The following is a 68985-nucleotide window of genomic DNA, read 5'->3' on the forward strand; positions in this document are numbered from 1 at the left end:
TCCCACAATCAACTTGGCAAGCTCTGGAAGAAACACCTCAATCACCAAGATCGCCTAGGTACTGCCAATCACCAAAAGTAACAAGCTAGGGCCTTCACTTGAGTAAGAACTGATCACCAAGAACGGATGCACATAAGCTTCTCTCTACTCAAGTCCTTAATCTTGCTTCTTGGATGATTGAATGATCAAATGTGAGGAAGATGAAGCTCAAGGTGGCTCTCAACAATAGTATGAGTGTATGAATGTTGCCTAGTGTCAAGAGAGTTCAAAATGACCCATTGGAGGGGTATATATAGGCAGCTCACGCAGATAGAGCTGTTAGAGAAAAGCTGCCAGAAAAGTACGCAACGCAGGTTAATCCGATGGTCCTCCAATTGTCATCGTCGGTTTAACCGATGAATGTAAACTACCCATTTGGAAAACTAGCCGTTACAACTCGGGCAGATTAACCGACGTATCATCGGTTTAACCGGTGAGTGTAGTTGTCCACTGATCAACTAAAAAACCAACTCTCTGGACAACTGCACCGACGCTAACTCAAATCCATCGTCGGTTTAACCGGTGAGTATAACCTTAGAAATCCCTGGAAAAACCAACTCTCTTGATAATTGCACCGACGTTGATTTCAAATATCGTCGATTTAACCGGTGAATATAACCTTGAAACACCCTGGAAAACCAACGTTCTGGACAACTGCACCGACGTTAATTTCAAATATCGTCGGTTTAACCGGTGTATGTACTTGTCCAGACTCTGATAACTGTGTTTAACCGACGTATAGAAAAATTGAGCCGTCAGTTAAACCGGTGTATAGACTTTTCTAATTTTGCCTTTTCTGATTTGAGTCTTGAATGAAATCCAAATATTCTTGAAATATAAGTTGAAAACCACTTATTTGAACTTTTAGGAACCTGAGCGACCATAGTGTGCATCCATTTTTGATTGGCCATGTCCATGCTCAAGTTCCTTGGCCTTAACCCCTCTTAATAGTGCGACCTCTACAAAACTATAAAACCTATACTAACCTAAGTGTCCTTCTCAACATTGCGACACTTAGGACTAGAAAGATCCTTAGTCTTGTTATATATTTGAGTTGAATACTGAGATTGCCTTTTTGAATAATGAAATTGAGGAGCCTCTTTAACATATGATTCAACGAGCGATAATATTTCATTAAGATGTACAAACTCATTAGTCATAATAATGGTTGTCATTAATCACCGAAACAAACCTTAAGGGCCTAGATGCTTACAGGCGCACGCATGGCGTGGCCACGACGAGTGGCACAGCGGATTCATGTGCGCGGCGTGTGCTCAGCTCAGGGGCTCGGTCCTTGGCCGGTGCGCGTGCTTGCACATGTCGGAGCGGCGGCTCGGCGTGCCGCCAGCGTGGTGTGGTTTCGGCTGTGGGACAGTGGTGCCGCGTGTGGCGATGTCCACGAACGCGGCCTTGGGCCAGTGCGCACGGGTGTGCACGCCGGGTGTGTACTTGGCAAGGTCGTGCCAAGGCCGCGGTGGTGCCTAGGCTAGCTGAGGGTCGGGGTAGCGCGCACACGCGCGGGTTTCTGGCTTCCAGAACCGCGACGTGGCCATGGCGAGCGTGCTCGGCACGGCGGCGCAGGGGTAGAGCGGCGGCAGGTTGCGGGCTACGACAGCAGCGACGGGTCCCTGCAACGCGCACACAAAAGGGGAGGGGTCCTACGACTGCCGCTAGAAGAGGGCTCATCGGCGGCTTCAAGGCACGCCGGCAGCACGGGATTCGGGAACGGTAGGGGTACGGCGTCGCTCCCCCGTCGGGCTTGGAGAAGATGGGCTTGGTGCCGTGGCGAGGTGTGGCCGTGGCGAGGTGACGCAGAGTAGGCAGAACAGCAGCGTCGCGGGAGTCGATCGGGGCGCCGGCTCGATGTCGATGTCCAGACGGTGCTCCTCCTCCTCGCTCCAGCTCCCTTCTTCTCCTCTGCTCCTTCTCCTCCTCTACTCTGCTCCACTTCTTCTTGGCGGCGGCGGCTGGGAAGGGGAAAAATTCCCCAAGGGCTCTAGGGTTTCACTGCGGCCAAGGCGGGCTTTATAGGGAGCGCCGGCTTGGGTTAGAGCTCGCGGCGGGCCCGGACGCCGAGGGCATCGATGGGACGCGTGGCGGCATCCGGGGCTCGCGCGGCAGGGACTTGGCGGGCAAGGAAGGGGACAGGGCAGGCAGCCTTTTCAGCGGGCATCGCGCGCGCGGCGACCGGGTGGTTGCGGAGCCTTGTCGCGAAGCGAGGACAGGCGCACGCGTGGGTGCGGGAGCAGGTGAGGCTGCAGCGGCATCCGCGCGGCGTGAGGCAAGGCGGAGGAGAGAGGGGAACAGGGAGAGCCGCTGACCGGTGGGGCCAGGGCAGCAGTGGCACAAGGTGGAGAGAAAGGGATGTCGAGCGAGCTGGGCTATGCTCTCGGCCGTGCGCGCGTCACGGGCTGGGCGCACGCGGTGGTGAACGGGTTGGACTGGCCGGGGTTAACAGGCCGGATGCGGGGTTTGGGCTAGCAGGCTGAGCGGTCGGGTTGTGCGGGTGGTGTAGCTGGGCTGGGGGCAGGCCGGGTAGGCGTTGGGCTGGTCGGGGTTAAGCGGGTTGGGTTAGACTGGTTAGAGGGTTTAGGCCTGTTAGTGGTTAGGGGTTTAGAGTTAGATATTAGCATTTGATTTCAAAGTTCGAATGGCTCAATTCAAACTTGAAATCCACACAATTTCAAACAAGCTCAAAAACAATTTGGATAAAATCCAACAAATAATTTTAAACAAGGTAGATTCGATAACTCCAATAAAATCCAAATAAACCACTCTAACAATATGATCCTTATATTTAAAAAGCTTTTATTTTCTAAGAATTTTGGGATAGAAAAGAAGACATTCTTAGGTTATTCTAGCTATTAACACTCCCACACAAAAAGTTTTTGAAAACTCGCATTTTTGGAGAATTTAATATTCCGTAAAAATTACGGGATGTTACATTAGCGAAGGCACACAAACAATTAGAAGGTTGTATAAACTAGAATTTCACCTTTTCAACAACATAACTAACTAAATAAGGGGGAAATTGGACCCATACCATTGAAAAGATTCAGATTTAAGAAAAAATACCATCAAAAGATCCAACTTTACAAAAATAGCATTGAAAGGTTGCTCCGTTGTTGATTTCTACCATTTCCATGAATTCAACGTTAATGTTGGTACATACGAGAGCTTCAGTCATTACTTGTCACCTCTCTCTCTCTCCCTATGACAGCTTGACCCCCACTCGTCAGCCCTAACCTCCAGTAAGCACGGCAGGAGGGGTGCAGCTGCTTGCACTGATGGAGGCATGAAGAACTTGACGCCTCCCGACACAGGAGCAAGCGGGAAGGAGTAGAGATTCTTGGCTGGGTAGTTTAGGTGCTTCGTATGAAGAGGAGATGGAAGCTGGAGTTGGCTTATTTATATATTTTTTTTGAGCGTTGGAGTTGGCTTATATATTAGCTGCTACTTCCAGCTAATTTGTGCTCACGGAGCAAAAAAGCACAACAGCTATGGACTTGGATTTGATGAGGTAGGTGCTGATTTTCTCTAGTAGCTTTCGATTGAAGACGGGTTATGATGGACATAACAAGGAGGAAGGGGAAAAAAAGGCTTGCAGCTTTTGCCTCTCAGTGGGAAAAAATAGAAAGGGGGGAGAGAGGAAAAGAGATTAGTGCTTGCATGATGGGGAATAAGCTGAGAGGAGTTTTGGTGCCGCTTGCTGCCTGCTCACTCGCCGATAGGAGAGAGCCACCTCGCCCATGGCGGACATGTGCTTAGGAGGGGCGACGATGTGTGGAGTTAGCCATGGTGACCGTGTTGAAGGGAGAGAGAATTGGGCCGTGCTATGCGGCGGTGCTCTCAGTGGTTTTTTCTTATCAGTAGTTAACTATAAGTTTATAGAGATGGTACAGATCAATGACCAAGCAAGTTTGTTTCAATGCTATTTTTTTAAAAAATTGGATCTTTTAATGGTATTTTTCTAAAGACTAAATCTTTCAGTGGTATGAATCTAAATTTTCCTAAAATAGGAATGCACATGGTGGAATAAAACTTGGTGCTTGTACAATCTCGTTACATAACTTCATAATGAGCAAGTCAGTTATTAATCTTATATTCGGGTACAACTAGATCACAAACGTCAAACCTGAAAAATAAAATAGGCCGACATAGATGTAATTGAACATCAACACGGTATAACATTCATATATAGCTGTCGTTCCGCCAAGTAGGCTGTGGTTGTTTCACAAAAGAACAATATGCTTGTAAAATCTCCACATCAAAAGCGGCATCATGTGTTTTGGTACATAAATGTGAATCAGAATAATGTAACAAATTAGTCGCAACATATTTTCAAAAATACAATTAAGATGGAACCAATAACACGATGAAAATGGATACCTCTATTTTAATAATTCACCCTAAACAAGTTGTGATATATATATATATATATATATATATATATATATATATATATATATATATATATATATATGGTCATCATTGTTTTCCTCAATCGAGCGCCGCATCTTCAACGAAGCTTTTTTTTTTTTTGACTTCTGATGATAGTTGGAGTCTAGAGAGGAAGGGTGGCGATAGATATTGTTGTTTCGAAATGGCGAATTAAGTTTGCTACCTCATGAATCGAATTATTGGTCATAAGATAAATTGAGATTGCTGACAAAATGAAACCTTAAAGCCGTTTGAACCTCACTTTGAAAGTTGAAGTGTGCTAAGCTGGGCCTCGAATTGGACGTTGTCTCCTTCTCCGGGGAAGAAGGGACCTATATGTAAATTGTACAAGTGATGGAGGACCTGCGTGCATTTGGCTCCGAACCATCGCGTACTTTGGCAGCAACTCTCTCCCCGCGTCCCAACTCTCTTAAACCCCCAAAAACCAAACCAAAATAAAAATCCCCCTTTCTTCCTCTTCTCGCCCGCCCCGCCCCGATAAGAATCCCTTCCCCTCGCCGCCGCCGCCGCCGCCGCCACCGCCTCCGCCACTTCTAGGGCTCCTCCCTCTCGCGCCTTCCGGAACCTCCCCTGGTCCCCTCGATCCCCGCTGCGTTCACAAGCTCCCGCCCCTGCTCACTCCACCCGCCGCCGCCATGGCGGAGAAGCTCAGGGATCTGAGCCAGCCCATAGACGTGACGCTGCTCGACGCCACCGTCGCCGCCTTCTATGGCACCGGATCTAAAGAGGAGGTAATCTCTTTCGCCCGCCCACTCGCGGATTGCTAGCGCTCGCTTGGTCCGCGGCGGCCCGGACTTAGGGTTTACTTGCTTTGCTCAAGCTTCTAGTCCCCAGAGTCTATCCGAGGCCCGCGTGCTAAATGCTAATGCTACTTATTATGCTAAACTGGACTAGGATACTTCGGCTGGTTAGGGTTTCTGTCGGTGAACAACAGTCACAAGGCTTAGCGTCAACTACTGATTATCTGCTTGCATGCATTGACGCTAATACAGAACGCCTAAGCGTTAGTGCAAATGCAAACAGCTGTTACCCCCCCCCCCCCCCCCCCCCCCCTAGAGAATCTAACATTGTTATTGTGTCCGTTTCTAGCTTTGCCACTTTTTTGACATTGTCTGCTAATAACTGTATCTGCTGCTTTTCATTTCAGAGGAGCGCTGCTGATCAGATACTTCGTGATCTACAAAACAACCCAGACATGTGGCTTCAAGTAGTGCATATTCTGCAGAATTCTCAGAATTTGAACACCAAGTTCTTTGCCCTGCAAGTAAGTTTATCCACCCACTGGTTATGTTTATAAAATGTGACAGTCGTCTGTGACCAAAGGAAGATTGATGCCTGTATCCATAATGCAAAAAACATCTCAATTTAGCCCTCAAGTTAAAGTACTTGCTTGTATAGTCGTCTTTGGCGAAGTTCACCAAACATGTTCTTTCAGAATGCATTTGCGACCTAAATGACAAGACATTTGAAAAGTACCGATTTTTTGACATATTGGAGCATATAGTTAGGTTGACACTTGATGGAAACTTACAAGGTACTATTGTGTTGCTGATACATATGAAACTATCTTTTTACTCACAAGGATCACCCCCGCTTTCCATTTACTTCCAAATATGACTGCAACTATGTCCAGCTGCAAATGAAAAATACCTAATCAAGGTTTTCTATCAGGATTCACACATTTTTTGGTAACCTTATTCCAATAAAGGACAAATGAGTCCTTTCAGTTCTTGCTTGATTTGGTGCGTCGTTTTGTCCACGTAATTAAGTAATGTTTGGCATAATTGGGCACATGACGCATGCAACAAAGCAAAGCGATTGTCACACACATAGCTTTGCAAGATTCTTCTTCTAATGTAGGAGAATGAGCCAAAATTAGACAGCATCAAGGATGTAAATAGAAGCTAGCAGTTAGCAATTGGGTTAACGGCCTCAGCACGCACATTGTAAAAGTGGGTGGTCCCTCTAGAGCCTTAGGGGGGCTTATGTTGTGTGCAGCTATTTTGAACACTAAGCAACATTTTCAGTCTACTCAGTATGCATGTGCACTTGTAAACTACGCATGCCTGTATAGTTGGGGTCTCTCATGCTAGCATATGCTGATTTTGTACCGACATTCATGTAGGTACTTGAAAGTGTTATCAAGTACAGGTGGAATGCATTGCCTGTTGAACAACGTGATGGCATAAAGAATTACATATCCGATGTCATTGTGCAGGCAAGGATGATATTCTGTCTTTTTATGAAAATTATGATGATGCCCATTATTCAATGTGCCTGAACCTTGAACTTATTTCTTTCGGGTTTCATCTCTAGCCTACCCCAACTTGCTTGGGAAAAAAGGCTATGTTGTTGTTGTTGTTGTATGATGATGCCCATTAGTCAATAAATCTGATCCATTTGAGTTTTTCCTTTTTGCACTGCCCTTTTTGTGCTATCAACAGCTTTCCAGCAATGAAGTTACCTTTCGACAGGAGAGGCTTTATGTCAATAAACTCAACATTATATTGGTGCAGGTAAGCTGTAAATTGAGCCTTTTTTTTTTATCATCTTGGCATGTAGCTTATCAGGTCATCTAAATAAGTTCTGAATTTGATGTTCTTCTTTACCAACTGTGATGCTTTGTGTTTCGATTTTGTTCTTTCTCACAGCGCATCCTTGCAATGTAATAGGTCCTGAAACATGAGTGGCCTGCCAGGTGGTCATCCTTCATCCCTGATCTTGTTGCAGCTGCAAAGAGTAGTGAAACAATATGTGAAAATTGCATGGCTATATTGAAGGCAAGTCAAGTTATTTTCCCTGTTTTATTTTCATTTTCACATTTTTTCGGATGCTTAATTTACATATTTGGAATGGTTACTGACTATTCAATTCAACAACTTGCAGCTTCTAAGTGAAGAAATTTTTGACTTCTCAAGAGGTGAAATGACACAACAAAAGATCAAAGAACTGAAGTCTTCACTTAATAGGTTGGATTTATTCTCAGCTTCTGTTTTCTTGGCTACCTTAGATTCTAGTTTATAGATAGTTCTTCATGAAGATTTTTTTACGTGGCATTTTGTATTCTTTCAGCAGAAGTACTTTTGTTTTAACTTATTAACCAAATTTTCTTTGTTGTTCAGTGAGTTCCGGCTCATTCATGAGCTATGTTTGTATGTCCTATCTGCAACACAAAGACCAGAGCTCATTCGTGCTACAATGGCGACACTCCATGCGTTCTTGTCATGGATTCCTGTTGGGTTCATCTTTGAGTCACCATTGGTATGTAAATGATTGTTGAACTTGGTTTATTGAATTTCAACTGTATCTATGAAAAACTGGGCCTTAACCTTTTCTTACCTTTTTATTTAACCTTTTCTTACCTTTTTATTTAGCTGGAAACCCTACTGAAGTTCTTCCCTGTGGCTGCTTATCGGAATCTTACACTTCAATGCCTCTCAGAGGTAAAGGAAATCTAATGTTTCCGTGTCTAATTTAGCCCACTATTTGGGAGCTGAATATTGTGGATGTTACAGTAGCCTGTCGCTTATGCATTGATGTATCAATAGCTGTTTTAATTCCTTCTCTGATATATCGAGCTACCTTGCAGGTTGCTGCTCTTCAGTTTGGTGACTTCTATAACATGCAGTATGTGAAGATGTATACAATTTTCATGATGCAATTGCAGGTAAAAACTTAAAAGACATTTACTATTTGTCTCCTGTTGAAGAAATCTATGTGCCTCAAGATTTCATGTATTGAAGTTTTAACCTCTTATGCATATAGGCTATTCTTCCTCCTGAAACAATACCGGATGCCTATGCTAATGGCTCCAGCGAGGAGCAGGTACACTCAAAAGTATTTAGCCGTTGTAGTATATTCTAAGAGTCCATATGCCCCCTCTATTTTTATCAAACATATTAATATGCCCCCGTTATGTTCATTGCTGCAGGCGTTTATACAAAATCTCGCGCTCTTCTTCACATCTTTTTTTAAGGTACTTACACATCCTGAATACTAGTGACTATCAAGTATAAGATCATATTTGGGCTAATGGATTCATAGATTGTTTTCTAAGATGCTGTAACTAAAATGCCATATGTCAGGTTGCAATTTATCAGCTTTTGTTGCATGCCAATTTAAACACTAGGAAGAAACAAGTAGAGAAATGGTAATCCAAATGTGAAGATACTCCATAAAAAACGAGTCTCCAATTCGTCTAACCGTTTGTTTTCATGGCAAATGCAGAATCACATGCGTATACTGGAAATAACTCCAGAAAATAGAGCTGCTTTACTTCTGGGTCTGGAGTACCTAATTGGAATTTCGTATGTTGATGATACAGAGGTTTTCAAGGTAGGAATGCTGAAAAATGTTTGTCATACAAATACGGTGTTGGCAAGACCACCACGGCACTGGAAACTTTACAGGTCTGCATTTTCTTATGAAACTTTACAGGTCTGCTTGGATTACTGGAATGTGTTTGTCTTAGAGTTGTTTGAAGCACACAATCAAATGGAGCCTGCAGCAGCTGTAAGCATGATGGGACTTCAGGTGCTTATATTTTTGGGTTATCTTTTGGAACATTACCTGAATATATAAATAAATAGCTACTTCTACTTTTTGCCATCCATTGTTGTGATATTTCTTCAGTGTCTTTAACCCTTTGTTGATCCAATATATAGACTGCCTTTCTTGGTGCTCTGTTTTGTTGTTGTTTCATCCTTTGGTGCTTTCTTCTACTTAGCGTATTGTTGTTTCTAAATTCTGAATTAATTACAACATTCATTGTAGGCACAGATGGTTCCTGGGATAGTAGATGGGACGGGCACAGCAGTTCAACAGAGGAGACAGCTTTACTCTGGTCCACTCTCAAAACTACGGATGCTGATGATTTGCCGGATGGCAAAGCCTGAGGAAGTATTGATCGTTGAAGACGAAAATGGCAATATCGTACGTGAGACAATGAAAGACAATGATGTTCTTGTTCAGTATAAGGTTAGTAACAGGATTGCCTAATAATCTCCCACCCTGCAATTCATATGCTCTGTGCTTTGTAACCTTCCAACTGATGTGGGAAATGTTTTGTTTCTTTGGTGGATAATATCAGATCATGAGGGAAACACTGATCTATTTGTCTCATCTTGATCATGAGGATACAGAGCAGCAGGTATGCCTTGCTCATGGATGGATACTTTTTATATGTAAGAACAAATAGAACTACACTATACTTAGCGCTCAGTAAATATCCATGTAAACATGACATAAGCTGTAGCTGAAACATGAATGAAGCTCATAACAAATAGTTAAAAGTGGCATATGGTGGTTACATTGTAGTAAGTATTTTCATAATTAGAAGGCCTGATTTGGTGTAGCAGTGAAGGTCATGAGTTCATGGTAAATTGTAGTTCTTGCTCTATTTTCCGTTTGTGAATTTGAACCCAGAACTCAGGGCAATTTATTCTTGAATTTCAGATGTTAAAGAAACTGAGCAAGCAATTAAATGGAGAAGATTGGAGTTGGAATAATCTCAATACTCTATGTTGGGCAATTGGATCGATATCAGGCTCTATGGTAGAGGAGCAGGTTTGTACGTTGTTCTGCCCCTTTTTCCTTGCGTCTAGGAAGTGCTTCTGGAAGTATTGATCCTTCAGACCTTCACTGATGTTAATATAACTGCAATGTGATGCACTTAAACTCTATTTTTTTCTCGTGGATCTCTTGCAGGAGAATAGATTTCTGGTTATGGTTATTCGTGATTTGCTCAACCTCTGTGAAATCACCAAGGGGAAAGACAATAAAGCTGTGATTGCAAGTAACATCATGTAATAGAGCATTTCTCTGCTTTTTATCTCATGTGTATAAATTATGAACTATGGATTAACTGATTTCTGATTTCATTGCTAGGTATGTTGTTGGGCAGTATCCAAGATTTCTCAGGGCTCATTGGAAGTTTTTGAAAACTGTGGTCAACAAATTGTTTGAGTTCATGCATGAAATGCATCCTGGAGTTCAGGTTGGTGCAATAGGACATTTTTTATTGTCTATTTAGTTTTTGGTCCCCCTTAATTCTTTTCAGCATGTGGTTAAGCTTCTGTTTGTATCTTCTCTCTCGTTCAATATTTGGGTCTCCACTTGCATGTGCACATAATTCGTAGTCCTTCAGTGGTATGTCTTCAATGAATACCATATGTGACACATGCTGTGTGGCTTGTTGCAGGATATGGCATGTGATACCTTCCTGAAAATTGTCCAAAAATGCAAGCGCAAATTTGTCACACAACAGGTAAATCCAAGAATCTCCCCAATGGTCTGTATGATGGTAGTTTTCTTCTTTTTTTTATTGTCTTAACAGTTAACATTTATGGGGTTGGTTCAATTTACTCATCAAGACCTATAAATGCTAGTCATTATTACTTCAAGTTGATTTGCTGAGTTCATGCTCCAAAAGATGCCGTAGCTCTTTGCGATCTGCCTGTCTGCTGACTTTCATGTTTGCGCATTTTCTCCAGGTTGGTGAGAATGAACCATTTGTTTCTGAACTTCTGTCCAACCTTGCTACGACAATTGCTGATCTTGAGCCACATCAGATTCATACATTTTATGAATCAGTACGTCGAACCGAAATGAATACAGTTTTGCACAATAATTTTTTATCTATTAACTATTATTAATATTTCCTAACACATTTTCTGCACTAACTACTCAGGTTGGCCATATGATACAAGCTGAATCTGATAATGCTAAGAGGGATGAATACCTCAAGAGATTGATGAGCCTTCCTAATCAGGTTTCTTGTTTTGTATTCTCTCATGGACATTGGCTTTATCTATGGATTGTCTTGAATATGATTTTGACTTGGTTACCCTTTGGTCTTCTGATTTATAGAAATGGGCAGAAATAATTGGACAGGCAAGCCAAAGCATTGATATCCTGAAGAATCAAGATGTTATCAGATCGGTTCTCAACATCTTACAGGTAACATAATGGAGGCTGAGGGAATCACATTTTACTTTTGTTTCCTTATTCTATAAGCGTCAACAATGCTGGGCAAATATTGCTTTAAGTTGCACATGATGCTCTGCAACTGTCAGCATCTGAACAGCCTATGAAGTGTTTAATGGAGGCCAAGAAAATGCATTTGATTGTGCTAGTTTCTGTCTTGTTAAGCCCCAACTTTTTAATGTAAATGGCTGTTATCAGGGCTTTGGATTCCATGAATTTTTTTGGCTGCCCCACCATGTTTGGAACAAGATTTTAGATGCATTGGTGTAACAGCTGATTGCTGGTATGAAGTTGAGTTGTGGCTATTCTGCATAGGTTCAATGAATGTTTATCTGCTCTGCTTGTTTACTTTGCTAATATCGCGATTTTTCTCTTCAAGTTATTTGGTTTGCCTGTACATCGCCAAGTATGGATTGTTTTCATGTGGTAGCTTGACATGCATGTTTCAGAAGTGTTATTCAAGTCTACCGTAGCTGTTTAATGCCAGCATTTTCACCAGAACAATATTTCACTGTATCGGCAACTATCTGTTATTCATCACTGCATGTTCTCCTTAATTTGCGCTAAGTTGAAAAAGTGTCCTTTGAATTTTTTTTTGGTTTCCTTTCGCCTTGCATGCATGTCTACTGGGGTACTCACATTACACTGTTATCTATGCTTGCAGACAAACACAAGTGTTGCCAGCTCCCTTGGGCCACACTTTTTCCCACAGATTTCACTAATTTTCTTGGACATGTTAACAGTCTACAGGTATTTAATATTTACCACATTGTACATTATTACTGATTTAGGTTATCTGCTAAAGTTAGATGCCAGGTATGGAAATAGCACTTGTATGGACTGACATTGCCTTGTAGTTGTCCCACCATACCCTGTAACATTTAGGCTGACTAGGCATTATGTAGTGACCTGACAGATCTGCTCAGGGCAAGCCTAGTTATGGTGCTGGCACTGTGGCACCGCCCACTACATTCTGGCCCAGAATGTTTTTCTTGTCAAGTCCAGGCTTAAATTTGCTTTAAGATAATAGTTTGCCTTTGCCATATATCTCACCATGCCGCCTCTTTTTTTGTTGTGATAGCACTGGTGCCATAATCTCCTTATTTTTTCGAAGCTAACGGTTCACTAGCTAATGGACCTTTTCCTTTTTACCATGTATTTCATATCAGAATGTACAGCGAGCTTGTATCAAGCACAATTGCTGAAGGAGGACCCTTTGCCTCAAGAACATCATTTGTAAAACTCTTGAGGTATGAGCTATTGATGTCGGTACTTCTTTAGATTTTATTTGATCTCTACAGGTAATCTCCCAACTTCTTGCTAAGCAAGATATGAGCACTGCCATAGGGTATGCTGCTTTTCTTGTTTACCGCAGCACACGAGCAATACTCATGATACTGTAGCAAAGCCTGCTGGTATTACATTGGTTAGCTAGCGTAATGGCTAGATAAGATGAGTAAAGCAGTTGGATATGTAAATAAGTCATCCATTTTTATAAAGCATCACTAGGATAAGAACTGCTGCCCCCATTTTGTTTTTGACATAAATGTCCCTGAAATGTAAACATGAATTTGAATTTTGTTTTTAACTAAATTTTTGTGACAGATCTGTCAAGAGGGAAACCCTGAAATTGATCGAGACTTTTGTAGACAAGGCAGAAGATTTGCCACACATAGGGAAACAGTTTGTGCCTCCGATGATGGATCCTGTTCTCGGTGATTATGCTAGAAATGTACCTGATGCAAGGGAGTCTGAAGTTCTGTCATTGTTTGCAACAATCATTAACAAGTATGTCTGCTCTTTGTTGTCCATTCTGTGTCATGTAGTTGCACGGATATTTTTTTTAAAACTTTTGATCTAAGTTACTCCTAACAAATTGAAATGGTTTCATTACTGTGATTGCCATGAATTTTATTTTGTGTTAAAAATTTGATTAGTTCCTATGGATATCCTTCTTTTAACAAGTTACTGTGGATTTCTATTGCCACAATCTTTGCTATTTCTCATTAATATAATAATATTATATGATTGTATCTTTGCGGCAATTCTAACGGTTAAATATTTTCCTGCAGGTACAAAGGGGAAATGCTTGAGGATGTGCCTCGTATATTTGAGGCTGTTTTTCAGTGCACTCTTGAGGTAGTAATGCTATTCCTAAGTTTGCTTTTGTTACTGATTTTGTTCAAGTACGTCATGATGTAGCATTTGCTTATTTATTCTGTCTCTCACCAGATGATTACCAAGAACTTTGAAGATTATCCTGAGCACCGCCTCAAATTTTTTTCATTGCTTCGTGCAATTGGCACCCATTGCTTCCAAGCATTAATCCAGCTTTCCAGTCAGGTTAGTAGTAACCTCTTTTGTTTTCTGGTATTGAGGTGAATTATTGATTTGAAATATGTCAACTTTAGATTCTATGTTTTATCTGATTATTGGACAATCTATTTCAGCAATTGAAGCTTGTGATTGACTCAATTAATTGGGCGTTCAGACATACAGAGAGAAATATTGCAGAGACAGGACTTAGTCTATTGTTGGAAATTTTGAAGAATTTTCAGGTGGGAGAATATGTTCCATCCAGCGTTGTCAGCATACAGCCTTATGGAAGCTAACTATTCCGATATTATGTCATTGCAGGCTTCAGGATTCCAAAATCAATTCTACAAAACCTACTTTTTGACAATTGAGCAAGAGATTTTTGCTGTCCTCACAGACACATTCCACAAACCTGGTTTCAAGCTTCATGTTTTGGTGCTACAACACTTGTTTTGTGTGGTGTGTTTATATTCACCCCCATCCCCTGTAGGCTATTATTTTATACCAGATCTTTTCATCTAATTATCAAATCGCTAATATGTAGGTGGACGGTCTCACCGAGCCTCTTTGGGATGCCACCTCAGTACCATATCAATATACAGATAATGCTATGTTCGTTAGAGATTACACCATAAAACTCTTGGGGACATCATTTCCTAACATGACGGCAACCGAGGTATATGATCGATCACCGCTACATTGTGCTTGGGTTGTGCCATGAGTCATCGCAAACCTAACAAGCTTCCTTGGACAGGTGACCAAGTTTGTCGATGGCCTTCTTAGTTCAAAACATGATCTTCCAAGCTTTAAAAATCATATTAGAGACTTCCTGGTGCAGTCAAAGGAGTTCTCGGCTCAGGTAACTTCCTCTGTTTCCCTTTCCATCACCATTGTCCTGATTATGATCTGTTTGAGGCAAACTGAAAGAGATAAACGGGTGCTCAGTGGGATGCCATACCACCACAGATAGGGTCTAGTAATAGGCATGCATTGCTTGTTTAATGACACCAGGAGATTGGCAATGGATTTTGATCCTGTTGCTTTGTTTACAAGTGACTTTGTGCAAATTTGTCTTCTGATGAATGTCTGCTGCTTCTCGTTTTGTGCTTCTAGGATAACAAGGATCTATATGCCGAAGAGGCCGCGGCACAAAGAGAAAGGGAGCGCCAACGGATGCTTACCATTCCGGGGCTCATTGCCCCAAGTGAATTGCAAGATGAGATGGTAGATTCATAGTTGTTCCTTGTTGTCGATTCAGGTTTCTCTAATCTAGCTTCCTGTTTGTTGGTCCGGCCTTGGAATACCTCTGGAGCCCTCGACTGCCAAGTGCCCGAGTTTTCTTCCAGGGTGGTGAAAGAAGGTGCCTGCTGTAATTTTATTTTTGGTTACCTCTGCTTGATGCTGATTCCAAGATTTGTGGTAGTAGCAAGAGCCGGGAAAGGACAAATCAGTTTTGCCACTAGGGCTGTCTGGGACTGCTACTGGTTCTGTAGTTGCGATGGCTGGTTGATGTATTAGCAGCAGCTCTTGTGCCCGGTGTACTTTGCTAACATTGGTGCGTGTGTTCTGTCCATGATATAGTATGATCGTGGCACAAAATTGTATGCGTATCCTTAGTTAAAGTTTATAGATATCAGGACATTATTCAGGTTCATAGGAACCATGTTATGTTTGTAGTGTACTATCCTGTGAGATTCTCATACCCATTGTCTAGGCCCCCTTTTTTGTTTGTGCATTTCCATGTGTATGATTCGCTGCCCTTGTGTACCAACCAAGGGTTGGTTAGGCCGTTGTATCCAGAAAGTATTCTTTCAAATGTTAGCCTCCTGGGCAGTTTGCTGAAGCGATTGTAGGGCATAAGTATTTGGAGACATCTCTCAAGGAATGTTTTGGGGGGTGTATGGATGATTGCTTACTTTTTAACCGTCACCCTGTTTGTCTTGGCGATTGAATTTATTCCAGATTCCTGGGTTCCTGTTTGAGGCGATGTCGTGTACTAATGTCTATGTATATAAGCAATGATGTCTTCTTTTGTGGCGGAAAAATGGATGCTTGATTGCATACCTGTGTGGTCGATGGGTCCCTCCCTGTCTGGATGTGCAGCTGACCAATGCACTCGGTGGTGTTATGCTTTTGAATGAGAGAAGAGTCGAGATGTTGACTTGCAAAGAAAGAAGAGTGAGTAGCTGACCAACATACATACTCCACCTACTTGCCTCCCAAGGTAGGTAGTGACGTATGAATGCAAGACGGGAGTCTTCTGCTGTTGGTCAAAGTAACAAAATGATGGGACTGATGGATCATGCGAGGACGGACGGGGACGGCACTAGAAGAGCACTAGGGCTGGGCTGGCTGCTTAAGAAAGAGGCCATGTTACTCTAACTAGCATACACGCAAGCAATTTGTACCAGAACTAGGACAAATACCATAACATCATAGTACAGCACAGCATAATGCTGAGGGAGAACCCCATATATTAATAATAGTAAGTGTATTATGTATTTACAAAGAGAAGGATAATAAATAAATTAAGAAGCAAGAAAATGAAGTGAGGGATGGCTATATATGCTGCAAGTATTGTCCTGCGCTGTTGGAGCTAGCTCATGATAGATTGATTAGTAGTAATAATAATTAGCAAACAACAATCCAATATAACTAATGTTGTTGTTGTTGTCGTTGTTGTTGTTGTGAATGAATATAGTGTATAGATATGTGCAGCAGCGCGCATGATGCATGCGATTGCTAGCGTGAGAAGTATGAGATGTTGTTGGTGTCGGATGCCTTGATCTGCTCCATCGTCTCCCATGTGAGTTTGGGCGAGGCTGCGTCGTGCACAGGCACGTAGTCCTCGAGCATGGCGAGCAGGTCGTGGGGCGTGCGAGCGGCGACGACGATGTGGCGCGCGGCGGGGGTGACGAAGCCTTCCTCGACGGCCTTGTCGACGAAGGAGAGCAGCGAGTCGTAGTAGCCGTCGACGTTGAGCAGGCCCACCGGCTTGCTGTGGATGCCCAGCTGAGCCCAGGTGATCACCTCAAGGAGCTCCTCCAGAGTGCCGTGCCCACCAAACCATGCAATGCATTATATTCATGTGTAAGATTAACTGGCTGTCAATAGTCTTTCGAAAAAAAAAGATTGTCTGTCAATAATTCCTCAGAAACTAGTCATCGATCATCTATATATCTACTGCAATAATAATGCATCATATGGTTACTACCACTCCTGGATACTATCTACCACTTTATTTGATCCAAATTGTAGGTCGTTTTAGTATCCAAATGAGCTACAATTTGGAATGGAACGGAGGTAGCATAGTAGCAAGGAGAGAGAGAGAGAGAGAGAGAGAGAGAGAGAGAGAGAGAGAGAGAGAGAGAGAGAGAGAGAGAGAGAGAGAGAGAGAGAGTAATATATAGGGGACCGATAGGATGGGATATGGGAGTCCCTGTCATGGATGACTGGTCACCAGCATTGCACCTGCTGCAGCAGGCAGGACCAATGGACCATTCGTTATTTCATTACTACATCCACCAGCAGGAGGAGGAGGAGGAATGGAGGATGCCAGGAGGATCCAATAATCCCAATCCAATCCAAGCAAGCAAGCACGCAAGCATGCAGCAGCGTACCCACCCGGGAGCGCGATGAAGGCGTCGGAATTGCGCGCCATCTCGGCCTTCCGCTGGTGCATCCCGGACACGTCCTTGAGCTCCCCCGGCGTGTCGCCGATGAGCTCCCGCGGCAGCACGGCCTTGGGCACGATCCCCAGCACGTGGCCGCGGCCGCTGTGGACGGCGCGGGAGACGAGACCCATCACCCATCAGCCCGACGCTGCCGCCGCCGTACACAAGGTCGATGCCGCGCTCCACCTGCACGCACAGCAACACGCCCTTCAATCCCCCCCCCCCCTCCTCTGGGCATGGAGCAGCAGCAGCAGGAGGCAGCACTGCAGCAGCTAGATAGCAAGCAGCGTAATGAACAAACCAAACCACACCAGGTGCTGGACGGCGGCGTGCTGGTAGGCCGCCTTCTTCCCGGGGCTGCTGCCGCAGAAGACGCACACCCGCCGGAACCGAGAAGACGACGACGACTTGGACTTGTTCTTGTTCGCCGCCGGCACCGCCTGCTGCTCCATCTAGAGTAGCTCCGACTTTCCTTTAATTTCTTCCCGGATATATAGGACGGATCGGAGTCGGAGGAGATGATGAATTGGCCGGAGTCCGGAGAGGATATATAGATATAGCAGGATGGGAGCAGGCAAGGAAAGCAAGGCCGCCCCTTTTCATACTCATACAGACACGTGCGGTTCTACTCTATGTATGCAAGTACTGTACTACTGGATTACTGGTGTGTGCTGGTTGAGCTGCTGCTGATTTCTTATCGTCCTCTACTTCTGGATTACTCGCTCCTTCAGACTAATCAAACGTACGTAGACGACGTTGAAAGAAAGAAAGAAGCGATGCATTTTATTTAGGCATGTGCAGCTAGCATATATAAATCCCTCCCTCCATCCCAATGTTGACACGCGGCGTCAGGCAGGCCATCCCTACCATCATTCAGACGGATGGATGCATGATGTGGATTGATTGCGAAAAAGAGTCGGAGTCGGGCCAAAACTGGTAACGCGTTTTCCATTCATCTTTATTTTCTTCTATAATTACTCTGACCAGATCAATCACTAAATTGAACCACATATGTAGGACGTCACGGATGACACATGTAGGCGTGTGTTTAGTTTTATTTTGCTTCGATCTGCAGCAGCAGCATCACCTCCTCTTAGTCTCCAACTTGAGAGTGGTTATAAGTTTAATTTTGACGAAAGCACTGCATGCATTCTGTTTGGGTGTTTAATTGTTGCTGGGTCCAAGGACAGGTTCAGATTGTAAAATTATTCAATCCAAGAGCGGGTCCAGATTTGCAAAAATGTGATTGCCCAATCCAATCCAAGAGCGGATCCAGATTGTAAAATTACACAATCCTCCATGCCCCTTGGATATTGATCCGACAATTCATATTGAAGTTTCCATAGTTTGCACGGAGAGATTGATTTGCACCTAATACGTTCCGGCTATATATATACAAGCAGACTAATGTAGTTAGGGAGCATGCATAATACGTGACCCAGCTATACTATAGTTGTGTGATCGGTCTGCTAGTCGCATTTGCTACGAATATTGTATAGAATACTCGGACACACACAAGAGAACACACTCACCGCTATAAATACACACACCACGCTCAGTTTACGTTATTGATTGCCAGCATCTAGTATGTTTTCTTTTTGCAGAATGATTGTAGCTACACACTACACCGAACCACCGTAGCGTCGACTTTGGTCAATAAAATTCTACCCATGGAATACGTATAGGTATATATAATAAGAGAAAAGAAAATAGAAGCAGGAATGAAGAAGAGTCGCTTGGCTTGGCTGTTGGAGTCGAGATGATCGAGGAAGCCATCCGTCCTGCTCCTGCTCCTGCAGTTGTTGGTCCTTAACTTGCGGGGCGCGTGATCTATTTTTAATAATTATATATAAATATTTATAATGGTGACTAGTAGAATAGAATAGTACTAGATTGTTAATGGAGTAGATTTGTAGATACTAAGGCCTTATTTAGATGCGTAAGCTTTTGGGTGTAAAATATTGTAGCACTTTCGTTTATATTTGATAATTATTATTTCGTCATGACTTAATTAGGCTCAAAAGATTCGTCTCGCAAATTATAGACAAATTGTGTAATTAGTTATTTTATTTAGCTACATTTAATATTTTATGCATGCGTTGAAACATTCGATGTGATGGGAAATTTTGTAAAATTTTGAAATTTTGAAGACAACTAAACAGGGCGTAAATTCTTCAATTTGTCTTGGATACGCTGGCTCTGGATCAAGTCATACAATTAGTATATAGTATACAAAAAAAAAGAAAATACAATTGGTTGCTTGATGAATGCTATAGCTAGAAACCAATGGCCCTGTTTTTGTTTTTGTGTAGCCTACAGGGCCGCCAAGTTGCGCGGCCTGCTCTGCTGGCCCACCAAGCAGCACCCTTGTTTTTTTTCTCCTCAGTTTCACGGTCACGGGCAGCCTGCTGGCCCACCAAGCCACAAGGAAATCTCAATCTCTCTCAGGTCTCTCTCAGGTCTACGGCAATGGATTCCGGCGCGGCGGCACCTGCGAGGGCGGCCGAGAAATTGTGCCGGAGGTGCAAGGGGAGGTACGATCCATCGGGCAACACGCGCCTCTCCTGCAGGTTCCACCCCTCCTTGTTCGTCTGCCGCCGCCACGACGACCAGAAGAGGTATGGTGATCCCTCCCTTCCATTTCCAGTCGGGAAACCAATCAAATCGAAATCTGCCAGGTACTACGAGCTCCGCGACGGCGACCCCCCCTACGCCGCCAAGTTCTACGACTGCTGCGGCGCCGAGGACCCGGACGCTCCCGGATGCACCACCGACTTCCACCGCTCCTACGACGACGACTAGCTTTGTTTGTTTCTGGTGCAAAGCAATCTCCCCTCCCGAGACTAGCTCTAGCTAGCTACCAGAGGAACTGCTACTGCAAATTAAATAAATAAAAGCTGGTGCTTGACTCGAATCAATACCCTTAATAATAATCATCATCATCATCCATCAATGATCGCTTTGCATTGCAGCGCGCACAAATTAAGCGTGTAGTTGGACGAACCACTTAATTGGTTTTCTGCTTTTAATATGATGATCTCTGAACGAGCTTTAGCAGCGACCACTACTAGGTACGGGTTTTTGAGTATTGGCTAAACTTTATCCCATCTATTAGCACTGCTGTTTGGATACACTAATTTTACAGTTACCCATTAGCATTTGGATCCAAACGGGACCTAAATAGAATTACTAAGTAGCATCTGCATCTGTCCTTTTTTTTTTCCAAAGGTCTCGTCTCATGGGAATTAGGTAGCTAGGTATATAGTATCTTAAGTTGTTGAGATGTTTTGCTAGCCAAAACAACCGTACCGGAAATCTAAATCTGATGATGGAACTAGATATTCCGGCAAAGTTGAATGGTGTGGGATGGTCAGTGCTGAGAGCGGTAGCCAACAATGCAAGACAAGGAAATTAATTATTAGAGCACAGCAGACATGGGAGAGAAGAGAATTACTCAGTGCATCTTGATTCCAACAATATAATCAGCACATGAATGCCTGAAAAGTCGGTGCCCAGCTTCTTTTGAGGAAACTGTGTGTAGTAGAGTAGCACTCGTATATAGGCAGCATTTGTTAAGTTTGATGCAGATATTCTGAGTTACGGTACGGAGTACGTTACAATGGAATTAACAATCCCAGATGGAATCAATTCAGAGCGTTGGCTACCATCAAAAAGAAGAAGAAAAATTCAGAGCGTGGCTAGGTAGGAGTTGGCTAGCATGGTGCCGAGCTTCACCTGAGCCGCGGTGGTGAGGTGCGTGTAGTCGTTGGCCACGGGCAGGCCCCTGGCGTCCACGTACCTGACGTTGCTGAGCACCACTCGCTTCTGAGCTGCCCTGACGAGGTCCAGGAACTTGCCCTGGCCTGTGGCAAGCCCGACCTGGATGACGAGCAGGTCCGGCATGCCCAGGTCCCGGCGGACGTCGCGGACGAAGGCCTCCATGCGCCCCGCGTAGAGCTCGGCGTCGCGGCGGCTGATGGTGTCGGCCTCCCCCTGGTACCAGAGCAGCGCGGCGAGCTTGCCATTGCCGGCGGTGGCGGCCCTGGCGCGGTGGAGCATCCGCTGGTAGAGGTGGGTGCCCCGTTCCCAGTCGGCGATGGGCGTGGCGCCCTGCGCGCAGGGGACGAGGCCGACGAGGGCGTGCGGCGGGAGGCGGCGCGAGCGCAGGAGGGCGTGCGCGAAGGGCATCCCGGGGCCGACGCCGAGCACGTTGTGGAGGTCGATGCCTCGGTGCAGCGGCTCGCGGGCCTCGTCCCAGCGGAGCTCCGGGGAGAGGCGGAGGATGCGCGGCGAGGGGGCGCACTCGGGCGGGACCACGCCGTCCCACCTGCCGCCGCTGGTGGCGCCACCGCGGCCGCCCATGTTGGACTGCCCCGCAAGGAGGAACGACACCAGCGGCGTCGTCCGGTTGGCGGCGGCGGCGCCGAGATGGAGGAGGAGGAGCAGGAGCATCAGCCGCAGCGCTGCCATTGGCCTTCCTTGCAACCTGTCCGTCCTCGAGAGTGAGGCGCCGCCACCGGCACCGCTGGATGGCGAGGGCTCTCGCCGACTGCAATAAATACCGTCGGATCGGATCTACTACTGGTACGCTATATAGAGTACCAACCAGTAGAAAAACTGTTAAAATGGGTATGCAATGCTACCTCTTGTCGGCCATAGTTGTAGTCTGTGGTCGGCATGTCCCTGGTTGCAGTGCATTTGCAATGGCATCCAGCCTTTGTCCTAGCACAAGCACTAGCAGGCGTCTCTGCCCCCATTCACATTATTACTCATTGCGTCGTATCTCTAGACCTGACCCACCCCGTTTCGTTGCTTTGGCCGTGTTTGGTTCTTCCTTTGGAAGAAGATGGCACGCAAGCCGAGAAACTTTTACCGTTAATTACGATGTCAAACAAAATCAGTTTACAAAACTAACTCCAGAACCCGAACCTGAAGAATCTAATGATGTCTTTGACCGTGTGATTAAACTTCATTTAGTACTATATGCATGTAAGATTCTTTTCTCAGCTTGTGTGCGCTGGGAAGTATAGAGTGAACCAAACATGGCCTTTGCTTTGCTCTGCCCTGTTCTCCTCTGCTCCCTTAAGACCCATTTATTTAGGGGGAGTAATACTTCCTCCATTTACTTTTGATAGCTATAGTTAAAAAACTCAAATGTTCAAAAATGATAGTTATATTTGCTATTGTCATAAACTGTTGCAATAAATAGCACTAGTAACGAGGAGTTCCCAATTAAAATATTAGAGGACCAACAAAAAAGTCTATGTTGCATTTACTAGATTGATAAGTACACTTGGTGCCCTTGGTGATTGTCTCGTATGGAAATATATCAATCAATCAAAACATAGTATATAGGAAAGGAAAAGAGAAATAATAAGGATTGGCCGCGGGCCGATGTAGAGCACATACCAACCAAAGCCCGTGCAAGCATGTAAACGGGCCGGCGGCCTGGACAAACCAACAACAACAACAACTGAGGTTTGGTTTGACCCTGGTCGGTCGGCCATCGAAAACCGAGCCGACCGGACCCGATCCGACCAACCAGACACGTCTCCTTTTATTTTATTTATTTATTTATTATTATTTCTCTTGCTGAAGGAGAAGAAGAAGAAGACCCGCCCGACCAAGCGGCCGGAGGAATCCATTCAAAATTCTCGCTCGCCCCCGTGCAGCTCCAGCCCGGAGAAAGCAAGCAAGCAAGCAAGCAATGCTCCTCCTCTTCCTCCTCCTCCTCCTCGCCGCCGCCTCCCCGACCCCCTCCGTCCTCGCCGACGTGCCGCCTTCCAACAAGGTGGTCTTCATCCTGGCGGGCCAGTCCAACATGGCCGGCCGCGGCGGCGTCGTCGCCAACCGCTGGGACGGCCGCGTCCCCGCCGACTGTGCCCCCTCCCCCGCCGTCCTCCGCCTCACCCCGGACCTCCGCTGGGAGCAGGCGCGCGAGCCGCTGCACCAGGGCATCGACGCCGCCAACCACGCCGTCGGGGTCGGCCCCGGGATGCCCTTCGCCAACGCGCTGCTCCGCTCCGGCCGCGCGGGGGCGCCCGTCCTCGGCCTCGTCCCCTGCGCCGTCGGGGGCACAAGGATGGCCGACTGGGCCAGGGGCACCGACCTCTACGCCCAGATGCTGCGACGGGCGAGGGTCGCCGTCGAGACGGGGGGACGGATCGGGGCCCTGCTCTGGTACCAGGGGGAGAGCGACACCCTCAGGTGGTCCGACGCCAACGAGTACGGCCGCAGGATGGGAATGCTCGTCCGAGACATCAGAGCCGATCTAGGCATCCCGCACCTCCTCGTCATCCAGGTTACTTTACTTGCTTGCTTGCTTGCTTGCTACGGAGAGACTGCTGCTACTACTACTACTACTTTGCTTCCGCAATCGGCTTGCTTCCTACTACTCCCTCTGTGTGTACTGTGTACTTGCTTCCTACCCAACAAATGCAGCACCACAACATATATCTTGCACTAATCTGCTCTGCTCCTTGAAATTTTATTCGCCTTCACCATACCCACGGCGCCACCGGTTGGTAGCCAACCACTAGTAAGTACCTGCAATTCTTATACACAACACATACATGGAGGCTGGGACACCTCCAACATTTCTTCCCCATCACCATGTCTAGCTACCATACCAACCATGGTTTTCGCCAAAATGAAATGGAAAAAAAAAACAGAGAGATTGAGCGACTAATTTCTTTGTCGTTCCACATTTCAGGTTGGATTAGCATCAGGCCTAGGACAGTACACTCAAGTCGTAAGGGAAGCTCAGAAGGGGATCAAACTCCGGAACGTCAGATTTGTCGATGCAATGGGGCTGCCATTGCAAGATGGCCACCTGCATCTTAGCACCCAAGCTCAAGTCCAGCTTGGACATATGCTGGCTCAATCCTATTTGAATTACTATGGTACATCCCGACCCTAGTTCTCCCTCCTTTTCTCTGTGTACTTCTTTCTTTCTTTCTTTCTTGGTAAAATAAGATAGCAAACCCCGAATTTTCTTAGTCAAATTTTCCTATTCGATCGGACTCTTCATTAAGAATCCATCTATTTTTATAACTATTGTATTAAGGTTCTATATTAGACATTCTCATCCCTCGTCATCACAACTCTGAACATATCATCACCTATTGGTGCTTGATAATGATGCCATGGTAGTAATTACTGTGCACTGGAAAGCCACGAGGTAGCTCATCATGGGATGGAAATGTGTGGTTCAAGTTAAGTAGGCATGAGTGCCATCATTGCTATTGGCTCCAGAAATAGGAAAATGCTGGTAAAATGATGTAAAACAGGACTAGGAATTCAATTCTTTCATTGAATTACTTATATGGATATGCATGGGTACTTAGGTTCTTTATGTGAGCTTGCTTTCCTAGTTATTTGTTTAGTTTTAACAAAATTGATGTACTAATGATCAGTTGAATTAATTAGCAGAGGTAATGTTATGCTCCTTTGTATCAGGTGCCATAAAGCGACAGTACTAAAATGCAATGTCCTCAATAGGTGCCCAGTGTTGAGAATCCTTGTCGCGGGCAACATTTACATCATAGCAATTTCCTTGCCTCGCTCACTTCGTTTCAACGACGGGTCCATGTCTATGCACACAAACACTACTTGATTGGAGTTGATCTATCTGTCTCGGAGAAAAGAAAACAATAGCAAGTCTGTTACAATCTCTTGCATTGTATGATGAACGGGATTGAAATGACATTTATTTCTCTTTTTTTTTCCCTGGGGTGATAGGACATGCGCATCCTCAAGCCCCAAAACCATGGTGGCTGCAAATCATGCTACTCTGTTGCTTCGTTTTCCTTTGAAGGGGGGCATGTACATCAGCACATGTGCCTGTTCCTCCTTTATCAAACAGGTGAGGTGAGGTAGGTGAGGTGAGGTGAGGTGAAAAAGAAACCCGAATGACTTTCTGCGCATAGTTTATACAAACAGAGGCATCCCATGCCGCTACAAAGACTCATTCTTATCAGGTTCAGAGCTATTCATTCAAATTGCTCCCCAAATAAAGAGCGCGATATATTCAAGAGATACGAGATACACAAACCAAACCATATACTATACTACACTACCTTGTAAAAGATGAGAGGGAAGAACGTCGTTGTCAAACTGTTTAACTGCTGGAATTGTTTAAGGGCTGAAAATATGTGCGTGTGGTGTGCGAGCTTCTTCGATCAGCTAGCTGACGACTCGTCCTTGATGCTGCATTGCTGCTGCTGCGCCGCTTCCGATGCCGACGCGCGGAGCTGATGAGAACCCTTCCGGTAGGGCTTCGGCTTCTCCAGCTTGCGGGAGCCGTTGAAGCAAAAAAAAAAAGAAAAGAAAAGAAAAAGGCGGCTTCACTGACTTCTTTGGAGGAGTCGGAGTCGATTGTGCTACAGTAATAAATATACTCTAAATACTATACGCCATGGACGGGTGCCCTCCGAGGGATTGAGCTTCCCCTGGTCGACACGTGCCCTGACTGAAGTGGGCCGACGCGAGCCGTGGATTCGGTGCTTCCTGCCTTCGCACGCTGCAGCCAGCGCGTCGCTTCCGTGTGGGGTCCGCTGGGCTCCACTGGGAAAGCCTCCACCGCCTCGCGGGGAGGATTCGAGGGCGTGCGCGGCGGCAGGCGGCGTGGCGTGGCGGCCAGCGTTGGTGCGCGCCAGTGGGGGGCTGTCCCTGGGCATTCCGGCAGCCGGTGCGAGATCCGCGCGCCGCGGGGCTCTGCGCCGCTGGATGGTCTGCACCGCCGGCCGGATCCGGTGCAGCGCGGCGGAGTTGCCCCCGTGCGGCGCCCCCGGCTCCCTCCTCCTCCTCCTCTACGGCGAGCTCGAGCTCGGCTTCTTCGGCGGGAGGCGGCCATGGCGCGGCGGAGGACCCCGGCGCGCGCCCCTACTCTCTCCGGCGGGGGGCGGCCAGGGCGGGGGCCGAGCACGCGGCGGCACGGCCGCGAGCTCCGCGAGCACCGCGGCGGCGGCACGGCCGCCCTCTCCCTTCCCTCGGCGTTCGTGCAGGCTGGCCCTCTCCGGCGGCGGATCGGGAGCTCTAGCTCTGCGGCGGCTCGACAGCGACAGCGAGCTTCCCCTGCCTCCCTCCTCCCTCTTCCGTCCTCCTCACGGCACCTGGGTCCCGCCGGGCTCCCCTCGCCCAGTCTCCACGGGAGGCCGCCCATTCCCACCCCGCCCGGCCACCTGCGCAGGAGGCCTCCACCGGAGCGGCGGCCTGGCCATGGCGGGCCGGAGCGGTGACGGTGCGAGCTCCTCCCTCCTCCGGTTCGGCTCCTCCAGCGCGGCAGGCGGAGCTCGGCCGCGCCTAGCTTCGCCCCCACGCGCCACTCCTCCTTGCGGCTCAAGGCGTCATTCCCATGGGCGAGAAGGCTGTCGACCACGGCGCCGCCCAAAAGCGGCGGTAGCGGCGGCGGGCCCGATCCGGCGGCGCCACCTCCCGCCAAGGCGGCGCGGAGCTTGCCGCGGCGAACTCGCGGCGGGCCGGCGGGGTGGAGGCGCAGCGGACGCGGGGCAAGCCTGGGGGGCGCCTCCCCCCTGCTCTCCCCGGCCTCGCGGGGCGGAGCTCTTCGTCCTCAATCCCGGCCGGCGCGGCGTAGGGCACAGTCCGCCTAGTTCCCCATAAGCCGGAGCCTCTTTGGAAGGAGATGCCCTCAGAAACAGGGCAACGAAGTGGAAAGGGAATCAACGTCAACGATAATGTTCGGATCTCCACCCCACCGAAAATCAATGCCCATGATTATTTGGCTTGTGTCACGACCCCAAATTTTAAGGCCTGGACGGTCCGGTGTGAGGCCTGGACAGTCCGGTAGCTCTTCTGTTCTAGCGTGCCGTGCGAGGCCACGCGCCAGCCATCCCCGGTATGCGTGTGTCGGGCATCGCCGCCAGCCATCCTCGGTTAATGCGTCCTTATCCGCAGTTGTCGTCGCCGGCCTTATCCCCTCTGAGCTGCCGTATTCCCCTTCTACTTCTCCCCCTTCCTCGAGCTCGAGCCGAGCAATGGCACAGCCGGCGCCACGACCATCTCCGTCGCACCTCGCTCCGATTCCGCACGCCAGAGCCTGCTCCGCCTTGTCCTCCACCTCTGCCATGCTTCCCCAAGTCCGGCCGAGCCCCACCCTAACCGGAATCGATCCCGCACCGGCCGGCCGCCATTGGAAGCCGTCGCGAGGAGCTCCGTTGCCGCCGCCGATTCGCCGCCCATGGTGAGCCCCGTTTCGATTCCTCATGGCTGCACCTCCCCACTGCCGCCCTCCTCCGATTTGGGTGCTCATCCATCCTTTTCCCCTCTTCTACAGGCTTCCCGGCGAGCACCTCCACCCGTCATCGTCTCTGCTCGCTGTGGCGCCTCCCTGTTGCGCCGTTCCTTCGTCTGAGCTTTGGGTGAGCTCCCCCTCACCCTGGACCGCGCTCTGCTCATCCTGTTCCGCCCCTGCTTGCCGCTGGCGGGAGTAGTGAGCCTCGCCGCTGTGCTGCGTGTGTGATTCTGTGTGGGTAGAAGATGAACAGTAGAAGCTAATAACAATCTTTGTTGTACTTGTGTGTGTTTGAGTTTGCAAAAATCATAGAAAAATATATATAGATCTAAAAATAGTGAAAAAATAGTGAAACTTGTTTTGTTAGTTTCCTTTTGATTAGATCTACTCCTGAAAAATATAGTTTTGCATGTTACTGTCCTGTAGATTTACTTGTGGTTTAATATTGCAAAAGTGAGTTAAATGCTTAGTTATTTGTGTGATGCTCTAAAAATGCTAAACCAAATTTTGTTAGGCTCCTTGTGAAATGTTCTTTCCAGTGGTACAACTTGCTTGCATGAATCTCGCATGTTGGTTAGCGTTTTGTTTCGATTTTGTGCTTGGTCTGAAATGTTGTTTATTGCATAAATATTTTCTGAAAATGATAAAATGGCAAAACCACTTTTGTTAGCCTTGTTTACATGTTTAGTTCCTGTGCAAATTTTATGGAAATTGTTTGGACTCGTTTGCATGTTCTTTTTTTATTTATCTTATTTAGAGTAACTAAAAATTGATATATTTATGATTAATTCTAGGAAAATGCTTTTGATGTAAATCCAAATTTTCATGAGTTCCTGTTCTTTGCTTTCTCAATTTAATTTGTGATTTATGTTTGTTTTATAAGTTTATTTCCTAATTCTTGCTCTAGTTTCCTCGTTCGTGTTTGCATAGTGATTGGTTGTTGTCGCGTGTGTTACGTTTGTGCATCATCGCATATGTGCCATTCATTATTCACGTCTTGTCACCCTTGCATAATCTAGGATATCACACTAATGCATGCATCTCATTTCATGCATAGCATTTGTTGCACAATCAGGGCATCATGCTAATTCTGGCATCTCATTCATGCATTATAGTGACTGAACCGTCGGAGAACGAACCCGTTGAGCCTGCCGAGTCCGTCGAGCCTGAACCCGGAATCCCGTTCATGGTCGAGCCCGAAGTTAACCCAGGCAAGCAGCTAAGCATGATTCTTTACTCCTATTTAATCTGAGTTAGTTAGTTACATCACCGGGTAATATGGGGTTATATAGTATGTATGTATTGCATTTTGATACCTATTCTCTTGCATTACCCTTCTTTGAATTGTTATCCATGTCCTTGTCACTTGTTAGTTAGTTAACAACTTAATCTGATTAGATGCTTAGTCCTGCTTAGAATACTCATTTTGCTTGCTCGAAAGGAATGGTTTGGAGTATCACACTTACCTGATTATCCTTGAGTGCACTTGAGTATCTGGGACAAGTGGAGTGCAGTATCGAGATTCGAGCGGAATGTTAGGGCCTAGAGAATGAAGTCACATGGGCATAGTCCGCTTGGATCGATTAAGGACCGAGTGGACGACGTTGGTTTTGAGCACCTTTCCGTGCTACCACATATCCAATATAATGGAACGGATAAGCCAATTACCTTCTTTGACTTGATCATTGATGTACAGTCCTAGATACGTGGCTAAAGGCTATGCAGAGAGGCTTAGAGGTGTCCCCCGGATGGACCTATGTGTAGGAAAGTTTAGAGATGTCCCCGGTGGAAACTAAGTCTCTACGCGTAAGCTAGGTGTGAAGATTTCAATGATCGAGCCATGTTGGGAACGGTTGTCGCGAGTGCCCCCTTATCCAACTTTGGCCGGTTGGGTGAGTCGCATGGTCCTCGCGTCGTGTGGGTAAAGTAGTACACCCTTGCAAGGTTATAACCAATTCGAATTGCCGCGCTCTCGGTTATGAGCAAGCTCATTATCCCATGAACTCCTCATAGATTATCGTTTATGATGGGAACGGTTCTTGTTACATCTATGATCAGTTATAGATGATGTTACTCTCTTAATCAACTAAAAGTATTTGGGGGTTTGGGCAACTTTAATTAATTTTGTTAGAAGAGCTCATGCTTATGCAATAATTACTTAACCTTAAAGCTTTTATTTGAGCCTTTGCATGATCCTTGCTTATTTATTTGCGTAAGTCTTGCGGAGTACCTTTGTACTCAGGGTGCTTCTAACCCTAGTTGCAGGTGAACCCGAAGTGGTGTTCGGCCACTTCTACCCCGCCGATTTAGGCACGGGGGAGGAGTAGGTCGTTGAGGCTGGGATGGTGTCCTTGAGCAAGACATCATCATCGTAGTAAGTTTCTTCGTAATCGAACTCCGTGAGAGCATGTAAATATAATAATCCTTAAGTTTCTGTTTAATATGGTTTTTGTGAGCCCAAGGTTTGTAATGAAGTTAGGTTGGACCCACCTATATCAAATTTGTAATAATAAATGAATAAAATTGCTCTTTGTGGATCATCAGCAATGTATGCGTTTGTATAACGGTACGTGTGCTTAATCCTGGGCATGTGGCAAACACGTACCGGGACTACCGGGTTTGCTCTCGTTCTGGGTGAATTGTGTTGATTAAGTGCCTCTAAGGCGTGGATTAGCACGTGGCGTGTCGAGAGACGGACACGTGTTAGCCCTCGTCTTAAAGGATTAATCAATAATTTCACCTAAACCGAGGGTAAATTGGGCGGTTCTCACAACGGGTATCAGAGCTGAGGTTTCCATAAAGTGAACCTAAAATTGGCTTAGTGGGTTGAGAGTCAAATAAAATTTGACTACTTGCACTAAGATTTACTTTGGTTAAAAATTTGAACTTAAGGTAAAATGCTAACTTTCTTCCTTTGTCTTAGTGCTAATTCTTTCTTACTGCTTCACTTGTTTAATTAAGATGTGCTTGACCCCTCCTGTCAGCATGAGTAGCAGGAGCGTAGGAAAACCCCTTTTTACCTGCTGGAAACCTTTTGAGCCTTTTTACCGGAGTTGAGAAGGTGGGAATCACCCATTGTCCTGAGCGCTAGTAGGAGGGTTGTAGCGATGCTGGACAATGCGGTTGTTTCGGGTCATGAGTGCTAGAGCGTTAAGGCGTGCTCACGAGGTGAGGAGACGTCATGTTGCATTCATACTTCGCATGCATGCATCATATCATATATATTGTGTTGCTTTGGGTGTTTGCTAATATTTTCGTATAAGTTTCTTCACACCATTGCACATCTCACTTTCGATAGACCTAGTATGGTTAGAAACTTAGGAAAACAGATGCGTGTTTTTGAGCAAAACCTAATTACTTGTTCAAACAATGGTCGTGCAGAGCTTTGAATCTAAGTTTCTCTTTCTAAGGTTCTATAAACCTTTCTGAGATTTCTTGCTATCACAACTGTTAGTTTCAATGACGGTATGGAGAAATCTGCAGATTATCCTCGTCTCTAGGCCATTCATTCGAATGCTAGGAGATAATTCATCTCGACTATCCTTAATGATGAGAAACATCTTGTGGTTCTTCTAGCGTTCATATTTGTTTATTTCAAAATGTCTTGATTCCTATATCTGAATTGGATCCGCTTACATTCTTGCTCAAATAAATATGAGTACATTAAAAACTTGATCACATACATCATAGCCATCGTGCATGAACAGGGTTGCAACATAGTTGCATTGCATAATCACATGTTTGGGTGTGAGTCTAACATAGTGGAATCCGTGTGATAGACTAACTAACTTTATGCGTTCCGTATGTCTACGTAAAGCTTTTGATGTTTTTGAAATTTGAAAAACCTCTCTCTCAATTTGTGCTATTTGGGTTGCTCCCTATGATTTTCTTGTGTAGTGGTGATTGTTCCACGAACTATAGTGCCGCGACGGAACCTAGGGCCTCGTATGGACTGCAGCCATATGATTGTGCCACTGGGTGCGCGCTGGTGCTTAAGTACGTGTGGATATGAACTACTACAATTATCTTTTCATACAACCCTTAAAATATTTTTTCTCTACCTCGTCTTCTTTAAGGGGTAGGCCCTAGACGAATAACGATGCGAATGGGTTGTCTTAGTTTTGAGTTTCTAGGGGTATTAGTACACTAACTGGCATGTCAACATGTGCATCTTGTATCATTCAATTCAATTAATAAACAATATCGAGCAAGAATGTTTTTGAGAAAAACTTGCCTTGATATTCTTTCTTTTCAGTTTCTCCGAGCTCCTTAAGAACTCACCTTGACGTCTTTTCTGTATAGGATCACTATCTAATTCAGAATTTGATTCTTCCAGAACTTAGAACCTCTCTTCTTTACCAAATCTTACTATGTGTTAGCGTTAGAATGGTCAACCAGCCCTTTTCAGCCGACTTTGATGGTGACTGTATTTCCTCTTTGGATTCCAAATCTGTACCAATCAATCTACTGTGCTGCTGTCCAAATATATCCTTTCTCTAAGAAATGTTTCCTGGTGTATCATTCTCTGTCATTCATCCGCAATCACTCTCCGCCTTATACAATGTTATTCTTATCTCTCAATTGGAGAAGTGTCATAGTGTCCCAACCGACCCCGTCGATTCGGAGGCACTTGATCTTCAATCAGGTCTTATCTACGAAGAATACCCAATTGCCATTCTTGATCATGATAAAAGAAAGGTGAAGCGTAGCATGGTGAAGTTTGTCAAAGTTTAATGGAGTAATCATCCTGAAGATGAAGCCACATGGGAACGTGAGGATTGCTTATGTCGAGAATACCCTGATTTCTTTTCCGAGGGGTGAGTTTTCACTCTGTCACCACACCCATGTTCTTGTACCTCAATTCTTGGATGTGTAACTTGTCTAGGTGAATATGGTCTCAATCTAGTCCAAGTTTTATCCTTCCCCTCTTGTCTACCTAAATCTCGGGACGAGATTTTCTTAACGGGGGGAGAGTTGTCACGACCCCAAATTTTAAGGCCTGGACGGTCCGGTGTGAGGCCTGGACAGTCCGGTAGCTCTTCTGTTCTAGCGTGCCGCGCGAGGCCACGCGCCAGCCATCCCCGGTATGCGTGTGTCGGGCATCGCCGCCAGCCATCCTCGGTTAATGCGTCCTTATCCGCAGTTGTCGTCACCGGCCTTATCCCCTCTGAGCTGCCGTATTCCCCTTCTACTTCTCCCCCTTCCTCGAGCTCGAGCCGAGCAATGGCACAGCCGGCGCCACGACCATCTCCGTCGCACCTCGCTCCGATTCCGCACGCCAGAGCCTGCTCCGCCTTGTCCTCCACCTCTGCCGTGCTTCCCCAAGTCCGGCCGAGCCCCACCCTAACCGGAATCGATCCCGCACCGGCCGGCCGCCATTGGAAGCCGTCGCGAGGAGCTCCGTTGCCGCCGCCGATTCGCCGCCCATGGTGAGCCCCGTTTCGATTCCTCATGGCTGCACCTCCCCACTGCCGCCCTCCTCCGATTTGGGTGCTCATCCATCCTTTTCCCCTCTTCTACAGGCTTCCCGGCGAGCACCTCCACCCGTCATCGTCTCTGCTCGCTGTGGCGCCTCCCTGTTGCGCCGTTCCTTCGTCTGAGCTTTGGGTGAGCTCCCCCTCACCCTGGACCGCGCTCTGCTCATCCTGTTCCGCCCCTGCTTGCCGCTGGCGGGAGTAGTGAGCCTCGCCGCTGTGCTGCGTGTGTGATTCTGTGTGGGTAGAAGATGAACAGTAGAAGCTAATAACAATCTTTGTTGTACTTGTGTGTGTTTGAGTTTGCAAAAATCATAGAAAAATATATATAGATCCAAAAATAGTGAAACTTGTTTTGTTAGTTTCCTTTTGATTAGATCTACTCCTGAAAAATATAGTTTTGCATGTTACTGTCCTGTAGATTTACTTGTGGTTTAATATTGCAAAAGTGAGTTAAATGCTTAGTTATTTGTGTGATGCTCTAAAAATGCTAAACCAAATTTTGTTAGGCTCCTTGTGAAATGTTCTTTCCAGTGGTACAACTTGCTTGCATGAATCTCGCATGTTGGTTAGCGTTTTGTTTCGATTTTGTGCTTGGTCTGAAATGTTGTTTATTGCATAAATATTTTCTGAAAATGATAAAATGGCAAAACCACTTTTGTTAGCCTTGTTTACATGTTTAGTTCCTGTGCAAATTTTATGGAAATTGTTTGGACTCGTTTGCATGTTCTTTTTTTATTTATCTTATTTAGAGTAACTAAAAATTGATATATTTATGATTAATTCTAGGAAAATGCTTTTGATGTAAATCCAAATTTTCATGAGTTCCTGTTCTTTGCTTTCTCAATTTAATTTGTGATTTATGTTTGTTTTATAAGTTTATTTCCTAATTCTTGCTCTAGTTTCCTCGTTCGTGTTTGCATAGTGATTGGTTGTTGTCGCGTGTGTTACGTTTGTGCATCATCGCATATGTGCCATTCATTATTCACGTCTTGTCACCCTTGCATAATCTAGGATATCACACTAATGCATGCATCTCATTTCATGCATAGCATTTGTTGCACAATCAGGGCATCATGCTAATTCTGGCATCTCATTCATGCATTATAGTGACTGAACCGTCGGAGAACGAACCCGTTGAGCCTGCCGAGTCCGTCGAGCCTGAACCCGGAATCCCGTTCATGGTCGAGCCCGAAGTTAACCCAGGCAAGCAGCTAAGCATGATTCTTTACTCCTATTTAATCTGAGTTAGTTAGTTACATCACCGGGTAATATGGGGTTATATAGTATGTATGTATTGCATTTTGATACCTATTCTCTTGCATTACCCTTCTTTGAATTGTTATCCATGTCCTTGTCACTTGTTAGTTAGTTAACAACTTAATCTGATTAGATGCTTAGTCCTGCTTAGAATACTCATTTTGCTTGCTCGAAAGGAATGGTTTGGAGTATCACACTTACCTGATTATCCTTGAGTGCACTTGAGTATCTGGGACAAGTGGAGTGCAGTATCGAGATTCGAGCGGAATGTTAGGGCCTAGAGAATGAAGTCACATGGGCATAGTCCGCTTGGATCGATTAAGGACCGAGTGGACGACGTTGGTTTTGAGCACCTTTCCGTGCTACCACATATCCAATATAATGGAACGGATAAGCCAATTACCTTCTTTGACTTGATCATTGATGTACAGTCCTAGATACGTGGCTAAAGGCTATGCAGAGAGGCTTAGAGGTGTCCCCCGGATGGACCTATGTGTAGGAAAGTTTAGAGATGTCCCCGGTGGAAACTAAGTCTCTACGCGTAAGCTAGGTGTGAAGATTTCAATGATCGAGCCATGTTGGGAACGGTTGTCGCGAGTGCCCCCTTATCCAACTTTGGCCGGTTGGGTGAGTCGCATGGTCCTCGCGTCGTGTGGGTAAAGTAGTACACCCTTGCAAGGTTATAACCAATTCGAATTGCCGCGCTCTCGGTTATGAGCAAGCTCATTATCCCATGAACTCCTCATAGATTATCGTTTATGATGGGAACGGTTCTTGTTACATCTATGATCAGTTATAGATGATGTTACTCTCTTAATCAACTAAAAGTATTTGGGGGTTTGGGCAACTTTAATTAATTTTGTTAGAAGAGCTCATGCTTATGCAATAATTACTTAACCTTAAAGCTTTTATTTGAGCCTTTGCATGATCCTTGCTTATTTATTTGCGTAAGTCTTGCGGAGTACCTTTGTACTCAGGGTGCTTCTAACCCTAGTTGCAGGTGAACCCGAAGTGGTGTTCGGCCACTTCTACCCCGCCGATTTAGGCACGGGGGAGGAGTAGGTCGTTGAGGCTGGGATGGTGTCCTTGAGCAAGACATCATCATCGTAGTAAGTTTCTTCGTAATCGAACTCCGTGAGAGCATGTAAATATAATAATCCTTAAGTTTCTGTTTAATATGGTTTTTGTGAGCCCAAGGTTTGTAATGAAGTTAGGTTGGACCCACCTATATCAAATTTGTAATAATAAATGAATAAAATTGCTCTTTGTGGATCATCAGCAATGTATGCGTTTGTATAACGGTACGTGTGCTTAATCCTGGGCATGTGGCAAACACGTACCGGGACTACCGGGTTTGCTCTCGTTCTGGGTGAATTGTGTTGATTAAGTGCCTCTAAGGCGTGGATTAGCACGTGGCGTGTCGAGAGACGGACACGTGTTAGCCCTCGTCTTAAAGGATTAATCAATAATTTCACCTAAACCGAGGGTAAATTGGGCGGTTCTCACAGCTTGCCTGAAGATTCTGAATCCGGATGCCTTCACTGAAAACAAACGGTAACTCTAAGATCTCTGAACTCCAACAATTTCAATGCAGTGTTGTTATAAAGGAACATATCAGGTGCAAACCAATCTCTACGGAACAAAGCAGAGTGCTAAACAGCATTCAGCATATCAGCAACGGACAAAGATATTGTGGTCCGTTCAACTTAAGAAATCGATGGAAGCATATATATGAATTTTTAGTAGACAACCATAATAAATTAAAGAATGCTGCATCTTGGTCAATGTTCATGTAACAAATGCACTTATTAGTTGTACACGAGGAGGGGAGGAAGTTTTTGACCTGTCGTTGTCGTCATCATCATTGTCATCGTATCAAAAAGAAAAGAAAAAGAAAAACGAGGAGAAGCATGTCAAACTTATGCCCCGACTTGACATGGACTTTGAGAAGGCCGGTCCTCTCTGTATTCAGGAATTTTTTCGTCAGATTATCCCTTATGATTTCCAAGATGCGCAGCAGCAGTGAAATAAAAAACAAATTTATCTCCTTGTATTCAGGATTGCACACAGAATCTGTTATGATAATAATATTCACTCATACACTTGAAAACTTTTTGCTACCAGAAAAATTAGACCAAATAAGAGGCGGCAGCCAATGCAAGCGTCGAGAAATCTGAGGAAGAACGGGGAAGGCCACTCCTCCCTCCACACATCCCGATTCCCATATCTCCTCTCCCTGCCCGGCCGGCCTCCCGCCGCCGCACCTCCACACACCACAGCCAGGCCTCCTCGATCTCCTCTGCTAGCTCTCCACCATGGCGGCGCCCGAGGCCTGGCTATCTCCGGCGGCGTCCCGCCTCCCCTCCCTCGCCAACGCACCACCTCTTCGCTTTCGCGCCAAGCCTAAGCCATCATCAGCGGCCTGCTCCTTGCTCTCCCGCCCAGCTGCAGCCCTGCACGTGCTGCACCGAAGGGTGACCACCGTCCGCCGCCGTCTTGGCGCCACCGAGCAGCAAGGCCAGGTTCAGGAGCAGGAGGAGGAGGTGGTCGACGGCAACGTCCTCCCCTACTGCAGCATCGACAGGAAGCAGAAGAGGACGCTGGGAGAGATGGAGCAGGAGTTCCTACAGGCGCTCCAGGCATGTGCCATACTTAGTATATATCAATTAATTTTTCCTTAATAATTAGCTTTAGTTCCTCCAGATCGATGCTGGCTGCTTATTAATTATGTGTATTACAGTCCTTCTACTACGACCAGAAGGCCATCATGTCCAACGAGGAGTTCGACAACCTCAAGGAGGAGCTCATGTGGGAAGGGAGCAGTGTCGTTATGCTAAGTACGTACTACATATATACGTTTTTCTTTTATTTTTTTGTTCCATTATATATATAATAATAATAATCTCTGTGGTGTTTAATTCCCAGGCCCTGATGAGCAAAGGCTTTTGGAGGCTTCCATGGCCTATGCGGCTGGCAATCCCATCATGTCTGATGCTGAATTTGACGAGTTGAAACTCAAATTGAAGGTTAGTTCGCCTCCAGCTGCTTCCTTCCATTCCATACATAATATGCAGCTGAGAGTTCAAGGCTGCTACTCTGTCTCTACCACAAGGAACGATACCTTTCTTTAAGAAAGAAAAAAAAACTGAATTTCCTTTTCTGGATGGTTACGATCGACCATTGGCTAGAAAGACGGGAGTGACATTGTGACTGAAGGTCCCAGGTGCAGTCTAAGGAGTCGTAAGGTATGTACCTATTAGCTAGTCCGTTCATCTGTACGTTCATTCGGATTTGTTTTATTCAGAAGATGGCTGATTACTTCTACTCTGAGCAAGTCTCTGAGCTAGGATGTACTCAATCTGACCATGCAACGCATCATGCATGTTATATGATGCAGGTGTACAGTGACTTGTCTGTTGACTACTTAAAGATGTTCCTGCTAAATGTTCCAGCCACCGTAGTTGCTCTGGGACTGTGAGTAGTCCATGCATCCTCATGATGTTTTTTTTTTTTTGCGAGGAAGGGTTAGAATGTATTTGTTCACCCCCACTAATGGGTATCTATCAAATAACAATGATTTCCATATATACATTTAGGTTCTTCTTCATTGACGAGTTGACTGGCTTTGAGATCAATGTGTTCCAGGTCAGTACTACCTCCTCCGTTCCAAAATGTAGGCCGTTTTGACTTTTTTAGATTTATAGTGTTTGCTATGCATTTAAATATAACATATGCCTAGGTACATAGTAAAATATATGAATCTAGAAAAGTCAAAACGACCTACGTTTTGGAATGGAGGGAGTATATATGATGAGATCAATTATATATCTAATCTTTTGCTAAGCAGTTGCCAAAGACCAAATATATATGTTAACTTATTTGCATTCTTCTTGGATATATATGATGGTGCATGCAGCTGCCAGAGCCTTTTGGTTTCATTTTCACATGGTTTGCTGCTTTGCCACTAATATTGTTCTTAGCACAATCGTTGACTAAAGCCATAGTCCAGGACTTTCTAATCTTGAAGGTATGTATGTATATAGTTTTCTTTAATTATATTAGTTTTCCTTGAAAAAGCAGCTAGCTAGTCCAGGGAAAACTAACTGATGATGAATTTAATTATTTTTCTTTAATTATATTATGTATGTAGGGGCCATGTCCAAACTGTGGCACTGAAAATCTTTCCTTCTTCGGGACAATACTGTCGGTCTCTAGTGGCGGTACAACAAACAACGTCAAATGTGCAGAGTATGCATGCCCGCCCAGCCCGGCCTTATTTTATTTATTATTTGATATCTTTATTTCAAATAAAGGAATATATGATTAATTAAAGTATACCATCCGTCGCAATTATATTTTCCCTTTTTTTTCCAGTTGCGGTACCGAGTTAGTATACGACTCAAAATCTCGGCTCATCACACCTGCAGAGGCGTCAAAAGCATAAGCCTGCAAGGTACGAATTGCTCTACCACCGTACGTACCAGTAGTCTGTATGTCTAAACATTATAGATACTTTGTAAACTAAATTAGGGTCGACAAAGATGGGAAAAATAACTAGGATTTGATCCGCACACTACTAGAAAAATGCCTTAAGGCACCGGTTGCAGGTGCCCTTTGGTACCGGTTTTTTGAACCGGTACCCGAAAGTGGTACCAAAGGCTCGAGCCTTGGTACCGGGTAAATTAACCGGTACCTAAGGTCTCCAAAATTCACGAAAAATATTCTATTTGGCTGGGATTTGAACTCGCGACCTCTAGCCTTGTGCGTTGCTCCTTTACCATCTCAGCTACACAGTTTTTCTGATTGAGAAGGAGATGCTTTCCTTTTGAAGTAACCCATGGATGAGCCTAAGGTACCGGTTGGTAACACCAACCGAGTTACCAACCGGTACCTAAGGCTCCTAAGGTACCGGTTGGTGTTACCAACCGGTAGCTAAGGCTTGTCTAAAGGTACCGGTTGGTGGTACCACTCGGTATTAATATAAAAGTTACCACCCGGTACCTATGGAGAACCTTAGGTACATCAACCGGTACCTAAGACTCATTCAAAATTTTCATTCACCCCAAAAGTACCGGTATGGAGATGAACCGGTACCTATGCATAGGTACCGGTTCATCTCCATACCTGTATTTTTGGGGTGGACCTAAGGCTTGTTTTCTAGTAGTGTCATTTTGCATGCTGCGACAATAATTCTGTTCTGCACGTGTTATTATGCACTATGAAAAAGATTTAGTGTGTTTAATTTTTGGGAGATCATATATGTCGTCCTAACCAGATTATTTTTGGTTGCCTGCTATAGGAAGGAGCTCCAGCATGCATTTTGGATTGTGTGGAACAATGCAATAAGCAGACTAGCAGAGTATATAATGCGTGCGTGGTACGGTGTGGATGATGATGACCCTTCATGTAGACCTGTAGTAGTGTATGTATGTATAGATCGAAGAGCCTAGGGGTGTGTGTGTGGATATATAGCTGACGATCGATTGTACAGTGACTGTTAATCGTCTCAAGTACGTCCAGTCCACTACGTACCGTACCTATGCTATGCTATCGTCTCGAAAAACTTGAGTCTCAACTTTTTAATTTAATGAGGAACAAAAAGATGCAGAAGGTGCGGGAAATGGATTTCGACCACGATACGCGATTCAAGCTAAGAGTAGCAGTAACTGAATATCCGAATGATAACGAGTTCAGACACAAGAACAGCCAGATCCGCTGAGCTAGCTATACTACTTCTACTTCTAGGAATAAGTTTAGGGTTTTTTTCTTCTCACGATAAGATCCAGTTCTGGACCATACCTGGCCTAAATACAAATGGCGGGTATAGTAATTCAATTAAGGAAAAGAGCTTAACACTTGTAGGACCGGAAAATGCGACCAGAGGGGGGTGAATGGGAGCAACTCAAAATAATTTCGCACGGAAGCAAACAGATCAAACTCCCAAATTTCAAGAACTTTAGCAAATTAGATCCAAACGCGAGGAAACTCGAAACATAGGTTGAAACCGATGATAAACCTGACGAAGAACAAATAAGCACGATGCAATGAAACGAAGAACAATACTTAATGATAAAGTATTAAACCAAGTACTTGTTCTTATAAAATTGCATCTAGCCTCCGCCCGATCGTCCTCCCTCTCTTGATTAGAGAGATCAACAAAAATCCCTCACTAGGAATTAAACCCTAGGCTAGACTGGAGAGAGGAGTGCACGCAAGAAGAGCTTCAGGAAGGTGGCTACTGTAGCGCGGAACTGTTCACGGCGGCTACTATAGCAAACGCCCAAAAACCCTAAAAACGCATACCCCTCAATCCTAGGTGCCACATATTTATAACCCATAGGGTGGCACTACCTAAATTACAAATTTGCCATTACGTAAATCAAATTAACGTAATCGGCGCGTATCACGCAATATCATCATCCACGGCAAACAATCTCGATGTCCGCGATCCTTCCATCTAGCACCATGGCGACCCGTGATCTCGCCGCACGACGATCCGGAATCTTCTCGCGATCGACAATTGTCCCCGTCTTCGGCCACGTCCGCCGCAACGAACGTCCGGGATCTTGGTTTTGTGGCTTAACCAAGAAACCGTCCACCAACATTCTCTCGCTGTGTCGTCAGGTACAATAGACATACACCGTACGATCTCAAATCCCTCGAACGCAAGTCTTGATCCACCCTTCACCGCTCTCAGTCCATCGGCGTGGCATCATATCTTCATTCTTCACACGTCGCCGCATGTTCAGTCTCCACCTATCACCTGCAACGACACCAACCAAGAGAAACATCACACGCACACTGTGTTGTTCAATCACTCATCACAAGGTCCTAGCCCCACGGTCATCTCAACACTAAACACTGTTACGAATCCGGAAACAAACGCTGACGCCGATGCAGTAGTTATACTCGACGACGACTGTAGCCTGTAGGATGACAGCCAGAGTGAAGTCCCTGAAGCGCGGTATCAAGGATGCCGACTAGCTATGCAGTATTTGCTATCCTATAGGCTATTTTGCATTGCATTCGGGCTGGGGTCACACGCACCAGGTTATCTGCTGGGCCGACAAAACTAGTTTATTTAGCCCATGCATGTATGCTACTTTTCATGGTCGGATCGGATTTTCTTTCTATTATTCATCGCCCGATATTGAAACCTGCTGGTATTTGCTCAAAATTTAAAACCAGATTTAGAATGCCGAACATGACATTCTAAATTGTTCAAGTTGTTTACTACTACTTGTTAGTGGAACGTACCAGCATGGGTTGATCGAATCTGATGATAGATGGATCCAGATATGTAGAGAATTAATTAGCAACCACAAACATTAGAAAGAGACATCCACCGCATCTTATTATATATCATTATTATTAGCTGGTATAGTATATATATCAAGGATGATCTATATATATCTATCGGAGCATGATCTCAATCAGAGCATCTCCAAACGACTAGGTATAATTCTAGCCAAATTTGGAGTTTTAGAGCTCTGTAGAAAAAATAGGAAACTTACTTTTAGGTGGAGTAAACCAACAATCTTGACTATCTATTATCTTTTGGACACTACTAGAAAAGTGCCCATAGGCACCGGTTGGTGAAGGGCTAAGGTACCGGTTTTTGAACCGGTACCCGGAAACCGAGACCAATAGTCACGGTCATGAACACCGGGTAAAAGAACCGGTGCCTATGGCTAGTATTTTTTGGCAAAAGTGGTTGGGCAGGATTCGAACACAGAATCTTTTGTCTCGCGTGTATCTTTCTTACCATCTCGCCTACACATCACTTTTGATGAGAAGATAGATATTTTCCTTTTAAAGTAACTCATGGATGAGCCTTAGGTACCAGTTGGTAATCGGTACCTAAGGCTCTTAAGGTACCGGTTGGTAACACCAACCGGTACCTAAGGCTCATTCATAGGCACCGGTTGGTGGTAACACCCGGTACTAATGTAAAAGTTACCACCCGATACCTATGGAGAGCCTTTAGTACCGGTTGGTGTTACCAACCGATACCTAAGGCTCATCCATAGGTCCCATCCACCCCAAAAGTACCGGTACCAAGATGAACCGGTACCAATACTAGCATTGGTACCGGTTCATGTTCATTCTGGTACTTTTGGGGTGGACTTTTGGCGTGTTTTCTACTAGTGGGAGATGCTGAGAACGGGTTGGAATGCATGTCAGCATCCAGATCAATATATAGATCTACCTACAGCTGCACATTATTCTGGCGTGGTTACCGACCGCACGCATGCATCATGCATTGAGCGATCCGAGAGGTATGCATGCAGAGATCTTAACAGGTAGCAGGTACATGCATGCATTTTGGATGCATATATGCTCGAGAAATTCGCAAGCAGAGATAGATATTATGCTTGCGTGCAGTTACATTACGGCATGAACGAATAATCCCTGCCATGTAGAATTTAGCTTAATTAATTGCTTCGTCATCGTACGTCTTAGTAGCAAATTAATGTTCAAAACTGGGGTTTTCCCCTTAATCTAAAAAAATAGCAAATTAAAGATCGATAATGGCCATGGAGCGAGCGATCTGGGATCGGAGCTAGCTTAGCTACTTAAAGTACTAGCAGAGAGAAGTTGTCCTATGATATAAGCATTTCTGTTTAGGTAAAGTCAAATTTGTTCAATTAATTTTAACATGAATGAATATTTTAAATACAAACACTTATATGTTATGACAATTATATTGCTTTCATAACGAATCTAGTACTATTAACTTTATCTTATAGATCCTTATAAATTATTTATTATTTATAGTAAAAAATAAACAAATTCAACTTTATTTGATGAAACCTAGAAATGGTTATATTCTGGGATAGAGGGACTAATAATAAAAGTTGTGTGTCCTAGCTAGCATCATCAGAGCAGCAGCAGCAGCAGCTAGCTAGCTAGCTAGCTATATGCACCAGTAGGCATCATGTGCCTGCATGTGTGCTCCAAACATGCATAATCCCAATTGTACGTTCTGATCTCGCTCCATGATCTCAATTGTCCTGTATACATACAGACAGGACAACATGCATAATAAGGGAAGATGCATGCATGATGTCCAGTGCATGTCGCTAGTTCCGTGCATGGAATTATTAGCAGAGTGTCCGTCCAGTGGAACATGCATAGTACAAGATCCAGATGATCGATCAATCTACGCATCAGGCATCATCATCAATTACAACTCTCTCATCCATCGCTAGTAGAGCTTAATCAATTCTAGCTAGAGCTAGTCCTTGCATGGTGTATGCATGTCCAGATAGACATTGGCAGAGCTAGGATTTTTATATGAGTTATACCAAACCAAATATTCATATGCAACAAACTGTTAAAATTCATTTAGCAATTCGGTAAAATTTTATAATAATAATAATAATAATAATAATAATAATAATAATAATAATAATATAGTAGACAACTACCGAATTGCATAATGCATGAGTAATCGACAAATACATCACTAATTTTGGAAATAACAATAAAGTTAAGATTTGGGATTTGGGGGAAACTAAAGGAAATGTAGGGAGAGCAGAGGGGATTGAGCTAGTTCTCACCAGCAGAGGGGATATGGGATTTGGAGGTGGAGTGGAAGGGCAGACCGGCAGGGGAGTCGGCATTATGTTGGTTCTTAAACTAACTACTAGGTTATTAGCTTGATCAACAAACAAAGAATACTCCTACACACTCATCAGTCAGCTACGTAGGGGTAGCTAGCTTCTACTAGTATGGACTGCCAGATCAAGGAATCCAACAAGAAGGAAGCAAATTGCTAGCTAGCTTTAATTTCCAACGGATCAGAACATGCAAGCATGGCGAGTGGCGACAGACAAGCCAAAGAAAAAGGGAAACCAATAAAAATAAAAATAAACTCGCAACAGAGGCCAGGCCAGGAAAGATAATAAAATACTCCTATAATGGCGTCGTCACAGTATATGTGTGTGTGTGTGTACTTGCTGGATTTGGCATGCACCACCACCCAGCAAAGCCAAATTAAAGGACGAGGGGCGGGGAGTTTTTTTATTATAGATTTTATTAATCGCAGGATAAGTGGATAGGATTGCTTGTGGCCGTGTGACAGCAAGTGCATGCTTTGGAATTATTATTGGATGCCCGGGAATGAAAATTAAATTAGAAAAAATGAATGTGAGACGTTTGTGGCGATTTTTTTAAATTTATTTATTATAGAATGCAAATATATGCATATTTTTAATGCTAAGAATGAAAATTAAGATGCATATATATGCATGCGATCGAGCCTCAGTACTTGATGGATCAATAATAAGCGTACAGTACATATATGCAGCGTATATATATATTTATATATATATATTTATATATATGTAGGTAGGTAGGCACCGATCGATCAAAAGGCTGGAGGCGGCAGGTCCAAAAATGAAGGAAGCCAATCATATCAGATTGATCAAGGGCACCTATATATAGCGCGTGCAATGTTGGTTCAGTTTCCGCGCTAGCTAGCTAGCTAGCTGTAGACTATAGACATACTACATAGACATAGCTTATATATAGCTACTAGTATGTAAGGATATGGTTGTTACACGCGAAGCACGCCTAACATTGTTTAGGCATGCATGCGTTGTAAGACTGAGTCCAACAGCGCCTCGATGAGCGCCGCCGCTCCAACAGCAGAGGCAGCGGGCGAAGCATTTTGCTTCACGAGGAGAGAGGAGAGCAAAAAAAATGAATCGCCTCTCTCCTCCTATACATTTCTCCGCGGCCACGAGCGAGCGCGAGCGCGGCGGCGGGCGAGCTCGGGGGCGGACGCGGGCCACGGGCACGACCGGCGGCCCCCTGGTTCACCTGCTCCGGCGAGCGGCGAGCGCGGGGCACGGCCGGCCGCCCGGGCGTGGAGCTCCCGCGGCTGGCCGACCACCTCCGCCCGGGCCTTGAGCTCCCGCCGATGGCAGTGGAGGAGGTGCCGACGGGGGAGAGAAGGGAGGGCAGGCGCTCCTCGGGCTCGCGGCAAGGTGCCGCGCCGGCGGATCCCGGGCGGCGGGGGCTCATCGTCTTCCTTGAGGTCGTTGCCCTCCTGAGCTCCGCTTCCTCCTCCCGATGCCATGGCCGCCCAGTCGAGGCTGCCGCGGAGCTTGACCGGCGGTGCGCAGATCCGGCGGATCCCCTGCAGCGGGAGCTCCTTCCCCGACGGGGACGAAGCGGAACCCCGCGGGGTGGCGCGCCGGGTCCGGCGCCGCCACCTCCCCCGGTCCTTGTCCTCCTCGCGCTCTCGCTCCTCGCCCTCCCCTACCGCCGCCACGGGCGAGGCCGGCGCGGGGCACGGCCGGCCGGCGTGTTCGGGCGGCGGAGGACGCCCCGGACCAGAGGAGGAGGAGGCGGCAGAGGACCAGAGGAGGCGGCGGCGGAGGACCAGAGGAGGAGGAGGAGGCGGAGGACGCTGCGTCACCACCCCGCCACCGCACTGCGCCGCCGCCACGGCACCGCCGCGCCTCCGCCAGGCCTCGCCACCGCCGAGCGCACGGATCCGGCCGCTCCGGGCCCTGGCGGAGGGCCGGCGAGGGAGGTGGGGCGGAGGAGGGATGAGGGAGCCGCCACCGCTCGGCCGGCATGGCGAGGGAGGAGGGAGCTGCCGCCGCTCGCCTCGTCCTCGTCTCGGCTGCGCGCGCGAGGAACGGCCGTCGGTTGCATTTGCTTTTGCCTCTGTGTGTTGGAGACGACGATTTTTGCCGGTGGAATGCATCTACTGTTCACGAGAGGCAAACCGAGTTTGCCCCTCCAAAATGCACCTCCGCTGTTGGAGTCAGTCTAAGGTACAATGCATGACTAGTGTGTATTGTAGAGAGAGAGGCTGATGCCGTACGTAATTATATCTTGGAATCATATATGATATCAGAGGCAGGTGTTCTGTTTTAGCTAGCTACGATCACGACACGTATGCATGTATCCTGATTTTATTTGCAAAACAGCTAAAATGAGCATCACATCTTAAAGATGATGAGCCTAGATATATATAGGCTGAGTTTAGTTCACGAAAAAGTTTGAGTTATGGTACTGTAGCACATTTTGCTATTATTTGACAATTAATGTCCAATTATGGACTAATTAGGCTTAAAAGATTCATCTCGTATAAAATAATTATAATATGCAATTAGTTATTTTTTTCAACTGAATTTAATGCTACGTGCATGTGTCCGAAGATTAGATGTGACAAATACTGTAGGAAATTTTTTGGAAACTAAACAGGGCCTTAGGGCCTGCTTGGAAGCACTCCGCTCCAACAATTTCAGCTCTACTCCAGAAAAAAAAAATCCAAACACAACTACCAGCTCCACTTCACTCCACTAAAAAGTAGCTCCACTCCACTAATTTTGTGGAGCACCTCACCAAAACCCGGAGTAGGTGGAGTTGAAGGAAATTACCCACCATATCATTGGTAAGTGAAAATAACGGTTCGAGCTCTTCTTTTTTGCCCCCTCGGTCTCCTCCATTGCTCCCGTCGGGCACCCTGCGCCAGAGATCCCGCCGCCGCCGCTGCCCTATAGGTCATGCTGCTGGAGGTCGCGCCGCCGCCGTCCTCGGGAGGTCTCGCCGCAGCCGCCCCTGAAGGTCCCACCCTTGGAGGTCGCGCTGCCGCCGCCCTAGGCTCCCGCCCTTGAAGGTCGCGCCGCCGTGGCCCTGCCTCCTCTGTCGTTGGGGATCCCGCCGCCTGCCACAGAGGTTGCGCCGCTCGTCGGGATACCGTTGCCCGCTCGCCCTCGGGCTCCCGCCCCCGGAGGTCACGCCGCCTCCGCCCTTGGGCTCCCATTCATGGAGGTCGCCGCCGCCCTTCCTCAACATCGTTGAGCCCGCAGGCGCCGCCGCCCTCCCTCGCAGGCACACGCGCCTAGGTTGCAGCACGGTGCACACATAGGAGGAAGAGAGCTTGGTGTCTATGACAATTTGGGCCCACATGAATTGGTAGAGTGGTGTGCAGCCAAACATGATAGAGAAAAATTGTTGGAGTGGACCTGAAAGGTGAAGTGGAGTTTGTGGAGTGGAACTAGATTATTGGAAGTGAAGTGCTACCGAACAGACTGATAGTATATATGGATCTAGATAGATCGATTGGATCGGAGCTGGACCCTTACATACCATGCATGCTGGCAGCTAGTAGTCGCTCTGGACGGGGATTAAAGCAACCACTGACCTACCGCAGTACATGAACCATAGAAAAAATAATGCTGAAGAGGTTACCTGCAAGGGGTGTGTGGGGTGCAATGCCTTCCATGTGTGTTGACCCCGGGGGTTTCTGTACTTATAGATGGCTGCCCAGGACACACATCGTGCAAGGCAAAAAGGAAGATTCAAAAAATAGACAGGAACAAAAAAGAACGCGCAACAGTTGAAGTTCGGGAAAATTGAATCAATGTTTGCATGTGTGAGGGAGTACTTTTAGTACATTACTGTGGTACACCATCGAACAGTCTTGTCTGTATTAAGTGGTTAAAAAAGGACAACGTACAAAAAGGAACGTTTACAATGACTGTGCATGCGGCAACAGAAAGCTACTATTCTAACCTGCTTCCGTGTCGCATTGGATAATGAGAGGGTTCATAGGTCTATATCGCATGTCAGGGAGGTTTCGTAGGTCTGCGCACCTTACTGTGGTCACATCTAATTGCTTGATTAATCGCGTTTGTACCGTGTCGTTGGATCTGAATCCAACGACGAGATGTGCAGTGGCCAGCTACCCACCGTTGTAGCTGGCAATTTTCGATATATATATATATATATATATATATCTACCTATAGGTGTAGATTAGCATTCTACACCCATAGGGTATAGCCTCTACACCAACCGATCCAGCCACCGTATCCCCAGCCACGTCTCCCCCACGCCAAACCCGCTCGGCCCTACTTGGCCCACCCCGACCTTGCTCCAATTACCCCTTCGGTCAATCCCCCAACCTCACCAGATCCCGATTCAAATTGCTCCGGCGGCTGCGAGCAGCGAGAGGGCGGCGGCCCCATGGGAGCGGAGGCCGCGGCAGCAGCAAGCAGCGTAGCCAGGCAGCCGCGGCTACGTCGAGCGGCGTGGCGCGGAGGTGGCTTTGCGAGGCGCGAAAGCTACGGCGGCGTCGAGCAGTGCGAGCGTGGAGGCTACGGCGGCGCGGAAGCTGCGGCGGCGTCGAACTGCAGGGCGCGGAGGCTGCGGCGGCGCGGAAGCAGCGGGGCGTGAAAGCTGCTGTGGCATTGAGCGGCATGGTGTGGAAGCGGTTCATCGGCGTCCTCAACAAGCGGCCGGCATGCAGGGGCTGCAGAGACGCGTGATGCGCGAGGTCCCCGTGCACACCCTGCTGGGGCCTTGCGTTGTGCCCCCAGTGGCCGCGAGCGGCGGCGTCCAGAGGCTGCTTGACGCCCGCCGTTCTCCCCCATCCCCACATCGAGCCCTTGAGTAGTGGCCGCTGCTGCGACCTCGAGCTGCAGACTGCAGGTACGGGGCTACGGGCTGATGCATAGCTATAGGCTCCCTAGCTTCCCTACGTGCCTAGCCTCCCTTTCCTGTGTGACCCCAACGAGCAGTATGTGGAAGATGCATTCTGAGCCTACGCGTGGTACTCCCAGTGAGCATAATTTCCTTTTTGCAATCCCCTCGATGATCCAGATTTTTTGTGTTCATGTATCTGCAAGTTTTTGATTGATATGTGTGTTCTACGGTTGGTATGATTGATATGTGTGTTCTACGGTTGGTATGCTGGAAATGGAGATAAGCCGATCCCATCGAGCTGGTCTTTCTACAAGCAACGAGCTGATCTTTAAATAAGCAACGATATCGATAAATTGATGTGAGAATACTGGTAGCCATGCTTAATATCCAAAATTGAACGAACATTTTTTTTGGCAATTACTGAATATTGATGCTCTAAATTGAGTAGTTAGTCGAGTATATTCTTTCGATTACTGAGCGCTGATGACTAAACTGAGTAGTTAGTATAGTAGTTTTGTAAGTATTTTTATTTCAGTTTCAGTAATTTGTTATTGCAAGCACAATTATTCTTTTTTGTCGCTTAGTTTAAACCCAGTAGGTAGTTTAGTAGTTCAGTAATGAAATACTAGACTATCGAACTACATGAGATTGAAATAGAGCTTAGTAACTAACACTACTGAAACTAAAAAAAATTACTGAGCTCAATCATCTCATGAATCAGCAAGATGTGCAACATAGTTGAATAGTCTAATTACTGAATCGTGTGCCCTTTTTGACCCGATATATATATATATATATATATATATATATATATATATATATATATATATATATATTGGAAATGGATATATGTTGATTCCACCAAGCTAGTCATTAAGCAAGCAACAGCGCAAACAAATTGAGGTGAGGACAACAGGAGTAATGTTTAATATCCAAAATCACATGTCCATGTTTATCGGTGATTACTGAATATTTTGGCTAGCTAGGCTAGTTCTTTTTTTTAGGATTTAGTATCACATAGTTGTGCTGGTCCAGATGAAGGAGCGCCGCTGGGAAAATGAAGGTGCGGCTCTCACACCTCCACAACCTCTCTGCCTCTTTTTACTAATCCTCCAAATTTTTTTCTATGCGTTTTGTGATGTCGTCAGCATGCGGTTCATAGATTTGCTTGAACAACTTAGTTCAGTAATTTATTTGAACATATTTAGTTTCAGTAATATGGGGGCATGTAGAAAATGGATTTTACTTATTTTCTCATAGGATCCTATATGTGCTTTCACGCATAACGTGGCGGTAGTCTAGCTAAATTTAAATTCTATTCATTTCAGTAATTAACTTTGTTCAGTAATCATATTCAGTAATATTGTTTATATAATTCAGTAGCCAATCTGTTGCATTCAGATTTAGTTCCTTTTCCAAGTAATCTGTTTCCTTCATTGCTCTTTTTCTTTTTGCAAGTTCCTTGGCCATTGTTTGATGGTCGATGAGAATGAACTAAATCCCGCACATTCAGTATGTCATCTTTGTTAGTATTTCAGTAATTCTATATTAGTAAAATCCCCTGCTACTACACACCTCAGTAACTGAGTAATTCCATCTTAGTATTTCCTCCATCCTATTTTGTAGTATTTTCAGTAATTCTCTATTACTAAAACCCCTACTACTACGTACCTCAGTATTGAGTAGTTAGGCATGTAGTATAGTAATTTGTTAGTTTAGTAGTTAGACCAGTATTTTTTTCGACTCTTTGAGCACTGATGATATGAACCGAGTAGGTAGTCTAGTAGTTTAGTAATGAAATACTAGACTATTGAGCTGCATGAGATTGAAATAGAGCTCAGTAACTAAAACTACTGAAACTAAAAAAAACTACTAAGCTCATGCAATTTTATATTCAGTAACTCAACATAGTTTGAATAGGCTAATTCCTAAATCATCTAGAGCCAGATACTCAACATAGTTTGAATATGCTAATTACTGAATCATCTGCACATTTTTTTACCTATATATATATATATATATGTTCTAGGTTTTTTCGGGGTATGTTGGAAATGGAGACACGCTAAACCCGTCAAGCTAGTCATTAAACAAGCAACGACGCTGACAAATTGAGGTGAGAACAGCAGGAGTAATGTTCAATATCCAAAATCACATGCCCATTTTTCTCTGCGATTACTGTATATTTTGATCCCTCAATACCCCAGCGATACTTGCATATTTTTCTAGTAATTATCTGTAACCTAGTAGAGTAGTACTATGTAGTAGCATTTAAGTTATTCTCAGTAAAGCAGTAACCCAGTAATTCAGTATCTTGCTGGTCTCACTCTATTTTTCTCAATGATCTTTTTCAGAGTTTTACCGGTGGTAGGTTTATGTGGCAATAACACCCCTTTCCGACTCATCGTCTGTCGCGGGATTTCTAGGGTACCCATAGCCGGGTGGCGGAACGCACCCGCCTCTTCCCAGTGAGGGAGTTCTCGGGGGAGTACTAGGCAGTTGGGCTAATCTTGCACTGAGGCGAGCACGCAAGAACACCCGATCTAGAGTGGTTCGGGCCGCCGAAGCGTAATACCCTACGTCTACTGGGAGAAGTATTGTTCTTGGTTGTGAATGAACCTATCCTCTGCCGGGTCTTAGCTTTCACCCAGTCTGAGGTTTTCTTCTAGCGGCGCCCCCCCTTTTATAGACCAAGGGGGTGCGGATACACTGGACGTTGGAGCCCCGACAAGTGGGCCCAACGTGCTGTGCAGCATACTGCGCAGAGTACTCAAATGACTACAGTGGTTACGAATCTATCCTCCGATATGCTTCCATGCGCTGCTGGCTCTCTGACGAAAGGAGGTCTTCTCTTGTCCCGTCAGCAAGGTGACCGTTGGGGGAACGTAGCTTGCGGCGTGACCTGTTGAGGCTATTATGTAGGCGTCATAATGGGTGGAGTCGAGCCATCGTATCCATCTGTTATGGCAGACTGACAGGCGCGGCATGGGCGGCGCCAGCGGTTCCATTATGCACCTTAGTAATACGCGATCAATAGTGCCCCCTGGTCAAAGAATCGCCTCGGCATCTACTGCATCAATGCGGGCATCCACCTACCACAATAAATGCAGTGGTGGGTGAGGCTTAGTATGGAGACCAAGTGGCCTTGTACACGTGTCCGTGCTTGTAGACACGTGTCGGCTCCGGACCACCCCGAGGCAGGGCGTCGACTTTTTCCCTTAGCGAGGGGTCCGGGACCCCATGAGGGGTCCGGGACTTCCGCGGGGGTCCGGACCCCTCGGGAGGTCCGGAGCCCCGGCTGTTCGGGCTGCCCGCCTCTTCCGGGACACGCGTCGTTCCCGGATCTTTCCCAGTCGTGAGGCAGGTCCGGAACCGTTGCCGAGAGATCAGGACTCCGGACCACAGGGGTCCGGCTGTTTGAACGTAGTCAGGGATAACTACAAGGCCCTTGCCTAGACACAGCAAGAAGGGGTACCCCAGTCCTGGGGTACCGACAGTGGCCCCCGGGCCTACCTCGGGAGAGGTACGAACCTGCGGGTGGGACCACTACCGTGATGTGTTTCTACGCAACTTGATTACGTTGGTGCGCTTATGGAGAGAGCGAGCGTCCCGGACCCCTGAGGCCGGTACACCTGTTGCCAGGTTCAGGTACTAGAGTGCTCTCCACAGGGCGATGAAGGTGTAGGCTTAGGGTATGGAACCAAGCTAAGCGGCTACACAGACTTCGGATCGCTCAGGGAGCAAGCACTACTTCCCGGACCTGGCTCTTGCCGACCGTGGCGAGCGGTCTCCGCCGGAGCGGGCCACCGGGGCGGACTTGGAGCGACCGTGGCGAGCGGTCTCCGCCGGAGCGGGCCACCGGGGTGGACTTGGAGCGATCGTGGCGAGCGGTCTCCGCCGGAGCGGGCCACCGGAGTGGACTTGGAGCGACCGTGGCGAGCGGTCTCCGCCGGAGCGGGCCACCGGAGTGGACTTGGAGCGACCGTGGCGAGCGGTCTCCGCCGGAGCGGGCCACCGGAGTGGACTTGGAGCGACCATGGCGAGCGGTCTCCGCCGGAGCGGGCCACCGGAGTGGACTTGGAGCGACCGTGGCGAGCGGTCTCCGCCGGAGCGGGCCACCGGAGTGGACTTGGATTATTGCTGACGAACCAAAGGAATGTGTCACCAGACCTCACAGTAAGGTGCAAGAAACCAAGCCTTATACTAGAAGGGAGCCCGGGACCTCTAAAGACAGCAGTCTCGGATACTAGAGTACTTGTAACAAGGTAGCGAAGTACGTAAACTTAGGGTACATTACCAGGCTAAGCTACGCAGAGCTCCTCTACCCCAGGATACGAGTACCACTTCTCCAGAGCAGGTCCTTAGGGGTCTGGACTGCCTTCTAGCTAGAAGGGGCGTCCTCACCTGAGTTCAAGCCGGCAACTTAACTTGGATTGCTAACAGCAAAAGAAAAGACTCTGTTTTGGGGGGAAGAGACGGTTAACCAAGAAATAGCCAACCAGAACGAAATAATGTAATCAGGGTGGAGTCGAGATATGACTAAGAAAATAAATATCCTTTATTATTGTGGTTATCACGGTATACATCAGAGGTCGGGATTACGAGGTCGGACCTCCACCGCTCCGGACCGCTTTTTGCCTGTTTGCGTGATAGGGCCAGAGGTCGGGTTTACAAGGTCAGACCTTGACCGCTCTGGACACACACGTAGGCGCCACGTTTTTACAAAGGAGGAACTCTCTTAATCTTTTCTTAGGAGTAACCTACGGCTGCATGCTATACAGCGTGTTCTTCTCCGGCTGGAAGTGGTACGGCCACTCCTGAATTCTTCATAGTCGTCGGAGGCGAAGGCGCCCTAGATGTACCTGAACTGCATCATCTAGCATCACCTCAGGAGCTCGGGGGGCCACTCCTTGCCTAAGAGCTGTCATATGCTTAGTTAGCACGAGACAAATTCTTTGGCTTTGAATGGAAGAGGCCCCCTGCCGCCGCCGTCCGCCACCGGGAGCCAGCCGGAACGCCCTCCGCTGCGGCAGGAGCTGGCTTTCCGCCCTGGCGCAGCGGGAAAATGTGTGCCCGTATGGACGAGCACGGAGTGTGGAGAAGGGCGGTCGTTCGCCGGCTTGTCCTTGATGCTCGCGCCAGGGGCCCCTGCGCCTGGCGGGGTCCTGTCTGCAGCAGCACCAAGCACCTCGGTTGGTGCCGGAGACGACACGACGACACGGTCAACTTCCTCCGGGATGGCCATCGGCTCCAGGCTCCATGTTGAGAGAAAGCCTTGAGCCGACGCCATACCGCCGCAGAGGAAGCATGACCGTTGCTTGAGAGAAAACCTTGAGTCAACGTAGGGGTAGCAGCGCCCAGCGGCGCCTCCGCCGTGCGTTGCTGCGCCGGCTCCGAGGTGTCGCAGTGGCGACGCACAACAGACGCCGCTGCCATGTGCCGCCGCACCGTGGGCGTTGGTGCCCTAGTGCCACGGCATGTGGCGTGGGTGATGCCCTGCCTTCCTTCATCTTCTCGTTCGCCGTTGCAGAGGATGAACACAGCCCCTGAAGTCTGCAGATCCAGCCTGCGCCTGACTCCCCACGGACGGCGCCAAATGTCGCGGGATTTCTAGGGTACCCACAGCCGGGTGGCGGAACGCACCCGCCTCTTCCCAGTGAGGGAGTTCTCGGGGGAGTACTAGGCAGTAGGGCTAATCTTGCACTGAGTCGAGCACGCAAGAACACCCGATCTAGAGTGGTTCGGGCCGCCGGAGCGTAATACCCTACGTCCACTGGGAGAAGTATTGTTCTTGGTTGTGAATGAACCTATCCTCTGCCGGGTCTTAGCTTTCACCCAGTCTGAGGTTTTCTTCTAGCGGCGCCCCCCTTTTATAGACCAAGGGGGTGCGGATACACTGGACGTTGGAGCCCTGACAAGTGGGCCCAACGTGCTGTGCAGCATACTGCGCAGAGTACTCAAATGACTACAGTGGTTACGAATCTTTCCTTCGATATGCTTACATGCGCTGCTGGCTCTCTGACGAAAGGAGGTCTTCTCTTGTCCCATCAGCAAGGTGACCGTTGGGGGAATGTAGTTTGCGGCGTGACCTGTTGAGGCTATTATGTAGGCGTCATAATGGGTGGAGTCGAGCCGTCGTATCCATCTGTTATGGCAGACTGACAGGCGCGGCGTGGGCGGCGCCAGCGGTTCCATTATGCACCTTGGTAATACGCGATCAATAGTGCCCCCTGGTCAAAGAATCGCCTCGGCTTCTACTGCATCAATGCGGGCGTCCACCTACCACAATAAATGCAGTGGTGGGTGAGGCTTAGTATGGAGACCAAGCGGCCTTGTACACGTGTCCATGCTTGTAGACACGTGTCGGCTCCGGACCACCCCGGGGCAGGGTGTCGACTTTTTCCCTTAGCGAGGGGTCCGGTTACCATACAAGGGGTCCGGGACCCCATGAGGGGTCCGGGACTTCCGCGGGGGTCCGGACCCCTCGGGAGGTCCGGAGCCCCGGCTGTTTGGGCTGCCCGCCTCTTCCGGGACACGCGTCGTTCCCGGATCTTTCCCAGTCGTGAGGCAGGTCCGGAACCGTTGCCGAGAGATCAGGACTCCGGACCACAGGGGTCCAGCTGTTTGGACGTAGTCAGGGATAACTACAAGGCCCTTGCCTAGACACAGCAAGAAGGGGTACCCCAGTCCTGGGGTACCGACATCGTCTTATGCATACGACAGCGATAGTACTGAATTTCACAAGGGAGAGGGGTTCCAAGTAAAGATAAAGATACTTTATGTGTTTTTTAAGGCTTTTTTATTTTTGGAGGTTGCATGAGATAGTTAATCATAACTAATATGTGTACATATGCGTAGTCACCGCCCAACTATATGTATATCCTTGGATTCAGTAATCCAGTAATTATGTACATGTACTATTCGGCATTATGTACTTTTTCCAGTAATTTCTCAGGTTTTTCTAGTAACACGCCACGTACGTGCTGACATTCAATAATTGGGAGATCCAGTTATTCAATACTTTCTTTTATGTACATCTAGTTTTTTTTCCCTCAAATTTTTTGGTGACTTGGGACTTCTCACCTATAGTTTTTTCTTCATTTGATGGATTCAGTAATTCTGAGATCTAGTTATTTAGAACTTTTCTGTGCATTGGATGGATTCAAAATTATTAGCATTACTTGCATTTTCTTCCTGTATTTTTTAGGTTTTGGCCTCATGAACTATTGAACAAATGCATTTTCTGACAATTTGTGGTGCCAATATTACAAGAGAGCATCAGTAATACATTTTTGGTGCAAAAAAAACAACATGGAGCGAAAAACAACATAAAGCATCAGTATGCTTTGGATTCAGTAATCAAGAGATGCGGTAATAAATAGAAAGCCCCTAAACTCCTGTCATCCACGAGATCGATCAAAATACAACAAAATCAGTTGGGGGTAGAGAGACATCCTACAAATCGCAGCAAAATCAGAGACATGGGTGGAGCAGAGGCCTGATTCCTAGCATGATAGCTCCAGCAATTACTGTGTAAATCAGTATTTCTGTGTACTCCTATGAAATCGGAGCAAATCATGGAGAGAAAAATTAGATTAGGTGGTGGAATTACCTCAATTTCTGTGTGACAAGTTCAATCTGCCGTATCAATGAAGTTAATTACGCCATTACGGAGTGAGAAGTTCAGATGACACCGCGATTGCTGCTCCCGTGCGGCTGGACGCCGCTGCTCTCGGCTCGCCGGTGGCTGCCCACGTCGCCTTTGCTGTTAGAATGTCCCGATGCCGCAAGTTGTTCGCTTCCCAAGCAGGCTGCGCTGCCGCCTACCTACTGCAGACTCATGCGGTCGCTCCACAATGCTGTCGCTCCGTGCGGCCACATGCTGCTGCTCCCAGTGAGGCTGCGCCGCCGCTCCCAGAAAGGCCGACTCACCGCCGCCCCGCTTGTCCCGCCCACTGCCCTCGCCGGCCCCACGCACCGACGCGCCGCTGCCCTGCTGACCCAGCGCGTCATCGACCTCCACGCCCGCACTGCTGCCCCGCGGATCTGCGCGCGTGGCCTCCGCCCGGCCGTGGATCTGCGTGTACACAGCCTCCGCGCCCGAAAACGGCCTGTCTCGCAGTCGCCGCTCGCGGCGCTCCGCGCCTCTCGCGTCTCCTGCTCGCGGCCCGCGGACCCGCCTCGCAGTCGGCCCTCGCGGCGCTGCGCGCCGCTCGGGGCTCCTGCTCGCGCGAATGAAGGCGGGCTGTCTGGGGGTCGGTGCGGGTAATGGTCCGGGCCGGTTGGTGGGCTGGGTAGCTACTGGGTTGGGTGGTGGGTGTAGAATACCATTCTACACATGGGGTGTAGAATAGCGCTGTCATATATATATATATATATATATATATATATATATAATGCATCTAGGTGTATTTTTATAGAGAATGCACTCATCCACTCAGTTGCAACTACTGTGCAGTTCTAGTTGCAACTACTGTGCAGTTCTAGTTGCAACTGGACCGATTCGCGTCCAGTTGCAACTGGATCAGTCCGAGTTGCAACCAGTTCACGTCCAGTTGCAATTGGGTCTGTCCGAGTTGCAACCGGTTCGCGTCCAGTTGCAATTGCGGTCGGTCTGAGTTGCAACTAGTTCGTGTCCAGTTGCAACCAGATCGGTCTGAGTTGCAACTGGTTCGTGACCTGCAATCAGTTCTGACCAACTGCAATTGGCCTATTCTTCCACTTGCAATTCAGAGTGCATATAGTTGCAATTACATATTATTTAAAAAAATATTGAAATATATCGTTCATGGATCTCATTTTGTTCGGTATTTTTTTCCAACAACATGCTTCAAACGGATCTGAAATCACATCTACAGTTCAGAAGATATCGCATATTTAAGATTCAAATCAAGGAAAGATTCCCCACATGCAAGCATCTGGTGGGTTGTTTGTGGGATGACGTGGCCTCACATGGTTGGTTGGTTTCATTGCTGATTTGGTCGTGGGCGCAGACTGGTGGTTCGGTAGGGTCTGTGTATTCGTAATAGACAATGCACCTTGTTACATTTTAGCCTCGCCGTATAGTGTTATGATATAATGCACTTGGGTGCATTCGATACATAGAATGCACCCAGGCCGTGCGTGCACTAGGCCGAACCATCTATTGCATTGTACCACACATGCATGTGTGTTTTTTAATTGACTTCTACCGCCCGCCAACCATGCTAAACCACGTAGCGCAAAAATTCAATTAGACTGCATGCATGCATGTATGGGTGGAATCTTTTGTCGGTTCGATTCTTTGAAACAAAATTTCTTCTAAACTGTAACTCCGATTGACAAACTGTTTGTTGCATCTTACTCAAAAAAATGTGCTTAACAAAACTAGGCCCAATATCAATATATTTTATTTCTTTTATATGATTGCATCTCTGTGTACCACCATTTACAACTTTGTATATTATCGAGTTGCAACTAGTTATAACTATATGTACTCTTTGCATCTGATCTCTGCAATTAGGTTCATCTGTAATTCTAGATGCAATTGAGTAAAAATTGACTTACAAACTGAGTAGTAACCAATTGCATGTAACTGATTGCAACTAGAAGTAATCAGGTTGCAACTCGGACGATAATTATGTTGCAACTAGTAGTAACTAGAGGTTGCAACTAGTAGTAATTAGAGTTTGCAACTAATAGTACTTGGTTAGAACTGACCAGTAACTGGTTGCAACTAGTAGCAGCTGGGTTGCAAATGAGTAGTAACTGATTTTCAACTAGTAGTAACCATTTGCAACTAATAGTAACTGGTTTGCATTAAGTAGTAACTGGTTGCACAAGTAGTAATTGGGAAGTAATAGGTTACAACTTTCACTAACTATGCCTGCAACTAGGTTGTAACTAGTTGCAACCAGTAGCAATTGTATAAAAACAAGGTTCTAAGTGGTCGCAACTAGTGCTAACTACACTACAGCCAAATTGCAATTGTAATGTAGCTATGATAGTAACTCATAGTATAGTGATGTTGCAATTGCATACTTGGAAAAAAAAAGTTCATCAAATATAGTCTTCACGGATCTCGTTTTGTTAAGCACATTTTTTCCAACGATCTGATGCAAACGGATCTGATATCGGAGCTACGGTTTAAGAGATATTACATTTTTTCGATTCAAATCAATAAAAGGTTCCTTGCATGCAAGCTTTCTGGTGGGTGGCGGATTGAGCTGTGGTTGGTTGGCGAGACCGGCGGAGGGTCTAATGCACCTTGTTGCATATATATAGGACGAGTTTTTTCTACACTCGCGTGTAACTACTCTCATCATCAGTATACCATCGTGTGTATGTCCGCATATTTATTTATCACTCTGAGTATGTTCATATACTTATTCTAAGATACTTCAAAAGTATATACATGAAAAATTTTAAAAGCAGCCCTATTTTTTAAATATACTATGATTATACCTTAGTATCAGTATATAAAATAAGTATGTCTATATACTTTATGTATAGTTACATACCCAACATATATATCGTCATAGATATTTTAGTATGAACACATACTCTTTATTGGATCAGATACGTCATGTATCATGAGATACACATGTGGGAGTAGCTACAAGCAAGTGTAATATATATATATCTTTTTCACCAGCGAACGCAGAACCGGATGATAGCCAAGCCTGTTGTCGTCGTATTTGTTGTTCTTGTTCCTAGCTCCAATTCGTCCACATACACCCCGGCCCACAACGAACAACCAAGTGCTCTGCTCAGATCCATCGGTGACGACGCTCTAGTTAAGAGAGGAGCGAGCTACTAGCTAGGGTGAATTACAAATTATAAATAAAAGTCTAATAATTAATGGTTCCAAATAAAACACAAGACAAAATAATCCCATATCAATTAATAACTTCTATATATCTACATATGCTCTAGCAGCTAGGATTATCTTACCTATCTAGTGTATACATGTGTTTTTTGAATGACACACGGCAAAAGAGTTATTTGCTGTGTGTCCGAGAAGTTGACCACGGCAACTTTGGGCACACGGCAAATACGATGTTCCCGTAGTGGTACGCAGGGTTTTCTTTATCCTTCGATATTGGCCGAAATTTTTGATATTTCCCTTTTATCTCTAGGGTCCGATAAAATTGGATATCGGCCAATTTTTTCCTATTTATGCTACTTCTACACACATGGTCCAAATTGAGCCGCGCAATGATTCACACTCATAATATTGTATTCTTATTTTTATCTATGAATAAGTGATGTTTAATAGCTTAGAAATAGTTTCAAATCAAATTCTACAAATTTTTTTGAAATAATTTGAATTTTTTTTGAATCTGATCTTATATTTCCGATATATCGGTACGTGAAAAATGCCTTCAACAATCTGTTGCTATCTAGTTCCAGCGCTGTCTACTGGAGTACTGCACATAACAGTTCTAGCTAGCTAGTAAAGTAAAAACATCCATGCATGCTTGAGCAACATTGCAATAAGAAAACAAATTAAGTTGTGGAAAGAAAAAAGTAAATGCATGATAATCATAGTATGTATGTATATATGGTAATTAATTAATTAATTAATTGTTGTGTACGTACGATTAATTTGTTTTTATTTATCATGCATTGCATGTGCAGCAGCAGAGTGCGAATCCGTGGCCAAGAGAAGGAGAAGAAGATGTGATGTCGTTTTGTGCTGATCGCCTGATCTTGTGTGATTAAAGTATGTAATCACGTATTCACATGCGTGATAGATCCTGGACAGCATGCATGCATGTTCAGTGATTAATATTCCTTCTTCAAGATGACAGCTGCAAATAACATACATACATATGAATAATACAGTCGTTCAGCGTGTGTTAAGTTGTCTTCACTCTCGATTATGTATGCATCCAGCGAGGACTGCGCAGTTAGAAATAGTAACTGTGTCGTCATTTCGGACTGTGACAAAGTTCTACTTTTATTTACCATAGTTCGTGTGCTAAATATATATCACAAAGTTATGAAACTATAGGTAATTAAGGTACCTTTGATTGATGATGATTGTGGGGTACAGCTAAATGTCCACCTGTACAGTTTTAGTTAGGTAAGATAATCCTAGCTGCATTTGCATTCATATTAAGCTAGATCAGACTCCATACGTGTACAAATTTGCATTTGCATTGCTCCTGAAGCGCATCTTGTCCGATAGATGCTCATGGTAAGTTTCGGTGATTAATAACAATTGTATGCAACTAACGTGTGTTTTGAAGGAAAAATCACTAATTGGTTTAGTCACATATGAAATATGAAAGGAGACCCCTCAATTCGAAACAATCATGTGTGCCAAGGACTCATTTTCGAAGATTAAGGACCTTTCTAGACTCAAATGTCGCAAGGAGATGAAGGACATTTGATGTAGTTAGGGTTTTATAATTTTTAGTTCTTGGCCGTACTATTAAGAGGGGTTTTTAAGTTAGTAGCTTGACCTAATTTGAGTTGGCCTTAGAAAGCTTGCACACTCGCTCAAATTCAGCTCAAGACAGTCCAAAGAAGTCAATACAACACTTGGGAAAAGAAACAAAAGAAGTAATCAAATTCAAGTCAATTCAGCTGGAAAACAAGAAAAACAGCAGCACCGCTTTAACCGATGTCTGAGCATCGGTGCATCCGAAGCTTAGCGGAAGGACTGATGCCTTCGCGTCAGCTCAATTCTTTGATGCAAACAGGAATCAAGTGAAGATACCCTGAGTCACCGGTTGAACCGACGGTTCAAATATAAGCATCGGTGCAACATACTATTGACGAGAGCATGTTTGGGGTGGATCATAACTCGTTTCAGCACCGGTTTAACCGATGGTAAGGATAAAGACTGTCGGTGCATTGAGCATACTATTGATCAGAGATCATGTTTTGGTGGAAGAAAAACTCGCTTTAGCACCGGTTTAACTGATGCCCACCGGAGCATGCATCGGTGCAATGACGCAGGTCTGTGCCCAGTGTCAGAACTCCCAATGGCTACTATTTGGGCTGTGAGAGACCGATTTAACCGACGGTACCCCATCGGTTCTTCTGATGGTCCCGATTTTTGTGCAGTGGGTTTGCAACGGCTATGAGGGCTTCTACATTCTATATTAGTCGACCCCCTAGCTCATTTATGATACCTTTGACGCATTGAATACCTGAAGCCACCCAAGAGAAGAGAAGAGAGAGCGTTGAGCCATGAGATGAAGATCTAGAGCTTGATTGTGTTCCAAATTTGAAGAAATCAACCTTTGCAAGTGTAGCAAGTGTGCTTGAGCTTAGGACCAACTGAGTGTAGGTCAAGTGAAGGCTTAGGAGCTTGTTACTATTGGTGTTTGACGGCACCTAGACGGTCTTGGTGATCGGGAGGTTCTTGGTGAACTCTTGGATATTGTGGGAGCCCCAAAAATAAAAACTTGTACATGGTGTGAAGCTCGCCGTTCCGGAGATGGAGAAGGAACATCCTTAGTGATCACTTACTTCTTGATAGAGCAAGGGAGCAATATCCTTGTGTGGGTGCTCCATCGTGGATTAGGGGGAGCGTCAACTCTTCGATATCATGGGAAAAAATCCGGTTGTCTCGTGTCCCTTGTATTTATATTCAAGCAATTAATCTAGTTTGTTTGTGTTTTTGCTCTTAATTGCTTGTTGTTTGATTAAGGACAATCTCATGTTAGTGTGACCTTTTGCTTAAGGTTTGATCTTGCTAGTGTGTCTTTCTTTAGGCAAGATGGGCATGCTACTTTGTTTACCCACCTAAGTATCTTTTGCTAGTGTGCTCTAGTCGATAGGTTTCAAATTTATAAATTAGGCAATACTAGTTTAGACTAAGGATCAGCTAGAAATTTGAAAGAGTCCCAATTTAACCCTTATTTTTTGGGCCTCGATCCTTTCAGCTCCCTCCAAAGCTATATATTAAGCTAGCTGCCGGAGTTGCTGCTTTATTTCAATTCCTAGCTCTGGTCACATCGCCTCAGGTGATAAACCTGCACTGGCCGCGACGACCGTATACGTATTACTCCTAGACGAAACTAATATATATATAGCCTAACGCTAAAGAGAGCCCTGGGCTCACCAGGAAGCCCCACCCAGCCTCTCCCCCGCCCCGCGCGCCCACCGCTGCGCTAGCCCCGTGCATCCACCAGGAGCCCCAGCCCAGACCCCTGCCTGCTGTCAGGTGAGAGGAGGCACTTTTTTGCATCATATGAGATCCATTTTCGAATATTTTTTTTGAAAGAATTTGAAATTTGAATCTATACATCATATAACCCCATAGTTATAGTTATAGTTACAGCCATGCAAGATTTCAGCATCATGTCATGGAGACAACGGTATAGGTCATAAAAGGGCAGTTTTATACTATATGCGTATCATATATGAGGCCGCAATATAGATCATAGAAGGCAGTGATACATATCATAGAAGCGACGACCCTGTATATCTTTTGCTACAAATTTAAAATTTGTATCCTATTGGCGCAGGTCATATATAGCAGTGAAAACACATCATATATAGCTGTGATACACATCATATATAGCAGTGATGCACATGTCATAGGAGGTAGCAATATAGGTCATATAAGACATGTCGTAGAACACAACCATACAGATCAAACGGCAGTGCTGACAGCATATACAACGGCGTGATAGCATATACAACGACAGTGCTGATTTTTTGAAAAACCTTTAAATTTGAATCTAAGCATCGTAGAACCGCATATTTATAGTCATAGAACTCTATATTTATAGACTTTACCTCCACAAATAATTTCATGGGGTTAATGTTACGTAGCCTCTCTCTTGCTAACTCTAGAAGTAATCATATAGCATTGTATAATCCGTCATATAATAGCCATGGTAGATCATAGAGAAGTCATAAAAATGCAGGTCACAAGAAGAAGCAATATATGTCATAGGTGGCTATACAGATCATAGGAGGCAGGGTCATATATAGCAGTCCTATGGGTCATATAAAGAAGTCATGCGAGTCGTAGATTCACATTTTTCTCCTCAGAAATTTGAATGTAGCACGTACAAAATCATAGCATAGAATCATGTACATCTAAGCATAGAACGCATAAGGGATTTCAATTTAAGACTCCGGCGGGGGGGGGGGGGGGGGGGGGGGGGGGGGGTGCGAACGCCGGGAACCCCTCGCACGCGCCTCTGTGTCCGGTAGAGCTCCGGTCACGCGCGCTGCCGCGTCCAGCCGGGGACGAGGGCCGCCATGCCGCCGGGGAGGGGTCCAGGATCGCCGTGCCCGCTGCCAGGACGCGGCGCTAAACTGCGAGCTCCCGTTGCATAGCCAGGCCCAACCGAGGGCCCGTCGCCGCCGCGCACAGCCGGGGACCCCTTGCCACTACGCTAGGCCGGGGACCGTTCGGCGCCGCGCCACCGTCGCCACTCCCGTTGATGTAGGCGGGCTCTCGCGTCGTAGATCCAGCGCCACCACCGCGCCCGGCCAGGGGAGCCGTCGCCGGGGGCTCCACGCCGTGGGCCCGCTGGGGCCCAACGCTGACTGCACGCCGCGCGTAGCCGGGGGTCGCCGGGCCGTGGGGCCGACGCCGCCGCACGCCATGGCTGCCTGGAGGGGAGCCTGGTGGGGAGAGGGTTGCCGGCGCGTGTGGGAGCAGGGCCGCGCGCGGTTCTCGCCGGCCTCCCCCTTGATCTGCGCCGCCGCCTCCTGCCGTGCAGCCCCTCAGGGACCGTGGCGCCTCCGTGCTCATGGGTTGCACGCCGCCGGGCCGGGGGGCCGCCGCCACCGCGCGCCATGGTTGCCGGGAGGGGAGCCCGGTGGGGGGAGGGTCGCCGGCGCGTGTGGGAGCAGGGCTGTGCGCTGGGTGCCGGGGTGCTGCTGGCGGCTGGGGTGGGGGCAGGGGGGGAGGGGGCGGAGATTCTAGGGTTTGGGGAAGGGTGCCATTTTATAAGGATGGGCCTGCGGGCTGGATTAGGATGGGCCGGGCCGGCGGGGCTGATTTGCAGGAGCTGGTCTGGCTGCACCAAGTTGTGCACGTGGCTACGGCTCTCTGGTGAGCCCAGGGCTCCCAATAGCAATATGGCCTAGTTTGGAAGTCCATTTCCCGGCCGGGATCCCCGTCATTTCCCTGGGCCGGCAGCCCACGCGGAATCCTTCCACGTGGAGCCCGACATGCGACTTTGGAAGCCTGCTACATTGGGATTTCCGGCCCGGGTGAGCCCGATATCCTCGTGGAATCAGGCCCGGCCTACGGACATCGGGGAGAAGTCCCCCCGTCCGGCCGTCCCTCGCGGCCTCGTCTCTCGCTCGACTCCGCGAGGCGCCGAAGCGGAAGTGGCGCCGCCGGCGCCGCCTGCGCCGGCGCTTGATCTCCTCCTCCAACCTTGCGACGACAGCTTCTCCTCCGCCAGTGTCCCTGCAGTCTCCTCCTTCGCATCAAGTGATTCCCCTCTCCCCGTTCCCTCGCATCTCCTTGCCCGCAAGCTAGGGTTCCTCCTCTCCTCACATCTTTTCTTGTACATCTTGTTGAAGAAAATTCGCGGCCAGGAGCAAGAGGAGATCCTGGCGTGGGTTCAACGGAGCAGGCTATCTGATACGCACGCTCCTCTCCATTCTCCCCGACCCCTCCCAGATCAACACTTGTAACAGGTAAAGCAAACTCTGATGTGCCATATTTTGTTGATTTCCAGTGCCTCAGTCGGGATTTCCAGCTTCGCATGTACCATTTGCTTTGCATCTTGATCACAATTGTCACCGAAAAACACTGCTGATGTGCCTTTGTTCACCAACTGTCCCGATCCCCTATTATACAAGTCCAGGATCTCATTAATTCTAGGCGCCTCTTTCTGTTGCTTGTGTAGAAATAATTAGACAGTCGCCTGCAAAAAGGAGGTGATAAATCCATGGCGCACTGCAGCTGACCCTGATCCCTCTTGTTGTAAAAATCTTTTATCTAGAACCATCAATAAAAGAAATAAGATCTTTATATTTTTTATATTTGCATCCATGAGCTACTAGTTTTAAGGAGGTTATCATGTTGTTTGTGCTCTTGCAGTGAGCAGTCTGTCTACTAGAGTCTTCTTTTTTATATTTGCATCCATGGGCTATATACTCAGCCATGAGCTGAAGTAGCATACTCTTATCCTATTTTGGCTGTATTGCAAGGATGACACTCTGTAACACTTGATTACTGGTCTGATGCTGGTGCTATGTAGGCATGCACACCTGTTGTTCGTGTCAAGGATAGCTCTGTAGACCTGTATGTGCTAGTAACTTTTGAATCTTTTGAGTTGTAGTCCATTTTGAATGTTTATTGGCTAGCATGCTCAGGATTAGTAGCTCGACTTCTAGATCACTTGATGCTTGCTTATTTAGAATCATACCTAGCTAGCACTATTTTGAAGTATCTGCACTTACTTTTTTCCCTAAATTCTTAATATCTGCACATGCTCCATGATGTCTTGTAGATCCTATCCTTGCTGATCTCCAAGATCCTCTCCAAAATCCAATACTTGCTGTTCTCTTCGTCCAACCTTGTTGGCCCAGGTAAGCTTCATTAAGAAACCATTGTTCAACCTGAAATGCTATTTTTTCTAAAGAAGAAATTTAGCTGAGAACTCATCTGAAATATTCATTTTTTGCTGTATTAGTTGCAACCATGGCTCTGTCATTTGCGGCTATGTTTGATGAAAGGCAACAACTAGTACCTATTATTCTAATATGATGTCAACTATATTCTAAATGCTGTTGTTTCCATATGATCTAGTTTTATTCTATACCTGGCTAGGTGCTCCTTTTTGCCTTGTCAAAATCTATGATATGCTCCTATCTGATGCAGCTTCATGATCTTCAGTTCATCGTATGTCATGTGCGCTGCGTGAAAAGTTAAATTTTAATTCATGCTGATCATATTCTTACTCCTCCTGATGATGCCTAGTGTTGTTTCTTTCATCCTTTGGCAGCCTGTTCACTTGCTGCTTCTGCTTCTGCTGCTATGGGACCTGCAAGTGCAGCCTCGACCCTCTAGTTCCTCTGCTAACTGCTAATTGAAGCTATTTGCTTCCCAATCATGAAGACTTGAGATCGATCGTAGAGATAAATTTGTTATGTCCTGTCTTGTTATGGTTTATTATCCTTGTCACGGCTCAAATGGTTGAGTATTTATTTAGTATAATTTTTTATGAATTTCTCAAGCATTTATCCTGTTGTGTGATGGATGGATCGGACATGTTGGGATTTGATGAATGGATTGGATATATTATTTTCATGAATATTATTTGCTTGCAATGCAACGGTGGGAGAGCACCCCATGGGAACAATTTGCCAAATGCTGCCGGGGATAGTCCCACCCGCATGGGAGAGCACGCCCGGGTTACTATGGTGCAGGGGTTTTCCACCGCGGGGAGGGATTTCCCCGGGAATACTCCCCTCCTTTTCCAAACTAGCCCTACATATATATATATATATATATATATCTGCTGCTAGTAGGAATGAATAATGAATTGCTGGTTTATTTATTTGTGATATTGGTGTTTAATTAAAATGGTCAACGAATCCAACTGTCTGAATGAGAAAACGCATAAACAGCATGCATACGGAATGGTACTACTAGTACATGATCGATAAGCTGGAAACTGTCACCTTCGAATGAAAAGGAAAAAATAGAATTGCTATGTCTGAAATATTTCTTTTTTGTGTTGGTTAGGCTGGCAATGAAGCATGGCTCTCCCTTTCAATTTGGCATGCAGATGCAGTCTCTGTCTCTGTCTCTCTCTCTCTCTAGGAAAAAGAAGCTCATCCCCTCCAAACAAACTACAGTACAGTAGTGGCTTGGTATGGTAGCAGCACTGTGGAAGGGCAGGGCAGGGCAGGGCAGAGTTCCCTCCCCCTCTGCTCTCGCTCGCTCTTCCCCGGCGGCCACGGCCCCGCCCCGGGTATAAAAGGGCAGGGAGGCAGCGAGCGGCGTGTACACCCGGGAGAGAGAGAGAGAGAGAGAGAGAGCAGAGCGGAGCAGCAGCAGCAGACGATTCTCGGAATCCCCAAACAAAACAAAACAAACAACTCTCGTCTTCGACGAGATTCAAGGCAGCAAGCAGCAATCAAGATTCGAGAAGAAGAAGCCCAGCAGCATGGCTGAAGTTGAGGCTGCTGCGCATGCGCATCAGCAGCAGCACCAGCAACCGGCTCTCGTCTTCGACGCCGCCCGCCTGAGCGGCCAGGTCGACATCCCGCAGCAGTTCCTCTGGCCGGCGGACGAGAGCCCCACCCCGGACGCCGCCGAGGAGCTGCCCGTGCCGCTCATCGACCTGTCCGCCGACGCCGAGGAGGTGATCCGGCAGGTTGGCGAGGCCTGCCAGCTGCACGGCTTCTTCCAGGTGGTGAACCACGGCGTCGACACGGCGCTGCTGGCGGAGGCCCACCGCTGCACGGACGCCTTCTTCACGCTGCCCCTCGCCGCCAAGCAGCGCGCGCAGCGCCGCCAGGGCGAGAGCTGCGGCTACGCCAGCAGCTTCACGGGCCGCTTCGCCTCCAAGCTGCCCTGGAAGGAGACGCTGTCCTTCCGCTACTGCTGCGGCTCCGAGGCGGCGGACGGCGGCGTCGCCGGCTACCTAGTGGAGAAGCTGGGCGAGGAGTTCCGGCAGCACGGCGAGGTGTACGGGCGCTACTGCTCGGAGATGAGCCGGCTGTCGCTGGAGCTCATGGAGGTGCTCGGGGCGAGCCTCGGCGTGGGGCGCGCCCATTTCCGGCGATTCTTCGAGGGCCACGACTCCATGATGCGCCTCAACTACTACCCGCCGTGCCGGCGCCCCTACGAGACGCTGGGCACCGGCCCGCACTGCGACCCCACCTCGCTCACCATCCTCCACCAGGACGACGTCGGCGGCCTCCAGGTGTTCGCCGGCGGCCGTTGGCGCTCCATCCGCCCCCACGCCGGCGCCTTGGTCGTCAACATCGGCGACACCTTCATGGCGCTCTCCAACGGCCGCTACCGGAGCTGCCTGCACCGCGCCGTGGTCAACAGCCGCGTGCCGCGCCGGTCGCTGGCCTTCTTCCTCTGCCCGGAGATGGACAAGGTGGTGCGGCCGCCGGGGGAGCTGGTGGACGCCCACCACCCGCGGG

The 68985-nt window shown here is 46.8% G+C and overlaps 6 protein-coding genes, 3 long non-coding RNA genes and 1 pseudogene across 12 annotated transcripts in view; 8 read left to right on the forward strand and 2 right to left on the reverse strand.

Moving 5' to 3' along the window:
- The first annotated feature begins 4916 nt into the window (after positions 1-4916).
- On the forward strand, positions 4917-15657 carry LOC120649027 (protein EXPORTIN 1A-like). 2 transcript variants are annotated; one of them, XM_039925699.1, is made up of 32 exons: positions 4917-5231; positions 5648-5764; positions 6626-6718; positions 6945-7016; positions 7173-7280; positions 7387-7469; positions 7623-7761; positions 7875-7943; positions 8090-8167; positions 8266-8325; positions 8432-8476; positions 8728-8835; positions 8938-9033; positions 9274-9477; positions 9590-9649; positions 9955-10065; positions 10207-10304; positions 10387-10495; positions 10700-10765; positions 10992-11090; positions 11189-11269; positions 11368-11457; positions 12149-12234; positions 12654-12734; positions 13090-13272; positions 13557-13623; positions 13717-13827; positions 13935-14042; positions 14122-14259; positions 14345-14476; positions 14555-14659; positions 14914-15657. In XM_039925699.1, the coding sequence occupies exons 1-32, from the start codon at positions 5136-5138 to the stop codon at positions 15034-15036; spliced, it is 3216 nt and encodes a 1071-aa protein (XP_039781633.1). In that variant the 5' UTR covers positions 4917-5135; the 3' UTR covers positions 15037-15657. The 2 variants fall into 2 exon arrangements, with proteins under 2 accessions (XP_039781633.1, XP_039781634.1); XM_039925700.1 differs by having other exon boundaries at positions 4935-5231; positions 8938-9012; positions 14914-15468.
- Positions 15658-16236: 579 nt separating this feature from the next.
- On the reverse strand, positions 16237-18230 carry LOC120649031 (annotated as a pseudogene).
- Positions 18231-19867: 1637 nt separating this feature from the next.
- On the forward strand, positions 19868-20427 carry LOC120649032. The gene is made up of 2 exons (XM_039925705.1): positions 19868-20092; positions 20153-20427. The coding sequence occupies exons 1-2, from the start codon at positions 19944-19946 to the stop codon at positions 20274-20276; spliced, it is 273 nt and encodes a 90-aa protein (XP_039781639.1). The 5' UTR covers positions 19868-19943; the 3' UTR covers positions 20277-20427.
- Positions 20428-20912: 485 nt separating this feature from the next.
- LOC120649030 (probable carbohydrate esterase At4g34215) lies at positions 20913-22102 on the reverse strand. Its single transcript, XM_039925704.1, has one exon. The coding sequence runs from the start codon at positions 21942-21944 to the stop codon at positions 21162-21164; it is 783 nt and encodes a 260-aa protein (XP_039781638.1). The 5' UTR covers positions 21945-22102; the 3' UTR covers positions 20913-21161.
- Positions 22103-22485: 383 nt separating this feature from the next.
- LOC120649029 (probable carbohydrate esterase At4g34215) lies at positions 22486-25443 on the forward strand. 3 transcript variants are annotated; one of them, XM_039925701.1, is made up of 3 exons: positions 22486-23775; positions 24187-24376; positions 25215-25443. In XM_039925701.1, exons 1-3 carry the CDS (start codon positions 23182-23184, stop codon positions 25286-25288), a joined length of 858 nt encoding a protein of 285 aa, XP_039781635.1. In that variant the 5' UTR covers positions 22486-23181; the 3' UTR covers positions 25289-25443. The 3 variants fall into 3 exon arrangements, with proteins under 3 accessions (XP_039781635.1, XP_039781637.1, XP_039781636.1); XM_039925703.1 differs by lacking the exon at positions 25215-25443 and adding an exon at positions 24975-25199 and having other exon boundaries at positions 22490-23775; XM_039925702.1 differs by lacking the exon at positions 25215-25443 and adding an exon at positions 24933-25200 and having other exon boundaries at positions 22497-23775.
- A 1883-nt stretch (positions 25444-27326) lies between these two features.
- On the forward strand, positions 27327-29259 carry LOC120649033. Its single transcript, XR_005665151.1, has 3 exons — positions 27327-27675; positions 27769-27853; positions 28842-29259. It is a non-coding gene; the product is annotated as an uncharacterized LOC120649033 (long non-coding RNA).
- Positions 29260-32886: 3627 nt separating this feature from the next.
- Positions 32887-34728, forward strand: LOC120649036. Its single transcript, XR_005665152.1, has 3 exons — positions 32887-33155; positions 33249-33333; positions 34311-34728. It is a non-coding gene; the product is annotated as an uncharacterized LOC120649036 (long non-coding RNA).
- Positions 34729-36631: 1903 nt separating this feature from the next.
- LOC120649034 (PGR5-like protein 1B, chloroplastic) lies at positions 36632-40005 on the forward strand. The gene is made up of 10 exons (XM_039925706.1): positions 36632-37099; positions 37201-37297; positions 37386-37486; positions 37649-37705; positions 37858-37934; positions 38057-38105; positions 38377-38487; positions 38611-38708; positions 38835-38913; positions 39760-40005. Exons 1-9 carry the CDS (start codon positions 36776-36778, stop codon positions 38902-38904), a joined length of 984 nt encoding a protein of 327 aa, XP_039781640.1. The 5' UTR covers positions 36632-36775; the 3' UTR covers positions 38905-38913; positions 39760-40005.
- Positions 40006-49151: 9146 nt separating this feature from the next.
- LOC120649037 lies at positions 49152-51315 on the forward strand. Its single transcript, XR_005665153.1, has 3 exons — positions 49152-49972; positions 50939-51022; positions 51261-51315. It is a non-coding gene; the product is annotated as an uncharacterized LOC120649037 (long non-coding RNA).
- A 16388-nt stretch (positions 51316-67703) lies between these two features.
- LOC120649038 (gibberellin 20 oxidase 1-D-like) overlaps positions 67704-68985 on the forward strand; it is a 1875-nt gene continuing 593 nt past the window's right edge. Inside the window, exon 1 of the mRNA XM_039925707.1 lies at positions 67704-68985. This exon is cut by the window's right edge and continues 593 nt beyond it. Within this exon, the coding sequence (XP_039781641.1) occupies positions 67995-68985 (991 nt within the window). The 5' untranslated portion in view covers positions 67704-67994.

Source organism: Panicum virgatum, chromosome 9K (genome assembly GCF_016808335.1).
Source record: "Panicum virgatum strain AP13 chromosome 9K, P.virgatum_v5, whole genome shotgun sequence".
Lineage (NCBI taxonomy): Eukaryota > Viridiplantae > Streptophyta > Magnoliopsida > Poales > Poaceae > Panicum > Panicum virgatum.

Coding starts and splice junctions, on each gene's coding strand:
- LOC120649027 (XM_039925699.1), top strand. CDS start 5,136: ATGGCGGAGAAGCTCAGGGATCTGAGCCAGCCCATAGACGTGACGCTG. Junction 9,034..9,273: donor TAAGCATGATGGGACTTCAG/GTGCTTATATTT, acceptor CATTCATTGTAG/GCACAGATGGTTCCTGGGAT. Junction 13,828..13,934: donor TAATCCAGCTTTCCAGTCAG/GTTAGTAGTAAC, acceptor AATCTATTTCAG/CAATTGAAGCTTGTGATTGA.
- LOC120649034 (XM_039925706.1), top strand. CDS start 36,776: ATGGCGGCGCCCGAGGCCTGGCTATCTCCGGCGGCGTCCCGCCTCCCC. Junction 37,487..37,648: donor AGTTGAAACTCAAATTGAAG/GTTAGTTCGCCT, acceptor ACCATTGGCTAG/AAAGACGGGAGTGACATTGT. Junction 37,935..38,056: donor ACCGTAGTTGCTCTGGGACT/GTGAGTAGTCCA, acceptor ATATACATTTAG/GTTCTTCTTCATTGACGAGT.
- LOC120649029 (XM_039925701.1), top strand. CDS start 23,182: ATGCTCCTCCTCTTCCTCCTCCTCCTCCTCGCCGCCGCCTCCCCGACC. Junction 23,776..24,186: donor CGCACCTCCTCGTCATCCAG/GTTACTTTACTT, acceptor TCCACATTTCAG/GTTGGATTAGCATCAGGCCT. Junction 24,377..25,214: donor ATCCTATTTGAATTACTATG/GTACATCCCGAC, acceptor CTGGGGTGATAG/GACATGCGCATCCTCAAGCC.
- LOC120649030 (XM_039925704.1), bottom strand. CDS start 21,944: ATGGCAGCGCTGCGGCTGATGCTCCTGCTCCTCCTCCTCCATCTCGGC.
- LOC120649032 (XM_039925705.1), top strand. CDS start 19,944: ATGGATTCCGGCGCGGCGGCACCTGCGAGGGCGGCCGAGAAATTGTGC. Junction 20,093..20,152: donor CGCCACGACGACCAGAAGAG/GTATGGTGATCC, acceptor GAAATCTGCCAG/GTACTACGAGCTCCGCGACG.